We start from the raw sequence: 70,115 nt of genomic DNA, 5'->3' as shown, positions 1-70,115 counted from the left end.
TTGAACGTTCCGCTGCGTGTTTTTCTTTTTTCGCAAATGATTTTGCTGACTGCCCAATGCTCCTCAGTTTTTGAACGTTTTGGAAGTCGAACGGTCTTCAGAAACAGATTAAGTTTGAAAACCGAGGTTCCACTGTAGTAATAATAATAATAATAATAATAATACCCTGCCTATTTGGCTGGGATTCCCCAGCCACTCTGAGTGGCTTACAGCATATCTAAAAACATAATAAAAACATGAAACATTTAAAAAAAACCCAATACAGGGCTGCCTTCAGATGTCTTCTGAAAGTTGTGTAATTCTTTATCTCCTTGACATCTGAAGGGAGGGCGTTCCACAGGGAGGACGCCACTACCGAGAAGGCCCTCTGCCTGGTTCCCTGCAACTTTGCTTCTCACGGTAAGAAACCAGCAGAAGATCCTCAGAGGAGGACCTTGGTGTCCAGGCTGAACGATGGGGGAGGAGACTGGGATTTGTGATGGGGATTTGAACTATGGCTTCCTGAAACACCACACATTTCAAGCCCTGTGGTGCAACATTCAGCCATCACCTAAAGAATCTGGGAACTGTAGTTTGCTAAGGGTGCTGAGAGTTGCCAGGAGACACTTATTTCCCTCACAGAGCTACAATTCCCAGAGTGCTTGAACTTTCAATCCCTCTTCTCAGAAAACTCTCATTTTCTGGCATTTTGAACACAATGCCATGTGGACAGTGCAAAAAACTGCCTTGCACAAACAGCTGTTATATTTTTATGCGATAATGTTGTTGTTTTTATCTTTCACATGCTCACACGCTGAAAGGTGAACTTACCTAATTTATAATGATGATTTATTATCTGTCCTTCATTCTAAGGTCCCAGGGTGGGCTGCACGTTCTAAAACGAGATACTAACTTAAAAGACAGCCAAATAATGCACATAAAAAGCACATATACCAGTGCAAAGCGTGCCTATAACTGAATGCATTAGTGAATATATATTAAAATATTGCATCCAGGGAAATTGCTTAGCAAAAAAATTGAGCATACAAAAATGAGCATATGAAGTGTGGGGAACTGGATTTAAGATGGGGAAAATGAGGAACTGAAATTTGCACACCTGCAGTTGCCAAGCTATACCGTATTTTTCGCTCTATAAGACGCACCAGACCACAAGACGCACCTAGTTTTTGGAGGAGGAAAACAAGGGAAAAAATATTCTGAATCTCAGAAGCCAGAACAGCAAGAGGGATCGCTGCGCAGCGAAAGCAGCGATCCCTCTTGTTGTTCTGGCTTCTGTGATAGCTGCACAGCCTGCATTCGCTCCATAAGACGCACACACATTTCCCCTTACTTTTTAGGAGGGAAAAAGTGAGTCTTATAGAGCAAAAAATATGGTATTTCGGAAACAGGTTGTAAAATCCTGTAGGCAGACTTGTAGGATTATTTTTCTAGCCTATCATTAACCAAATATCCTCCTAGCATTAATATCAGTGGAAGATAGGAAATGACCCTAGCAAGCAGATAGACAGCACAATAGAGCCTTCAGCAAATATGTAATTTTGTGGGGAAGGATGTTTGGACAAAACTTTCCTTGGTATTGGGGTGTCCCCATAGTCATCTGCAAAATGTTGCATATGTATTAATAGCTGTTTCTCTAACATAAACTCTTTTGTATGCCTATAAAAGCGAAACCTGCTGTCATTTCTTTGCCACCCTTTAAACAAGCTACAATTATCAAGGCTTAGGCAGTCCCTATTCTTCTGGTTCCTGGTAAATTACTGTTCCGATCTCTTTTTGTCTTTGACAAATGCTCTGTTAAAACATGGTTGGTGCTAGCAGAGAACGTTTTTAAGGATCCGGTTCACGCTTCTCATGGCCACAGAATCAGATCTGGAGGGGACATCAGAGGACATCTAGTCCAACCCCCTGCCAATGCACTGGCATTTATATGTATGTTCACTGGAAACAAGAGGCAACTATGTTCCTATACAGTGGTACCTTGGGTTACATATGCTTCAGGTTACAGACGCTTCAGGTTACAGACTCCGCTAACCCAGAAATAGTGCTTCAGGTTAAGAACTTTGCTTCAGGATGAGAACAGAAATCGTGCTCCAGTGGCGCAGCGGCAGCAGGAGGCCCCATTAGCTAAAGTGGTGCTTCAGGTTAAGAACAGTTTCGGGTTAAGAACGGACCTCCGGAACGAATTAAGTACTTAACCTGAGGTACCACTGTACTAGAAATATCTCTATGGCCAAGCGACTGTCGCTGCAAGAATTCTAATCCAAACTGGTGGGGCAGAGGTTCAGGGGGGGGTTACCCAATGCTCTGTTAGTGCTCATTGACCCATTTCAGACTTTTGTGGGATTAAGAAATAAGCCACCAACTCCAGCCTCGTAAGTCATCCTTGATATGAGAGTAAAGGGCTGGTTGCAAGAATGTGGAGACTTCCATGCTCTTGCCACCCACAGCTGGTAGCATTAACAACCAACCCAAGGGTTATCAGAAAACACAAACAATTTCGCACCCACACAGAGAGTCAAGTCCCACCCACCTGGCTCAAGGAATTTCCCCAGGGAAAGTTCCCTTCTCCTGTCCATGCTTTCTCCTTACACCCACACAGAGCAAATATTGATTCCCTGAGATGGTGACAGCTATCTAACCTGAACTCCTACGTGTTCAGCCCCTAAGCTTGGCTGCCCACCCCACTTCCATTATTTCCACCACACACGGCCCTTTTATTGTCTGACAGCCCACATACTATTTCCCTTTAGAGCCCACTCAGAGCACATTCTTTCCTTCAAAGAATCCTGGGTGCTGCGGTTTGTTAAGGGTTGCTGGGAACAAGAACTCTGCGAGGGGCAAACTACCATGCCCAGAATTCTTTGTGGTGGGAAACGTGCTTTGAATGTGCTTTAAAGGTATAGTAAGAGATGCGGGTGGCGCTGTGGGTTAAACCACAGAGCCTAGGACTTGCTGATCAGAAGGTCGGCGGTTCGAATCCCCGCAACGGAGTGAGCTCCCATTGTTTGGTCCCAGCTCCTGCCAACCTAGCAGTTTGAAAGCATGTCAAAGTGCAAGTAGATAAATAGGTACCGCTCCGGCGGGAAGGTAAATGGCGTTTCCGTGCACTGCTCTGGTTCGCCAGAAGCAGCTTAGTCATGCTGGCCACATGACCTGGAAGCTGTACACCAGCTCCCTCGGCCAATAAAGTGAGATGAGCGCTGCAACCCCAGAGTCGGTCACGACTGGACCTAATGGTCAGGGGTCCCTTAAGTATGCACCCTTATTTTCCTTACGGGGAGGAGAGAATGTATAGGGGTCAGAAGTCTGTCAGAAGTCAAGTCTCTCCTTGTGACATAACCTCCTGACCCCGAAGTCTTGTCCCTTAATCCCCCGTAAGCCCCCAGTTAGAGGCAGCTGCTTGTGGTTACCGTATTTTTCGCCCTATAAGACGCACCGGCCCATAGGATGCACCTAGTTTTGGAGGGGGGAAATAAAGGGGGGGAAATTATTCCCCCTCAGGCGCGGGGCTGGGGCGGGGGAAGCTGGGGCTTCCCCCAACCCCAGCCCACAGAACAGGCAGCTCTCCGCAAGCCTTGGGAGACCATTGCGACTTCCCGCCGGGCTCCCACTTCTTACGGATATCTGCCTGAAGCCCAAACCAGGTCGGGGAACAGCGGGAAGGCGTGCTGCACCTCCCCTCTGTCTCCCGAGCTTGCGGGGCTGGCGGCAGGGAGAAGCGCGCTTCTCCCTGCCGCCAGCCTCCAAACCAGGTTGGGGATCCGAAGCCCGGGGCGCGCTGTGCAGCACACCCCAGGCTTCAAGATGCAGGCTGCTATCCGCAAGCCTAGGGAGCCCGACGAGAACTCCCGCGGGCTCCCAAGGCTTCCTGAGAGCTTCCAGAAGCCTGGAGAGCTCTCCAGGCTTCAGCGAAAGCCTGCATTCGCCCCATAGGACGCACATACATTTCCCCTTCATTTTTGGAGGGGGAAAAGTGCGTCCTATAGGGTGAAAAATACGGTATATTAAGATGAGCATAGGAGCCAATTCCTAGGGGCCGAGGGGTCTTCACCCCCCTCAATAAAATATTTAAGGGGGCTGCTCCCCCCAGTTGATGGCCATTGCCATTCAAATAGTGTGCATGTGCCACATCATGTGATCGATTATGCAGGGCGGTGCTTACTTGGGTGGCCAATGTGATTTTCCCCAGAATGACGCCCCCTTTTTTTGGCCACACACACAAAACTGAATGCCCACAAGTTAATTTGGCGTAAATTGCGGGCTTACTGTATTTCAGTTTAATTTAGACCATTGGAGCTCTGGTCTGCTATAAGTACAGTGGTACCTCAGGTTAAGTACTTAATTCGTTCCGGAGGTCCGTACTTAACCTGAAACTGTTCTTAACCTGAAGCACCACTTTAGCTAATGGGGCCTCCTGCTGCCACCACGCTGCCGGAGCCCGATTTCTGTTCTCATCCTGAAGCAAAGTTCTTAACCTGAAGCACTATTTCTGGGTTAGCGGAGTCTGTAACCTGAAGCGTATGTAACCTGAGGTACCACTGTAATAGAAAATATGCTATATTATTCAGGAGATTCCAGAATACCTGTCCTGTTGAGCATTTGCCAGAAGGGAAAATAGATGGCAACAGCTATTTCATGAGCATTCATTTGGATTTGTTTGCAGGGAGATTAGATGACGTTGCCTCAAAGCAAGTGCCACATCCCACACCTTTCAGTGCATTTCCCCATCCTTTCCCTTATCACAAAAACTCTGATTTTGGAAAGGGTGGGAGTGCTGTTGTGCAGAACCTCCCCATCAACGATAACTGTGCAACCTGAATTTGCCAGTTTGTGGCTGAATCCCGCCCCAAAGTCTGGGTGAGTCTGGAAACACACCCTGAGTCTATTAAGAAGAGCATCTTTCCCAGAGATCATGAGAATTTGAGAGTTCCACTCTCTTCTGTGCTGGACAGCCCAAAGAACTCTGGCTGGCTTACTTAGTGACTGAGGCGAACAAGAGCAATAGGAACATTTGCAAGATTTCCCCTCTTCAGCCTGCTGCTAAGGCTTGCAAATAAATCCTGCCATATTTGGCTTGTTCCCTTTCCTATTTTTGCACCACAAATTTTAATGCGATTTTGATGCTATGTTTTCAAGAATTTGTGATTGCATTAAAAAAAAACAAAAAACCACGAGCTCTGGATCCGGCAGCGGTCACATTTTGCGAAGGCTGTTGCTGCCCAATGGAAATTAGCAGACGTGTTCAGTCAACAGTTATCTAGGACAGAGCAAGGGAAGATCCGGAAGATCTTTATAGTACATATATCATCCTTTTGAACAGCAACAGCAACAAAGAATAGAGAGGTCTTTCACAAGGTTATTCTTGCAAAACATCACAAGACCTCTGCTTTTTAAATTTTGCATGGAGGTGTAATTGCCCTTGTTGTTGTTGTTCAGTCATTTAGTCGTGTCCGACTCTTCGTGACCCCATGGACCAGAGCACGCCAGGCACTTCTGTCTTCCACTGCCTCCCGCAGTTTAGTCAAACTCATGCTGGTAGCTTCAAGAACACTGTCCAACCATCTCGTCCTCTGTCGTGTCGTGTTGTTTAGTCGTGTCCGACTCTTAGTGACCCCATGGACCAGAGCATGCCAGGCACTCCTGTCGAGCACACTGTCCAACCATCTCGTCCTCTGTCGTCCCCTTCTTGTGCCCTCAATCTTTCCCAACATCAGGGTCTTTTCCAGGAAGTCTTCTCTTCTCATGAGGTGGCCAAAGTATTGGAGCCTCAGCTTCACGATCTGTCCTTCCAGTGAGCACTCAGGGCTGATTTCCTTAAGAATGGAAATGTTTTATCTTCTTGCAGTCCATGGGACTCTCAAGAGTCTCCTCAAGCACGATAATTCAAAAGCAAGGCAGTGATCCATGAAGGGGGTAATTGCCCTAGAAAGGACACCCCCCCCCATTGCCAGCCATTTCCCCATAGAAGGGAAAGTTGGAGTTGGAGACTACCAGGGTCTACGGCTTGGCTGAGTTCCAAGGGCCAGCCGAAAGAACAAACATGACTGTGGCAAGCAGCCTCTGACTTGCACTTGTCCCATGCCTAGATAGCACGGGGCTGAGCAGTTTCCCCGCTTGCCCCATGTTTTTTCTGGCACGGGTATGAGCGGCTATGCCCTTGCCGCGGCCCCCCATCTGATCTTGTCTTGTTTAGATTCAGCTTTTCTGCACCCTCTACACCCTGGGGTCCATCCATGCATGAGGGGGCCAGACCTGTGTTGAACGCTGCACTCTGCCAGCAACACCAGCCCCCTTCCTCCCCCCCTCCTGCTCCCCCTTTGCCACCATCTCTCCCTCCCAACTCCTTGGCCACAACTTTCTCCCAGATTCCTCGACCTCCCAGATGCTTTTCCTAACCCCAGACCCCCACAGGGACCCTGTGGTGAGGCCAGAAAGTGGGAGGGGGGCCCACAGCTTTGCAACATGGCCCACTGTTGACCTTGAGGGGGGGACTGTGTCTTGAGTTTGGTCACTTTCTCTCGCTTCTTAGAAAAGGCTCGGATCCAGACATGGGAAGTACCCAGGGTCAGGGAAGGTCTTGGAGAAGGCGATGGGGAACTGTCCCCAGGCGACCCTTAAGTGGGCTGTGTGTGGTATGCCAGTACGCCACATCTCAAGCCCCTCATGTCAGGACCGGGAATATCTCTTGCCAGGAACCCTGAAGGGCTGCTTCTGCCATGTAAACCAGGTATTTTCAGACCCCTGGGCCCATTTTTAACCCAAAACATGCATTTGGGGGACCCATTTCTTAATTTCCCCCTCCCTCCATATATTTTCATGGCGGCAGTGCTCCTGTTTGGGCCTGCCTTGGGCCAGGCCACAACCCACCGATTCAAGACCAGTGGAAGCTGGATATGCCAACGGTCTCTGACGCAGAGGAAGACGGAGATTCCTGTGTCCCTAAAGGGCTTGTGTGGGGAATCATAGGGCAGGAGGTAGGGGGATTTTAGTGGTTTTGAAGAAGCAATTTAATTAATGGACTCTAGGAAATAGGAAGTGGCAGATCATTGGGTATGGCTAAGAGGGAAGAGCGTGTGTGTGTTTTTGTGACAAAAACAATGGAGTTATAGGACTCCTGAGATTTGCGAGAGCAGAACATTTGGAACCTGTGGGAAGGGGAAATGCCTGAGAGGTGGTGTTGTGTGTTGTCTAGTGTTGTCTAGGTGGTGTCTAGTGTTGTGTGTGTTATGAGTTTGTAGGAAACCCCCTTATTGTGTGTGTTTATGAGTTTTTTGGGAAATTCCCTTATTCCGAATTGGATTCCTCACAAGAAAAGGGAAAAGTCGACAGCTATGTAGATGCCAAATCCTAAATCCCTGGATCCGGCAAGTTTTAAAATATAAGCCAGGTTAGCTTCCTGATGAGGAATTCGCTTGAGTAATGGGCCATTAAGAGAACAAAGGGGACTCTGTGCTAGATAACAAATGGGTCCTCTCTCAACTTGCAGGTAGTGAGAAGAACAAAAGCCAGTTTTCTAGCAGAACTTGGCAGGGATGTGACTTAGAAGCAAAGCTGAAAGCAGAGGGCCAGAGAGCAAGGCTTGCTTTCTATTTGAATCCAAGGGAGAAACAAGACCCATATATATCTTTAGGGTATATGGTATATAATCCATATACCCTAAAGACATCACAGGCTCCTCTGTGCCTCGTTCCCAAAAGGAAACATAAACAATATGTATGCGTGAATAGCTCAGTCGGTAGAGCATAAGATTGTAGATCTCATGGTTGTGGGTTCGAGCCCCGCGCTGGGCAAAAGATTTCTGTATGCTCAGCGCTCGCCCTTTCCGAGATCGCACGAGCCGCTCTCCTTCTGGCCGACTGCTGGGACACGTGGAGAGGCGGAACCGAGCCCCGGAGCGCGGCTTGGGCTCGTGGCTGCGGAGCCCCGGGGGCTGGCGAGTGGGGGCGTCCCGACGTGCGGGGAAATATCTCCCCCCCCCCACCGCGAATATTTGCGGATGGGGGTGCGGGGGAGCGAGGAGGGGCGTCACCCCGGACCAAGCCCTCCCCCTTCGGAAAGACTTTCACTTTCGCCTAAACAAAACCCAGGCAGCCTGGTCCTCAGGCAATTGCTTTCTCGCGCGGTTCGCGAGCATGTGAGAAGCCCGAACGACGCTGGGGAGAACCCCCCCCCCTTCCTCCGTCCTCCCTCTAAACCTCGATCGATCATAGGTAAGTTAGAGCGTTATGGGAAATACAGGAAGCTAGCTCCCCTCTTCGACCGGTTAGGAGAAGGGTCGGCACTGACTGGCAGAGGCTCTCCGGGCGTTTTCCCGATCCCTTGCGCCTTACCTGGGCAAGATGTCAGGATTCGAACCCGGCGCCTCCCGCGTGCGTGGCGCCAGCAGTCAGGGCAAGGGGATCGGCGCAGGGGGGGAATCGAGAGGGGGGGGCCTGCCGCTTCCAACCTTGGCTTCCGCGCTTGCAGATCTATTTGAATCCTTTTGAATCTATTTGAATCCTTGGCGCTAGTAGCGCCAAGATCGCGGAGGCTTCATAGAATCACAGAATTCTACAGCGGGAAGGGACCTCTAGGGTCATCTGGTCCAACCCCCTGCAACGCAGTAATATTTTGCCCAATGGGGGGCTCGAACCCGCGGCCCTGAGGTGAAGAGTATTACGCTCTGCCGACTGAGCTCCTTGTGGTTCTTTCTTCAGCTTCACGATTTTTTGGGGATTTATATCCCGCCCTTCTATCAAGGAGGTGCCTATATAGGTGTTTTTTTGTGGGGGGAGGCAGAGAGAAGGGCCTCCGATGGGGCAGGGCCTGAAGGTAAAGGGGCCAGTGGGGAGAGACCCCTGCCTGAAATCCTGGAGGGCTGCTGCCGGTCAGTGTAGGCACCACTATGGTAGATGGGGATAGTGGACCTGGCAGCATGTTCTGAAAGGGATGGTAAAAAGTGACAGGTGAAATTAAGAAGTTGCCTCTGCTCCCCACTTGAAGAGTCGTGGAGAATCCTGGGAACCACAGTTTGCTCAGAGGGCTGGGAATTGTCCGGCCTGTGAGCTCAGCACCCTTAGCAAACTACAGTTCCCAGAATCTGAGTGTGCTCTAAATGCACAGTGTGGATGGGACCTATCTCTGGAAGTGAACGGCTTCTGCGCCTTGTTCCAGACTGGCGTGGAACTGACTCCCTCAGGAGGTTGTGGAAGTTTCTAACTAGAGGCTGGATGGCCATCTGTCAGGGATGCTGTAGCTGAGATCCCTGCATTGGAGGGGGTTGGACTGGATGACCCCTGGGGTCCCTTCCAACACTACGATTCTATGATAAAGCCTTTCCCAGCCCAGCCTGGAAATGCCAGGGTCTGAACCCGAGACCTCCTGCATGCCAGTCAGGCGCTCTCCCACTGAGCCACAACTCCTCCCCATGTGCTCAAGCCAGGCTACTGTTTTTATTGGCTCTCTCTTGCTTATTCAATAGAGAGGTGCAGAAGCAGCCCAGACAGTTTTGCCCACTGCCACAAAACCATCCTGCCAATTGAAGCAGCGCCTCTGCGCTGTCTCGGGGTCTAGCCTACGGCATCTTTGCCATGCGGTCCTGGTCCAACTTTGTTGCTGCTCAGCAGATATCAGAGGGTTGCCAGTAGCATGCCAGATTCACACAGGCAGCCCTGAAGCTTGGGAACCGGATGCATATCAGAACACGCCCTCTGCCTCCAGCTGACTTATCAAAACGTGCTTTCTCTAAACCAAATGCGTGCAACCAGAGAAAAAGCAAGGAATGATCCATGCCTCTTGAGAAAGTGGATGGCATTTCCCCCCCCCCATAACACTGTAACTTGTGGACATTCAACAGAGATGACGGGGGGGGGGCAGGGGGTTGGACTAGATTACTCTTGGAGTCCCTTCCAACTCTGTGATTCTATGTGGGAAGATCCAGGACAGATAAAAGGAAGTACGTCTTCATGCAGGAGAGAGGAAAATGTGGGTGGAATGGAATGGAGTATCCTGGAAGTGAGCATGGCTGACTAGAATCTAGAAGAAGCCCAGGGCCCCTCCAGATGTGCTGTGGGTTGTGTATTCACGATAGTATCAGCAATTGGTTATACTCAGTCTTGCTTTTCATACAGCTTGTACCTGCAATGGTTTTGGGGTGGACATATACTGCTTTGTGTTTTTTTAAAAAAATGATATTTATTAAGATTTTTCCATTATAATACATCAAAAAATTAAAAAAAACGAAACAAAAAAATTTAAAAACACATAGAATTCAACGTCCTTATTTTCAATGACATATTTCCCTGACTTCCCCATACCTCTCCCTCTTGTATTCCAATTCAGATTGTTGGTTCAACAAGTTCTTGTCCCCAATTTTTAACCTTTTTATATTTAATTCATTTTAGAAAAACCAATTTTAACTTATAAACATCAATATTTAAACAACAGTTCAACAAGTTCTTGTCCCTAATTTTTAACCTTTTTATGTTTTATATTTTATATTTTATATTTAGTTCATTTTGAAAAACCAATTTTGCCTTATAAACATCAATAATTATACATCCGTGCTTATTCTTAAAGCCTTTTCCTAAAGTCGACCTAAATTCCCTTCCACGATTTCCTCAATTCTCATACAAATGACAAAACAAAATAAAAGCAAAACAAATTATAATTATACACCCTTTGGATTCCCAAACTCCACCCCCCCTTTCCCGGTTCCAATCCCCAATAATCATCCATCAATCAATCTACTCTCAGCCTGGAGACCTCACGTCCGAGGCTCTTAATTCTCTCTCAATTCCTCTCTGCCGGCTTTTTTGATAGTCCTTGGTATTAAACACCAAATCTCGGAGAAGCTCTAGTCCAATAAAGTCCATGTTTCTTCCAACCAGACCTCCATACTTAAAAGTGGAGCCTAAATCTTGTTTCTTACTCCTTTCAAATCCAAATGTCTCCAAAGCTCCAACTTCCACCTTAATCAGATTTGTAATCCTTGGGTCTTCAGATCTCCACACAAGAAGATCTCTCCATTCTTCAGTCTCCAATTCAAACCAAGTTTTCACCATCAAGTTCTTATTTTCCTTTGCAGCCATCATGTCAGGCCTCTGGCTCTCCTTTATCATCTGTAAAATTACAGCTCCTCCTTCCTTTTTCTCAGGAACAACATAAATCTCTTTCTTCACACTCTCAAAGCTCTCAAGTTTCTCTTCTTGTTCAACTGCATGGGCTTCCTGAGACAATTCCTTATCAGATTCAATGAGTTTGTTTACTGTTAAGTCCAGAGTTGTAACATTTGTAGCCAAAACATCAATTTGGCCTTGTAACTTTCCCAAGAGAACAAAGACTCTGTCCAATTCAGCTTGAATTTCCCCTCCTTCAGCCATTCTTGTAATGTCCCAAAACCCCCTCTAGAGGGATTTTGGTTACTTAGTATTCTTTCCAGTTCAAATCCAAAAATCAAGTTAGTTTGTATCAGTTCTTCCTTGTTTCCAACAAAATATAGTCAAATTGTAGCAAATATAGCCAGCAGAAGCAACAGAAACAAAGTTCTCTCTTTCCGTCTGACAGCTAATTTGACAGCTGTCAAACTCTTCCAATACCTTCAACAGGCTCTCTCGCGGATCACTCCCGGGTCGGGGGGGTGGCACTTCAGCTCCCAAAATTAGCTCTTATCCTCCAATAAGGTTTCTTCTAGTGCCAAATCGTGAAATTAATATCTTTTGCCCAATAATAAAAGAAAAAATTCTCTCGACCTTAGTTAGCTGATCCTTGCTTTAGATTGTTTATAGGAGGAGGAGGCTGACTTCCTGTTTACACCTCCCCCGATCGTACCTAATTCACCGAAAATTTTTCTTTAAAAATCCAATTTCCGTACTACTCACGGGTTGTTATTTTGAAGTCCAAATCACAAGAAGAAGTCAGCGCTCTCTGGCCATGGCAGCGCGGCTTCACTCCACAGGAGAAGCAGACGACTCACAGCACCGCGCCACTCACCCCGTCCCCCGTTCTGGAGCCTTTAAAAAGGCTCCTTCGCAGGTCGGGGGGGCACAAATGGTGCCCGCCGAGTCACCAGGTTCACAGGCTTCTCCGCCTGTGATTTTTAAGGGTCTCCGCGTCACCGCAGCGGTACGACCCTGATCCTGTGGAGCCGATTCCCTCCGGAGCTTGGAGGGAATCCGCCATTAGCTGTTGGCGCTAACCCGGAAGTCTGCAGAGATGCATTTTAAATAAAAGCACACATTCTACTCATGTAAAAACACCAGGCAGGTCCCACAAATAACCCAGAGGTGCATTTTAAATAAAAGGAGACATTCTACTCATGTAAAAACATGCTGTTTCCCGGACCATCCACGGGCCGGATTTAGAAGGCGATTGGGCCGGCTCCGGCCCGCGGGCCTTAGTTTGCCTACCCATGGTCTAGGACATGCACTAATTCCGGCATAGGCAACCTCGGCCCTCCAGATATTTTGGGACTACAACTCCCATCACCCCTGACCTCTGGTCCTGTTAGCTAGGGATGATGGGAGTTGTAGTTCCAAAACATCTGGAGGGACGAGGTTGCCTATGCCTGCCCTAGAGCTTCCTGCTGAAATCCTGCAACTTTTCTGACTTCTCCTTCATTGGAGGTTTTGAAGCAGAGGCTGAATGGCTCTTTAGCTGTGATTCCTGCATTGCAAGATGACCCTCGTGGTCCCTTCCAGCTCTGTAATTCTGCGGTTCCATGAAACGTTCTGGTTTTGTTTTGGTGGCCCCACTTTTGTTGCATTGTGGTGCAAGAGTGCCTCTGCAGATGGCAGTAACAGGGGGGAAGCAATTGCAGAATGATGCGGAATGCACTGTGATTGCATACCTGGGCAATTTATGTGGCGATTGTTTCAGTTTGTTTGTGTGCTTTTTGGTGCCTTTCATTTATTGCTTATTACTTTTGTTATGCTTGCAATTATGTGAATCTTGTTATGTTATAAGCTGCCTTGCGCATGGTTTTAACTATGAAATAAGATGATGGTGATGATGATGATGATGATGAAACCCACAGGAAATGCACTGGGGAGGGTGAGATAAAGCTTGTTTTGACACATCCTCTAGCCTCTCCACAAACAAATCAGAATGGATGTTCATTAAATAGCCCATGTTGTCTGATCTCCCTGTGAACAAACCCAGATGAATGTTCAACAGACAGGTTGTCTGGAGACGCCCAATGCCATGCTGCAGAATATCCCTCGTTAAGTGGGCCTCACTCATACTGAAAGATTTGGTTGCAGGTGTCATTTGTTGTATGGTCAAGCTATTGGGTTGGGAACCTGTTAAGAATAATGCTGGATCCTGACTAGTCGTATCCTGGGAACTGAACATTCTTGGAATTGTAGCACTGTGAGGGGTAAACTGCAGTTCCCAAGATTCTTGGGTGGGAGCCTTGTGCTTTACATGTGTGCTGTGTTCACAGCAAGGGCGCCAACTTGCCTCACACATTGAGGGGGCGCAGTCATGTGACATGTCATGTGATGCTGCTGGCATGCACCAGGCTGGGACAAGCAAAAGCAGACACGCTTGTCCCAGACACCGCCTGGCTCCTGGGCTGGGGCACACTGAGGGCTCCTGGCAGTGGCAGGGGGTGGTGGCCCCCTCCATATTAGGGGGCACCGCACCCTGCCAAAAAATATTGGGGTGCTGAAGCCCCCTTCACCCCATATACCTGGCGCCGCTGGTTCACAGACTTGCAGAATGGAGGGCAGAACACTTGCATGCCATGTAAACAGCTAGGACCTGCAATAAAATGTTGTGGTTTGGGGCCATCTCCCCCATTTTCCGTTCCCCCTCTGACTCCATTTTCAGTTCATCCTTCCCCCAACAGTCAGTCTGTAGTCACTGAGCATGCTTAATCCTGGGGTGCATTGGGTTTCTCCCCGCTCTTACAGTTTGATTTCCTCAAGTATTTTTTTGTACTATTGCATACCTGGGGATTCCCCTAACACATTCCTCTTGCTTCTTGCGGCTTTGACCACATAAGCAATGGCACTCATGCACGCATGAACATGAGAAATAGAAGAAATTTGATACACCTATACTTTTTTCATTAGAGCAGTCTAGATAGGGGTGGTGGTTGTTATTCCATTTTATCCTCCTAACAACTCTGTGAGGTAGGCTAGCCTGAGCTAATTGTTGTGGGAGCTCCATGGATGTGTGAGGACTTGGAACCCCAGGAAGTTCAGTACCCTGTTTCCTGCTATACTACACAGGTTTTCTAGTCATCTGTCTACTTAAAATATAGCAGAGCTGTGGATTATCCTTCCCCATTCTTTTCAGTGCATGGATATGGGTGAAATATTCACTGTCATCTTAATATTTCTGACTATTCAGCTGGAATAGTAATCCATTCAGATGGACGGTCATTGTACTCTCAATGCGAGCTAATGGGATTCCCCCACTTACCTTCCTCTGCTTTTCTTTATTAAATGTGTTATGAACAATTAATTTAAAAAGAATAAGCTAGTCTCATGCAGAAAGGTAAAACCTAAATCCGCTGCCTCCAGGGCTATCAGTGGGCCTTACGTGGAAGATGGGATCAGTACAGTGGTACCTTGGTTCTCAAATGCCTTGGTACTCAAACAACTTGGAACCCATATACTGTACTGCAAACCCAGAAGTAAGTGTTCCAGTTTGTGAACTTTTTTTGGAAGCCTAACATGCTCCGTTTTGAGTGTTACGCTTCTGATTTGAGTGCCACACTTCTGTTTTGAGTGTTACTCTGAGGTTTGTCTATTTATTTTGTGCTTTTGTTTTTGCAGCTCTCTCCTTATTGTGTGTGTGACTGTGTGGAACCCAGTTCAGCTACTGACTGATTGATTGTGTGACTGCAGTACATTGTTTATTGCTTTCATTTTATGGATCAATGGTCTCGTTAGATAGTAATGTTCATGTTAAATTGCTGTTTTAGGGCTTGTTGTTAAAAGTCTGGAACAGATTAATCCATTTTGCATTACTTTCTATGGGAAAGCGGACCTTGGTTTTAGAACGCTTTGGTTTTGGAATGGACTTCCGGAATGGATTAACTTTGTGAGAACCAAGGTACCATCATATTTCTTTGGATACCAACTGGGGTGAGGGGGGGCAAACAGCATTTGTGCTTCTTCTGCGCTATTGTTTATTTGTTTATTAATACCCTGTCTTTTCCCCTCGGTTGGACTCAAGGTGGCTTACATATAAAAATAAGAACTGCTAAAACCTTTTTTAAAAAATTGAACATTGATAGGCATAAGACTAGGGATGCGGGTGGCGCTGTGGGTTAAACCACAGAGCCTAGGACTTGCTGATCAGAAGGTCGGCGGTTCGAATCCGCGCGATGGAGTGAGCTCCCGTTGCTCGGTCCCTGCTCCTGCTAACCTAGCAGTTCGAAAGCACGTCAAAGTGCAAGTAGATAAATAGGTACCACTCTGGCGGGAAGGTAAACGGCATTTCCGTGAGCTGCTCTGGTTCGCCAGAAGCGGCTTAGTCATGCTGGCCACATGACCCGGAAGCTGTACGCCGGCTCCCTCAGCCAATAAAGCTAGATGAACGCCGCAACCCCAGAGTCGGCCACGACTGGACCTAATGTTCAGGGGTCCCTTTAAATTTTACTAGGCACGAGACTATAAAACTCTTTGGGATTGAAGAAGAATCCCTCTTCTGCTGCTGGCTGTCAGTGTAAATTGGAATGGTGATTCCACACTGTCTCCAGAAATATCCAGCGATGTACATCTGCGGGGTTGGTGAGGGTGGAATGGGGCTTGTTTGTTTGTGTGTGTGTGTGGTTTGACAGGACACCTGAGGAGAAGGCGGTGCAGATAAAGCAAACAGCCCCTCCCACCACTTCCTTGTTGCGTTAAAGCTTTGCAAAACAGCGGAGACATCTCTCTGTTACTGTTTGCACAGCTCTCAGCAGCTCAGCTCAACCAAGAGAGATTCCACACACCCCCTTCCCTTCTTCATAGGAGCTAGGGAGCTGCTGCTTTCGGAGCTGTCCCAAGCTGCACCTGATCTGGAGTTAGGAACGTGGAGAGGGGGGAATTGAAGCACTTTCACATTTAAAGACAAACACACCTCCTTTGTACTTTCCTGCGCACAGCCGCCTTTTGAAATCTGCAGCTCTCCGAAGCTTGCAGTACCGTTATCCAGCTAAGTAACGTGTACAAAAGATGCATGTGCTAAGGTTAGGTGTGCATGAAAATAATGCGCCAACAAAAAAACAAAACCAAAAACCAAAAACCAAGAGAGCGGAAATCACTTTGCACTTTGGGCAACCTTGCACATAAACGTTTGCACATTTGGAGACATTCGCACTAGAATGCTGATGAATTGTCACTGTTTTTAAAAAAGCAAAACTATTGCGGAAACGTGGGGGACTGAACTTAAGACTGGAAAAACAAGAAACTAAAATGGATTCGTTTATTCCTGCCGGGAGACACTTTGTATCCATACTTCATATTAACTCATTTATTTGGTTTTGTGTTCACCACTTAATGGATTTTTTAAAAATACACAGTTTATAAATTCTTCTAAACAAGCAAATAACATAAAGGGAAGGAGTTTAGAAAATGCATATTGCATTAGCTCATGGGGTGGACGACCAGCCTGTTAATGGGGTTGGGGAAGATGTGAGAAGAAGACAGTTGTTTAACCCTCTTGCACTGAGCCTTGGAGAGCTTTGCAAAACACCAAGATCTTTTGCAACTAGATGCAACACATGGACCAAATTCCTCCCCTCTACTTGGCAGCTGAAGAAATGGGTTTTATAAGCATCGATTGCTTACTCTCTGTGCAGCAATGAAGTGAGAGTGGGGAAACTGTTAGAATAATGGAGGAAGGGACTGGAACTTAAAAGCAGAAGAGCCCTGCTGATATTGCTGATCCTGTAAGACCATAGCCCTGTCAGCATAATAAACTCCAAACCCAGCAATAACCACCACCCAAAACCAGCTAGCTATATTAGCATTAGATCAGTGCAAGGCTGTTTGTCAGTGTGAGTTGTAGGAGTTGTGTATGGAGATGTTATGATCCTAAGGATGGAAAATCTCGAGAGGCAGCAATGTCTCTGAAAGAAATTCTCAATCACATTTATGGTTTTGATTGATTGATTGATTGATTGATACTTATTCAATGATATACAAAAAATACATACCCATTAGAAAGTATTTTTTTATGTTATACTGAGATAAAACAGCTACTTAGAGAGCAAAATCAGAAGGAAGAAAAGACAAGGAAAGGAGAAACCTAAAGTATGAGAAAGCAAGAGAAAAGGAAAATAAAGGGGGGAAAACTAAAGAAGGATAAAGAAGAAAACAACAAAAGGATTTCTGGTTCTCTCTCCTTGTAGCTACAGTATTTTTTTCAATCTTCAAATCCAGTTACTACAAGTTCATTTTCTCTTTCAAGCAAAAAGTCCTTAAGAAATTTCCTTTCCTTAACAAATGTCAGTAATGATTTTTCTCTAATTAAACATGTTAACTTTGCCATCTCAGCCAAGTCCAATAGCTTTATCACCATTCTTCTATAGCGGGCAGGGCTGTGTCTTTCCATCTTTGTGCATATAGCAGGCACGTCCAACATCCAACAGGTTGCCATCCACCATCCAATATTTAAAAAACTGGCCAGACAGGATATAGCAAGTAATTGGAAAAATGCAGAAGAGCTAAGGGTGAACCAATGGAGGAAAAAATTGAATAATATTATAATTTTAGAATATTTAACTGAAGATACACAGGAGGAAAGGGTTTAAGGTCAGTGAGAAAGAGGAGCATTGGTTTGAGAAGATATTGAATTATTTGGGTAGATTTGAACAACTTGGGGCAATTAAAATGTTAAAAGTTAAATAAACCTTGTGGAGCGAGGTGTGTTAATGTATATAGAATTGTATATATGGTTGATTTGAATATGTTATTATTGATTATGTATACTCAATCAGCTGCCTGGGGGGTTTCACTGTTGGGTTTTGGTTGTTGGTAAAAGAACTGGGGCAGAATGTATCCTTAAGTGGGACTTAGTTCTGGGTAAGCATGCATAGAATTGCACTGTAAGATTTCTTGTTATACTAAAAATGGTAATGTATTAAGTTTTGTATATATAATTCTCTTAATTTCTGTTTACGTTATGCGGATAAATTACAATCTTTGTGATGGAATTTTGTGCACTTCTAATCAGGTGCCTTATTGATCTAAGTCCTGTACAGTGGTACCTCGGGTTACATATGCTTCAGGTTATATACGCTTCAGGTTACAGACTCTGTTAACCCAGAAATAGTGCTTCAGGTTAAGCACTTTGCTTCAGAATGAGAACAGAAATCGTGCTCCGGTGGCGCGGCAGCAGCAGGAGGCCCCATTAGCTAAAGTGATGCTTCAGGTTAAGAACAGTTTCAGGTTAAGTACGGACCTCTGGAACGAATTAAGTACTTAACCTGAGGTCCCACTGTATTTGCTACGACAGTAAACTGCAACAGATGGACCCCACAACAAAAAAAATACAAAAAAACAAAACAAAACTGGCAGTGATCTACCACACTCTCCCATTGTCATTCTTCAACTTAAACATATTATATGTAGCTGGGGAAACCCAGCCAGATGGGCGGGGTATAAATAATAAATAATAAATTATGATTATGATAAAAATAATAATAAATTATTACCCCCCACACACCAGCCCCCTCCCAGGGCCATTGGTGCACACGGGAAGCCATCACGCCCAGAAATGTCCAATTCCCCCTTTACTGGATGGGAAAGCTCCGAGGGGGGGCAGTGGCTTACTTTTGAATTAATGCAGCTGTTCTGCAGCTGGAAAGGTGGGAGAAGTTCAGCATCCATGCAGAACTAGGAGGGAGAAGGTTTTCTTTCCATGGCAACCAGCGGGAGAGGGAGGAGAAACATCATGGTCTCTCTCTCTCTCTCTCTCTCTCTCTCTCTCTCTCTCTCTCTCTCTCCTCCCTTTCCCAGCTGGCCAGCTGACTGGGTCCATAGCTGTCAACCTTCCCTTTTTTTGCAGGAAATTCCCTTATTCCAGCGCCGTTTCCCGCTGCTTCCCGCTGCTATCCCGGATTGTTAGATATCCCGTAGACTGTCCCTGGGACAGGTGAGGCTGCTGATCCCTTATTTTCGAGGCTGCTGATCCCTTACTTTCAAATCTGAAAGTTGACAGCTATGACTGGGCGTTGGGCAAAGCCTGCGGCTGAGCAGGGTGCTTGATCCTCGAGTCGACCATGGTCGTCGCATTGGACATACATGGCCTATAGCAATCTCACGGCTGTAAGCATATAAAGTGGTACCTCGGGTTAAGTACTTAATTCGTTCTGGAGGTCCATTCTTAACCTGAAACTGTTCTTAACCTGAGGTACCACTTTAGCTAATGGGGCCTACCGCTGCCGCTGCACAATTTCTGTTCTCATCCTGAAGCAAAGTTCTTAACCCGAGGTACTATTTATGGGTTAGCGGAGTCTGTAACCTGAAGCGTCTGTAACCTGAAGCATATTTAACCCAAGGTACCACAGTTCGAAAGCACGTCAAAGTGCAAGTAGATAAATAGGCACCGCTCCAGCGGGAAGGTAAACGGCGTTTCCGTGCGCTGCTCTGGTTCGCCAGAAGCGGCTTAGTCATGCTGGCCACATGACCCAGAAGCTGTACGCTGGCTCCCTCGGCCAATAAAGCGAGATGAGCTCCGCAACCCCAGAGTCAGCCACGACTGGACCTAATGGTCAGGGGTCCCTTTACCTTTACCTTACCACTGTATTGCAGTCCTCTTCCATAACCCCTTTCTAATTGCGTGTCCCCTAGCCCGAAAGCAAGAGTTCTGGCTTCAACTGAACAGTAACCTTTAAAATCTGTTGTATCCACAGAGAGCATGAGATTCTGAATCTCAGAATTGTGGGTTTGAAGCCTATTATTAGCATTGCATTGCATTGCAGGGGGCTGGACTAGATGACCCCCAGGGTCCCTTCCAACTCCACAGTTCTATGATTTTATGATTCTGTGTATTCGTATCCAGTATATTTTAGCTTTTTTTTACATGCCCCCCAGGCATGATAAAATGTCTCTTCATGTTCTTGTCATTTTCCAGCAAACATTTGAAACGTCTTTATACATTCTGAATAGTTTCTCAGGAGTTGAATACCCGTTGAAATCAACAAACCCGAGTTCATCCAGGCCATGGACTTCAGTGGCTCTAATCTCAGTAGGACTAGCATTGACTCCCAACCCCTAGTGCAGAAGCAGCCTTGGAGACACCTGGGTCTTTGCTGTGAGCAACAATAGTCTGGGATGGATGGGCCTTTGGTTCGACCCAGCAGGTCTCTTCAGTCTTACGCCTCTTTCCCGGATAGTAGTAGCTAATATAGACCCTGTCAGAATGCACATGGAATCTCGTCCCATTGTGCCAAGATTTTGCAGCAACTTGCAGGCTAAATTTCATCTGTTATTCTGTTTGGCCGAGTTTGGAGAGAGGTTTACCAGGTGGCCAGATAAGGAAGAGATCAGGCAGTGCTCCTGTATCATTAATAGTTGTGTTAAAGAAGGAATTTCAGTAGCTGTACCTTGTCCCTTTTCTTTTTTGCCTCTGGTGGCCCTGTCAGGTAGACACCCATTCCCCTTGCACAGGCATGACTTAACTGAAAGGCACTCTTCTCCGTTCCAAATCCTTATTTAGCTTTCACCCTCTTTTCCTGCCCTGCACCCCGAATCATTTGTGGCTTTTTGGTATCCTTCTTAATTTGGTTTTGGAGTTGCCACCCTTGGTTCACCCAATTTTTTTAATGGGGAATTCACATGATGTCATTTCCCGCCCATTGTATTCCAGTCATTCCCCCTGCACACGCACACACCTAATTTGTGGCAAGGTAAACAGCTTAAAATCCTGCCATTGTGTACTGTCAAAGTGCTATTACAGCTTTCCAAGAAGGGCCAGAGATCACTGATAAAAGCTTTGTATGCAGAAAGTCTCAAGTTCACTTCTGGCATCTTCTGTTTAAAAAGGAACCGATGGCAGCGTACAGAAAAGCTCTTTCCTAAGGAAGGGGTGAGGAAGCTTCGTTTATTTTTCCATTAAAGGCCATAGGAAAGTCAACCAGGGGCTGTGGAAAATGGTGGGTGGAGTTAGAGCCAGCTGTGGGTGGAGTCAGAGCCCCAAGTGGGTGGGGTCTGAAACAATGCAGGATTGTATAGCATTGTAATGTAATGTATTGTTCTATGTGCCTCCCCATATCTCTCTCTGTGGGCCTAATAATAATAAAAACAACAACAATAACCTTTCAAATCTGCTGATGATTACAGCTGCCTCTGCTATGCTTCCTCAACTGGAATCTAGGTTAGCAAAAGGTTAGCAAAAGCAAATGATTAACATCTGGACTATAATAAATGAATTATTTGTCTGCTCCTCTGTTGGCTGTATGAGTCTTCTCATCCCTTGCTAGTGGGACAATCTAGAAAACCCTGTGCTCTAGTCTTCTAACCGACTAATAAGTCCCTGTTCCAAATTTACAATGCAATCCAGGAGCCCTGTCTCTGTTTTACTTCCAAAGACACCTGTGATTCTGTTTGGGTGTTGATCTTCTTTGTCTCTTTTACTCAGTCTATGATGAGGATAACATGCATGTGCTACACATACAAAAAAAACTCAGAGTGAAAGAAAGTGAAGTCTTATTAAAACAAATGGTGCAAATAAAGTAGGCAGCTTATTTAACAATAACAACAACAACAACCTGCCCTTAATTCAAAAGTCCCAGAGAGGGTTACATTTTTTAAAAAAAAATAGTTAAATAAAGAAAAACAGTTTAAAACGATTTACAATTACAGAAGTAAGGTGGGCCTTAAAAATATTCATCTCAGTTGTCAAAAGCCAGGGTAAAGCAGTGTATCTTTAGGCTGAGGGCCACTTGTACTCACAGACCACAACATCCACATTCTAGCATTATTATTATTATTATTATTATTATTATTATTATTATTATTATCATCATCATCATTATCATTATCATTATCATTATTAAGAACACATTTTACAGCGCATCAGTAATAAAAAAGCATAATAGCAGACAGCATAATAATAAGATAATCATATGGGAGAGGGAGGGGAACATCTCTCTTTCTACTTCCCCCATATTGTGCATTTATGACGGCTTATAGTGGTGAACCACAGAAAAAGAGCCTTTGGGTCTGTGACACACCCTGAGGTTCTTCAGAGACTCTTTACACCATCCTATAACATGGCACGTCAGCTAGTCACCATGGCAGTGTACATACCATACATTTAAAGCATCCCCCCAAAAAATAAGAATCATGGGAACCGTAGTTTTTTACAGGTGCTGGGTATCATAGTTCTGTGAGCAGTAAACCACAATGCCCAGAATTCTTTGACGGAAAGAATGTGATTTGAATGTACCTTAAATGTATGGTGTGTATGCAACCTAAATGGGTTTGGGGTTTGCCCAGCTTTACCTCTGGGACTAAGCTAGGGAATCATGGGATCTTAGAGTTGGAAGGGATTCAAGGGTCATCTCGTCCAACCCGCTGCAATGTAGGAATCTCAGTTACAGCATCCATTGGCAGACACCCATCCAACCTCTGCTTAAACACCTCCAAGGAAGGAGAGTCCACCACCTCTTGCGGGAGCCTGTTCCCAGTGTTAGAAATTGAGATATGAAAGCTAGGAGCTAAATGGCACCTTAAACCTAGGCTATGGAGTGTCTATGTGCTTTTTTATGTATAGCAGGAATGCAAAGGTGAAAATGAATGAACTGCAACTCAAATCTTATGTTCATTTTTCACATGGTCTAGTCCTCATCTGAAGGCTGCAAAAAACAGAGCCATACTTCTCTTGCCTGCCCCACTAATATTCTTATGAGGGCCCCTTCTTCAGTCTTCAGAGAGTGGCTGGAAGTGGGGAGGCAGAAAAAGGTCCTTTTCTTCTAGCAGTGGCAGTTTTAATCTGAAATCTTAGGCTCACTACTGCACCCAGAGCTCAGGAACTGCTCGCTCTAATGGAATTCCCTGTCGCAAAATGTGCCTAGAACAATGGGAGTTTCAAATGCTGCCTCTTCCACTGTCAAACAGCTCTTACTTTCAGAAAGTTTTTTCTGAATGTTTAGTCGGAATCTCCTTTCTTGCGACTTGAAGCCGTTGCTTCGAGTCCAACCTTCCAGAGCAGGAGAAAACAAGCTCCAGTTTGCTTACTCATATATAGAATTTCTTACCTGGCTGGTAAGTCCCTATTTTAGTCCTGGAAGACGCATGTTGGACAGGATGTTACACTGGCAGGGCTTGGACCTAATGTGAGCAATTAACTGTGGTTACGGAAATTAAGGTGTGCACAAGCTGTTAAACCAACCACAATCAAGAAACAAACCGCAGACACCAGGCTTGGGTTCCCAATTGTGGTTTATTTAGGAGAATAAGTAGGAGAATGCTATGATTCAGATTAAATATTAAACCTGCTACTCCTTTGTTCTTTCCATTGGAAGCACGGATGGAAGGCTCTGCCAATTTCAGTCCCCAAGTTCACATTTTTTCCAATCTTAAATTCAGTTTTCCACATTTTGCAGCAATTTTTGCAAGCAATTATTTCCCCTAACATAATAACCTTTTATATGTTATTTTCCACAGACTTCTTCATTGTTATACACACTTAATATACGTGTTTTCGCAAGCATTCTTTGGTTGGACAACTGCATGGCAAAATTCAGGCAGGTGTGACTTTTCCCAGTTTCCCAGTTTGCAAGTTGCTCTGTGCAAATTTGCAAAATTGATTCAGCTTTATAAATGCACCCTGTTCTCACAATGGCCACCCAGATTCCTGTGGGAAACTCTCAGGCAAGACATGACTGTCTTGCGGTTTCCAGCAACTGGCATTCAGAAGCATACTGTCTCCGTCCATGGAGGCAGCACTCTGATAATGGTCTTGCCTGCTTTACATCAACAGGAGCGCCCGCCATGTCAGTCAGAAAATTTCCCAGAGCATTCAGGAATCCAGTGGGTTCCATAAGCCTCTGGGGGCAGGCCAACCTAATGGGCCGGGTCTCATAATTCCCAGGGGCTGCCGACTAACCAAACCTCACCAAGAAATGGTTCATCCACAACAATGGGAGTTAGAAAAACCCGTCAGCGCACCAACCAGCCCTCCTGTTGAAAAGACCGTCTTGGGATTGTGACCTGCCACATCCATCAGACTGGTGCTGTGCTGAGACTGTGGAATTCAACGTCTGGTATGCTTCCACTTCGAATCAGTGTTGTCCCGGCGTTTAGCAGAGATTGTGCACAGTGGTCTGTGTTCTGTGTGGTTACTATTGCATTCTAGTGGAGCTCTATATAAGCAGGCTGGCTGAACCCTTCAGTTCAGTTCTGTCCTGGCCTGTGAATAAACAAGAGCTGTTTGAAGAATCGCTGTGTCGTCTGATATGTTCACCCACAACAACAGAGATTACTCAAGCATGCAGAAAAGTCTCTGTACGCAGCTTATTTCCTAATCTAAGAAGCGTTTATTTTACAACAGCAATTAATCAGCAGCCGATTAATTTGGCTGCTGAATGTAATTGCTGCTGTAAAACAATAAAACTGTGACCAGAGCAACGTGCTTCAGGACCAGTCCTCCCAGTTGTGCCGATTGAGCCTCAAATGGGACGGTGTAGGACTCCTGGACTTTCGCCATCTTCTCCCCCAGGGCTTAGCCTACTCACGCTCAGTAGCTCCTGGCACCTGGTCCTGAAGAGGTGTCCTTCACCAGCGAGTTCTTCCTTCACCAGCAAGTTCCTCCTTCACCAGCGAGTTCCACTGCCCGCAGGCAGGTCCTCCAGCCGGCCTTTCTCCCACACAGATACAGCCACGCAGCTGACTCCGTAACCTGTGGAATTACACACACAGGAACTGCAACAGAAACAGCCCCATGGATGTGATGGAGGCTCTGATGCCCCAGGCTGCTCCAACAAGTTGGCCCCTGCGTGGATGTTGAAATCTCCCACTACAGGTCAAATGGTGGATGACTGAAGAATCACTATGCGTAATGTGGCGTAATGGTTAGAGTGTTGGACTAGGACCCTGGAGGGCAGAGTTTGAATCCCCACTCAGCTGGGTGACCTTGGGCCAGTCACCATCTCATGGCCTGGCCTACCTCACCGGGTTGTTGTGAGGATGAAATGGGGAGGAGGAGACCCATGTTCCCCACCTTGGGATCCTTGGAAGATCCTTGGAAGAATAAATGAATAAACAGTGTTTCATGTGAACCAGTGCTATTTTTCTAGAAAAAGAGGGGCTGAAACTCACCCTGAGTGCCTCCCTTGTTCCCTTATAATGGCGAGTTCCGGAGAGTTCCAGCTCAAAAGAAGCCCTGATGTTAGGTATTTTTTATTATTTTGCATAAGTTGTAGTGCAAAACATCTGGAAGGCCCCACGTTGGTAAATGCTGGTTTTGCTACATCCCAAGTCCGTGTTTCCTTGGCCTCTTAACCCCTAACCATCCTTTCTTTTATCCCCACAGCTCCCCCCCCCTTTCTAGAGGGGTAATCCTCAGCATGTTGGTCATCCACCAGACCATGTGGAGATGATTTGGCGCCATGCAACCCCAGAGTCTTTTGTGGTAAGTTTCCAAAAACAATTGGCAGGATCAAGGAAGAGGCCTCAGCTTCTCCTGATATACTAGTCCAGGAATGGTGGCCGGAGAGGAAGAGGGAGAGGGAGGTTCTTTGGACCTCTCCTTACAGCATCACCATCCCAGAACCAGGCGGCCTTAGTTCAATGCATGCTTTCCAGCACTCAAAATCTGCGTTGCTCAAAAAGGCAGTGAATGACAGAAAGCAAATTACTCAGAAAGCAATTTCCTTTCTATCATTCACTGCCTTTTTGAGCAACGCAAATTTCCCTTTTTAAAAAGTTTTTTTTGTCCTCGTGATTGCAGACGGGGGGAATGTTTCTGCAATCAGCCTCTTCCAGGCTATTCCATTCTCCTTGCCGCCACCTTTTCAGTCTTCGCTTCTCCAACTGTCAGTCCACTGAGATGTAGAGTTTACCTATTAGCAACAAACGACTGGGACCCGCAAGAAATGTTGCAGTATGACATGCTGCAGAGGGAAATGAGGAGCAGATGGGGCTTGTCAACCTGGGAAGGTAGCTCACCTGGGAGAAAGAAAACTCTGATTCTCAACCTCTGCTGCCTTGTGGCTACACTCATTCATGAGAAGGGTTTTGGGAGTAAACCCTCCATACCCCTGGCCTTGCAAGACATCTTCGGGAGAAGAAAAAGCTATGGAGTAAGCCCTACACAAATTCAGAGTGGTTGAATGGTGTCTTGTACACCTTCCAACAACTCCTGTAGCCAAACTGATGCCAAACGTATTGCTCTGTTTTCCTTTGGGCCACATCAGTGAAGCTGAGAGGGGGGTCTTGTCATCTGGGCAGCCCAGGAACTCCATTGCCTAGGTTTGCACCCTGAAATAGTCACTTTGGTGGTCTCTTGCAGCCACAGCAAGTGCTATGATTCTCCGGTAGTTTGACTTCACCCCTGGAGTCACACTCCATTGTCTCTTGGGAAAGTCCAATGTCACATCCCCATTCTACTGTAAAGGAAGGAGGGTAAGATTTGGATGGCTTTAAAAGAGGATCAGGCAAGTAACAGATTTGCTTTGTCATGTATGTGACAGGTCTTCAGATATTTGAAGATGGAAGTTTGGGTCTGCATTGCATGCTAGCTGAGAGATGCTTGAGAGTTCTTTTGAGCTTTCACTTACTATATAAGAATTTTTTCCTGTCCTTCTAGGTCTTTGTTCTGCTGCTGCTGTTTCTCACCCAATGTGAGTCAAGCCAGAATTGCGTCTTTCAACATGTTCCGTTTGAGTCAACGAACAACACTCAGCTTTTTTTATCTAAAATTAAAGAACTGGTGAGTGTGCCCTTGAGCAGACTATATCAGGGCAGTGCTATTTTTCTAGAAAAATAGGTGCCAAAACTCACCATGAACCTCCCTCAAATAGATGTTGAACAGCATTGGGGATGTGATAAAGTGTTGCAGGGACCATAGAGTTTAATTGCCATGGGGCTGAGCCAATCATCCCATGCTACCACCTGAAATTGGCACTGCAGGTAGAAATGCAACATTGCAGCGCTCATGGGAGTTGGGGTCCAAAACATGGAGAATTGTGCCAGGGTGATGAAGGCTCATCTAGATAAACCTAGATCAGGGGTCGGCAACGTTTTTTGAGGCTGGTCCGGTCCACTCCCTGGCAGGCCTCTCGTTGGGCCAGAGCATGCGCGCCTGTGCATGCGCTCAAGCTATTTCCGGTGCTCTTCTGGGTCAGAAGAGCGCCAGAAATAGCGTGTGCACATACACGTGGGCTCTCCTCTGTCCTGGAAGTGCACCAGAAATAGCACGTACGCACACGTACAGGCACTCCTCCGGGTGAGGAGCACCCATGCGCATGCGCACATGACATTTCCGGTGCTTTTCTGGGACGGAAGTGGATCCCTGCATTGAGGGGGGGAAATGGCCGTGAAGAAAGGCATGGAATCCCCACGCCGATCCACAGAACGGCTGTGGGCCGGTTCCAGGAAGCTCAAGGGCCAGAACTGGCCCATGGGCCGTAGGTTGCCAACCTCTAACCTAGAGGTACCTTTAAAGCCTATTTAAAAACATTTCATGGATAGACTTTTCTTGCTCTTTAATCCATCCTCTCCCCGCATTCAACTCAGGCCTATCTCTTTCTCTCTGCAGAAGCAGTACCTGCTCCTCAATTACCCAGTAGATATGCCATCCAACCTGAAACCGGTAAAGTCTTAAAAAAACAACCTGTTAACTAAGGAAACAACTAGACATATGTTACCTACCATGGTGTTGTTATGTTACTTGAAAGGGCTGATCAGTTGCAATTATTTTAATTCAGGAGCGAATTTTTGCGTGGAGACGAAAATGTGCGCTGCCTCTCCTATTACAAAAAGCAGAATTTCCACCAGGAATGGAAGGATTTGAAAGACAATTCCTCTTATGTCAATTGTGCTGCTGCCAGCCTGTGTGGGCAATACTGAGTTAGATAGACAGACCAAAAGTCTGACTCACTATAAAGGCTTATCTACACTCACCTTTTCTCTGCGCTTTCCAGGAAATGATCCATGCTTTAAAACTCCATATCCAGGTGCCCTTTCCCACCCACCCCACTCCGGAGCTTTCCTTGGGGAAAAAACCCCCTGCTCTTTATAGCTGAATTGGAGCAAACAGCAATGGGGGGGCGGAACCTGAACTGCTGTTTGTTGTGCTTCTGCTTCAAAGAGCAGGTTTTCATGGGGAAATATCTGGGTCAAAAAAAAAAAGGAGTGCTTGGACACAAAGCTTTAAAGTGTGGACCTGAGCCTGGAAAACATGGGTCAAAAGGTAAGTTTGGATGAGCCCTATGGCAGCTTTGTATGTTCTTAGTGGTTTCGAAAAAGAATACACCCCTGACTTTTTCCTAATCATGCATTCCTTCCTTATATTCCCACTCCCCCAATAATTTCCCCCAGGATGGATTCTGCCAGGAAATATGGGAAGTTCATCTCATAAACAAAAAGCTGAAGCATCTGGCCAGCGTATCCGGGAGAATCCTGGAGCGAAAGTTCTTCAATATAACATATCACATAGCCTCCTTTATTGAAGGATGTAACATTGAGGTAGGTCATGGGTGCTTTGGAAGGCAGCAAAGGTCATTCCCCCCTCTTATTTATTCATCTAATAGCTGTTTCGAACCTGACCAGTCCTAAACGCTAGCAATTATTTGTATTTGTTAAGGATATTTAAAAATAATTAAGTTAAAATTTGGATCAGAATGAAATACCACAAGGTGCTCCTCCCTCCAGATTAAGCCAGACCCCTACTCATGCCAGGTAGGAATGGAGAAGAATTTCAATTCGGTTCACATTGAAAGGTGAACTTACCTAACTTCCAAAGCAAAATACAAACTGAAACGCAGCCATGGGCCCCTAAGGTTGATGGAGAAATCCAGTCTTGCTTGAATTTTCTTTAAAACCTACCTAATTCAAACTTTTTAAACCTATTTGGCTCCAGAGTTAATGCCTGCAGTCAGCAGCACCAGTGGGAGTAAAGAACAGCTGAGGAAGAGGGTGATTTTCAGCAGGAAACTGCCACAGGGCCCTGATCCAGAGCAGGGGCCTGCAGCTGTTTTGTCTTCAAAACAGAAGTAGCCTCATTTAAGTGCAGCAACTTCACGTGTAATTTGGCCCCAGTTCCTAAGGTGTGGTGGCATGGCTTGTGGGCTCACTATACATCAGGACGAAGCTGCTGGGCTTGACTTTTTTCTCTTGCGCCTTAACAGGATAGTTGTGTCCGTTTTGTGGGGACAAACATCACTCAGTTCTTGGATCCGGTTCCTTACCACATCGGAAACCTGGCGGACAAGATGGAGAAACTCATCGAACTGAAAGAGTCTGCCAATTACAGTAAATGCACCATTATTCAGTGCCAACCAGGTAACATTCCAGGTGGTCAGGGTGTGGGGGAGCAAGGCTGTGGGGATACAGAGGGGAGACATTTCTGCCACGGGGGCCTGACACAGTGGGACAATGCCATGGAGCTGCCCTCATAAAACTGGCGTCGCTGCTGCTTATCAAGGTGGTTCACTGGCATGGCAGGGGGGTGGCAAACTTGGAGTAGAGCCAATCTGTGCCCAAACAGCCCTGAGCTCCCCACCACCTCCCTGCACCCCAACCCGGTCAGTGGCAGTGATGACAGTGTTAGGAAGGTGACTTTGCAACCCTGCCCCACTGCCCCAGCCACTCCTGTTTTCCACTGGGTGAACAACTTGCTATGGTGTGTATGAAACGGTATGTGGTGAGCTGATCAAAGAGGATGGTTTCACCCCAGTGTCGACAATATGGGGAGGCAGAGAAAATGAGCAAAAGTCGCCTCGCTATCTTGGCAGAATACAAATGCTTTGCCTACTGAGTGGTTGCATTTATGCTCTGAAGGTTCGTTTCCGCCAGAAATAATACTTAGCATCCATATAGTGCTTTGGAGATTTCAGAATGCTTCACAAACATTATCACAGTTGCCATGACAACCAGGCCCAACATCAACACTTCTGCCTGTCCCCCAACTTCTAGCCCCACCTGGTCGCAATAGGTCCTTGACATACTGCGCCACTCTGGGTAAATTTAAATAGCTGCCCTTGGTGGCCTCACTGCGGCTGCCATTGTAATTTCCCAGAATTCCCCAGACCAACATGACTTCAGGGGCATTGTGGGAAGTTTAAAAATGGCAACTCGCAGCTGTTGGCAAGCAAGCTCAAGGGCGGAGGCCTAGCAGAGGGCATTTTGCCAGGGAGCCCCTCAGACCTGAAGCTGCCCCTGTTTACAACATTGGTATTGTCATGCCCAGCTTGCAGTAAGGGGGAACTGAGGCAGAGAGAAAAGTCAGTTGCCTAATCCCACTGAGTGAGTATTTGGCTGTGGTCTGATTTGAACTCAGGACTTCCCAACTTACAGCTCACACCCAGCTGTCAGTGTCACCAACTTTTGCAGCCCCAGGACTGCATGAAACCCTGGTTTCTACCACAGGGCCCACTTTATTTATTGAACAAACTTTATATACCTCTGGTTTGTATCAAAACCTCTTAAGTGGTTTACAATTTGATCTCTCTTTCTCCTGTCTCTTCCCCCCACCCTTTCTTTTCTGTCTTTCCCAAGGCATATCTGCACTTGAGGACCCATACTTCTTTATCTCTCCCCCAGGAAATCATGGGAGTTTTAGTTCGGCAGAGGAAGAATTTAGAGGCCCTGAACAGCGTTCTCAGCACCTGCAATAAACTACAATTTCCATGATTGCTTCGGGTGGGGGAGTCCATGACAATTAAACCAGTGGACCATTGTGGTGTAGAGATGCTCTCACTCCTTCTCCTTCTTCTCCCCATTGACTTTCTCCCTGTTTTTCTCCCTCTCCCCTTAAAAAACAAAACAAAATATTATGGTGCCAATCACTTGATATCAGGCCACCATCCACTTCTTGTGAAACCAATGCAATACTCTGCATCTGTTGTCATAAAAAAGCAACACATGGTTCAGCAACACTCTGTGGGTATCCTCTCAATATTATCTGCTCTCTGCCCCTCGCTTGTTACCGGAAGGCATTCAATCTGCCCCTATAGGTCAGTCTCTCTCTGTAATGCAGACTCTTTTACTACTCCAGGCACCGAAAACGTTACACAGAGCCATGGTGGAGTCCAGTCGTCTCAGCAAACCCCACTTCAGAGATCTCACTGGGGACCATTTCTACTTCTGCTTCTCATTCCCATTTCCTGCTTTCTACTCATCATGACACGTCCATTAAGGAACCTATTTCAGGTAAGCAAGAAGCATTTTCAAAAAGCTCTGGGATATTATGTTCTGGGCACTCACTGAGCCATGGCCGACAAGGATCTGGTGGGAATTGCAGTCCCAAGTTTCTAAAGGGCATGGGGTTGAGAAATACTGTCCTAGGTAAGGATTGGGGGGGGGCGTGTTCCGATTCAGTTTGTCTTTAAAGGCAAACCTATTTGATTCGTTGTTTCTGAAGCAATCTGAGAACCCAAACATGGCCTTCCTTTGACATTTGCGCTTCCCCAAATTTTGCAATTCTCCAGCCCAGCAAATGTGTACAAAAATCCATACACTGGGGTAAACCATCCCTAAAAATGCATATATTGGTGAAAATAACATACGAAAATGCAGTGTTTCCCAGACTTAACAATAATCACATGCCCCTTTTGAGAGTTTACCTCTTCTCAGACAAAGATAATTTGGGGGTAGTTTTAATAATGCAATTTTACCTAGGCTAGAGTCGCATGTTTGTGCTTGCAGTATACATGGGGGGACGACCCACACAGCATCCCTGCCTTTGATCAATCATCCCAGGATAGGTAACCACAGAATCCTGTCACTCTCACATGGGCCCAACCCTCACCTTTCAGCACTATGTGTGACATTGGCTCCACCATCACCAGTAGTACTATTATCTCCTCCACCCACACCAATCAATTTGAGATGTAATCATAGCTCCATATTTCATCCCCCAGAGGCTCCCAAGGTTTCAGGAAACGCCCGTTTGAGCCTTCAGAGCACCTTTGGGGAATAAAGGTAAGGGTAAGACTTTCCTGTATTTCTGTGGCAAAAGGCGCATAGAAATAAATCTCTTGGAAAATAATTTCTGTTGGGGGAAATTGCTTTGCAAAAACGTGCATTCGATAAAATCGCGTACAAAGATTAAATTTGCACTAAAATGCCGGTGAGTTTTCACAAGGACTTTTGAATTTGTTTTTTTTTAATGAAACTGTAAACCGATGAGGATATGTGCTGAACGTAAGTTTAGGAAAATGAGAAACTGAGAAAAAGCCCCCAAATGGACAGATTTCATCCATTCCTGCGGAGGAACAACCAATTACATAAGCTCCACGCTTGAACTCTGAAACGTTACTTGCCTGGCACACGTTTACAGCCACCTGAGTGAGAATTAGACTCCGGGCAAGCTTCAGGGTCTTACCTAGTGGGGAATATTGCAAAATGACCAAATGATTTGTGTGTGTTTTTGCAACCTCCTCACTCCTGGCTTCTCTTCTGCCCAGGCCCCAACCAATGTTTTTTTATTGTCATCTTATCTTCCTCCCGCAGCATCTTCAGGCATGAATGGCCCCCTCCACAGTGAATGGGACGGCGTTCTTTTGCTCACACACCATCAACAGCAGCACATGCCACGCTCCCACTGTTTTCTCCCTGGAGGACTGGACTCCCATAGCTATTGGGGGGAGACAGGCAGTGGGGAGAGAGACTCATCTGCAGCATCCCTCTGAGGAGGAGCTGTGTGGGCATCAGTTCCGGATTCTGCCACTGGGTGTTGCTGCACCACCATTTTTATATTGAGAAGCGTGAGAGGAGAAAAACATGGACAGTTGTTGTTTTTTAATATATATATGTACATATATTATTTTGTATAAATAAAAATAAAATACAAATAAACAAAAATGTTTAGTAGCCATGTGAACGTATCATTTAAGTAGCATGAACCAAAAGGAATTCTGGCTTCGGTACCTAGCCTTCTCAGGGAAGGGCAGCTGGACCTGACAGCCACCTGCCTTTTTGAATTCCTCACAAAGTACCACAGAGTTCTTAACGTAGTGTCACTCAGGCTCATGGGGGAAATTTAAAATGGTGGCTAGAGGGTCACTGATATAGGTGGGGCCCCTCAAACCTGGAGCAGGAACCTCTAGGCTTACATGGCCTCACATGAACAATAAAGTCTTCTTGCCCTTCAAAGGTTTATTTTAGCATAAGCTTTTGTGGACCAGCTTCAGGAAATGCATGGAGTATATCATCCCCTGATGAAGTGAGCTCTTGCCCCCATTTAAACCTGGCACCACGATAAATCTTTGAGACTTTGTGGAGGGCCACCAAAGCTATATATTTATATTTTATATCTATATTTATTTTTGCTGTTGGAGATTTGACCTCTGGAATCTGTGTGAGTGAAGGAAGAGTTCTCTCTAAAGAAGAAAAACTGCTTGCTCCCGCTACGAGCAGCAATCACCTCAGCCATGTCGTCTCTGCCAGAGAGCAGTAACTTTTTTCTCTTTTGTTGTGACGTAGATGCCCAAACCGCCCCAAAGGTGAGAGGGTTCCCTAGTTAAAGGCCACTGGCAGCTATTGCGTGTGAGTAGGCCTGAATTGTGCCATACTGGTATTATTTATTTATTCTGAGCTTTTGTACCCAGCTCTTCAGCCAAAAGAAGGCTCCCAGAGTGGAGTCCCTGCCCCATGACGCGCAAGGTAAAAAGGATGGGGAGGGAAGAGGGGAAAACCTGAATTGGGCACTCGGGGAGGGGGCACCAGATGGAGCTGCAGAAAAAAGAGCTCTACATGAGCCTGTGGCCCTCCAGAAGTCGCTTCCATCATCCACGACCTTTTGCCATGTTACCAGGGAGGGACTGATGGGAGCTGGGACAACATCTGGGGCCCACAAATTCCCCGTGCCCAGACTGCAGCTTCCTGTGGGGCAAGCGCCCATACAGTGGTACCTCGGGTTAAGAACTTAATTTGTTCTGGAGGTCCGTTCTTAACCTGAAACTGTTCTTAACCTGAAGCACCACTTTAGCTAATGGGGCCTCCCGCTGCTGCTGCGCCGCTGCCGCAGATTTCCTGTTCTCATCCTGAAGCAAAGTCCTTAACCCGAGGTAATATTTCTGGGTTAGCGGAGTCTGTAACCTGAAGCGTCTATAACCCGAGGTACCACTGTATTGATCAGGCCCAGAGGGTCAGATGTAGGGCTAGGGTTCAAAGCCCACTTGGCCATGAAGCTCACTGAGAGGCCCTGGGCCAGTCACTCTCTCTGTCGCTGTCTCAGTCTAGCCTACCTACTTGCCTAGCTGCCTGCCTGCCTCACAGAGCTGTGGGCTGAGGGTGGCATATCTTTATTTAAATGCAAATGCTGAAAGGGGGAAACGCACACACAAATGAGAAAGAAGGAACAGTGCCTGCACATTTTGCCTTATATCTCAGGTTTTATAAATGCTCTAAACTATCCCCTTTGAAAAGAAGAAAAAGAAAGGAAGCTGGAAATATGGGGTTATGGATGCCCATACTTCTAGAATGGTTTACAACTTTCCTGTATTCCTTTGAGAAAGTCACTTTTCAGAGCCTTCATAAGCATTAAAAATACGTTCTGCGTTTACCAGTGTAGTACTGTTAGTAAAACAGTTCCGCCATATTCTCTCTGAACACCAGTGACTTTTCCATTCTGCCTGGGGTACTGTGTAACTCTAAAGCTCCCCCCCCCCTTTTTTTTTTTTTTTTACTCTGATCATCAGTTTAACTTCTATTAACATGTGGGGCCGGCCCAAGATTCTCTGTCCTATTACAAGCAATGATCTGTCTTCAAGGAGGTAACAATACCTATGTTTTAAAAATGAAATCAAGTTACTGATGCGGCAAGCAGTTCGAGGTGAGTTAAGACAGCAAAACGTCAGTGGTTTGAATGACACTAAATCTCTCTCTGTGGGACAGATGGCATTTGCTAACAGATCCCCCCCCTCAAAAAAAAACCCCCACATTGCCTGAGAAACTGCAGTAGGACCAAGTCTGTATTTCATAAAATAAATTCTTCACTGTGGGTGCCTACCCCAACCTGCCACCTCTGATGACTCTCCCTGCCCCCCCCCTTTTTAAAAAGGCCGCTGATTAAACAGCGCTGTCTGCTCAGCCCCCAGTTAGGGGTATAATCCTCATGTCCATTTTTCCTGTCCTTTACATAGCTCTGCTCCTTTTTCTGTTCGTAATCTTTCTTTACTCCCCCCCTTGCCTGACCACACTTGTTCTTTGACGTCGTCGAGTGACGGGGGCACTAAGCCACCAGAGTCTCCCCCTTTGCCGCCCGCCGTCTTCAGATCCCCCTTCGCCTCCCGCCGAGACGCACCGTCCCCCCCTCCCTACGTGGGGTAAGGAGCAAGGCAGCCAGGGGAAATGGGGGGGCAGGGGACAAGAAGGGGTGCAGGGAGGCAGAGATTAGGGGGCAAATGTTGCCCAGCCTCTTCAAGGGCTCTTTTGGACAAGGGGGGGGGGAGAAGATTGAACAAAAGGTCATGGGGAGATTTCCCCTCTAGAGGGAGCTGCCCTCTCTTCTGTGATAAACTCATCCCAGAAGAGAGTTGGAAAATGGGTAGTCTTGGGGGGGTATAAGCCAGCATCTCTGAGGTGGCAGTGGAGAATTTATGTGTGTTAAATTCTAAATAGCAATGCTTCCAATGTAGATTTGCTGCTTTCCTAAGCAGGTCCTGCTGCTGTGTTGAACACAGGCATAAAGAGAAAGCTTCACTCACTTTCTGGATGTTAAAGGCACAGGAGCAGGGGCAGCTAAAAGAATTTGGCAACCCGTGTACAACTTAGAAATAGAAGGTTCTCTGAGAAATGACGGGGTAGGGGCAAAAAAAAATGTTGGCCTTTTCTTTCTCTCTGGGGAATCCTGAGTCTAATCGAATACTGGCTACTAAAAGATGAGTTGAATATGGGGTCATTTCTGTATGTACTCTGTATGAACATGCGAAGACATAGAGTTGTTTTTTTCCATTTAAGGAATTAATGCTTCTGTAAGTGTCTTTGGTAGTATGGTGATCCCAAAATATAGGAGCTAGAAAGCAGATGAAATTGTATCTTTTTATTGTATAGTGCTGCAGGATGGTGCAAGCTTTTGAGTTCCACGGGACACTTTGTCTTCATCAGGACTGCCTGAAGAAGAATCCTGTGAGACACAAACTTTTGCATACACTTGCATCAATCAAAGATGATGATGGTGATATAATAATAATAATAATAATAATAATAATAATAATAATAATACCAATACCATGCCCATCTGGCTAGGTTTCCCCAGCCACTCTGGGCAGCTTCCAACAAAATATTTCAAAAGCAAAATATTGTTGCATCTGCTTTCTCCTTTCAACGCAAAATTTGCCAAGTTTTGCCAGAAAAGTTGTCTCTGTGTGTGTGTGTGTGTGTGTGTGTGTGTGTGTGTGTGTGTTGGGAAATGGCCGGGGGCGGGGGGGGTGGTTCACCTCTATGAGATTTTGCCTCTGATACTACATTGGCTTGCTCAGTAGAAATGTAGAGTCCTTGTCTTTTCTTGGTTTAATCTAAACCCAATTGCATCCTTAAAAAACCCCAAAAAAACTTTTAAAATGGTTCCACTTCCCCCTCGTTGGAAAGGAATCTGTGACTTAATTAAGAGGAGAAGGATGAATTTTTGCATGTGTCCCTTTTCTATATTTATTCTCATGACTGAAATCATTGAACCACCCAGAGGTTCCAAATCCTGCAAGTTAATATGGATTAGGAGATTCGACGTATGGGAGCCAGCTGCTGGTCAATAGAAGAAGGGGAGAGGAGAATTTCGAACAAAATGCAAAAGGGGGAAATGTATGTGTGGACCAGTGATAGGGGATAAATTTGATTCACTTCACATTTATTTAAGCAAACCTCATTCACACTTTCTGAAACAGTGTGCAAACCTAAACTTAGCCAGCCTTTGAAATTTGCACTTCTCTGAATTTTGCAATGCAGTTCTCCAGCCAAGTATATTGTAGGATGCATATAGATACATATACTTGTGAAATTAACACATAAACATGCATGATGTGAGGCCAACTTGTTTGTATATTAGTCAAATTGCATTAAAAATGCATATATTAGGAGCAATTCGCACTAAAATGCTGGTGGGTGTTCATGAAGAGTTGTTGGGGTTTTTTAAAAAGTCAGACTGAAATGTGGAGAACTGAACTTCAGATTGGAAAACATTAGAAATACAGTCATACCTTGGATTGCGAACGTGATCCGTGCGGGAGGCATGTTCGCAACCTGCAGCGTTTGCAGCCTGAAGCGCCGCATCTGCGCACGCACGTGACGCAATTCAGCGCTTCTGCGCATGTGCGTGATGTCATTTTGTGGTTCTGCGCGAGCGCCAAAACCCGGAAGTAACCCATTATGGTACTTCCGGGTTTGGCGTGGTCCGCAATCCGAAAACGCGCAACCCACAACGTTCGTAACCTGAGGTATGGCTGTAGAGAGAAACCTTAATTGACAGATTCATCCCTAGAGTTTGGACCCATAATTCTCTGTCTGCACCATCTCCTTGCATTGTGTGATATGCCAATCCTTCCTTTAATAATTTGCATCCATGTCCCAGTGCTCATTCTATCTCCACCGAACTGGCCAGATTCATCTTTAACACTGATAGTAAAGGTAAAGGGACCCCTGACCATTAGGTCCAGTCGTGGCTGACTCTGGGGTTGCAGCGCTCATCTCGCTTTATTGGCTGAGGGAGACAGCGTACAGCTTCCAGGTCATGTGGCCAGCATGACTAAGCCACTTCTGGCGAACCAGAGCAGCGCACGGAAACGCCGTTTACCTTCCCGCCAGAGTGGTACCTATTTATCTACTTGAACTTTTGACGTGTTTTTGAACTGCTAGGTTGGCAGGAGCAGGGACCGAGCAACGGCAGCTCACCTCGTCACGGGGATACGAACCGCCGACCTTCTGATCGGCAAGTCCTAGGTTCTGTGGTTTAACCCACAGCACCACCCGCGTCCCTTAACACAGATATACACCCGCAACTTAGAGTAACTCGTGTACAGCTGGCGCTAGATTGGGGCCTATTTCTATATCTTTGCACAGATGGCATTGCTTGTCATGCGGGGCAGGGATCTGTTTTTCCTCTGCAAATGACCTTTACACTACTGGGTTTATTGATCTGCTCACCATTACAAATTCATATCTGGTTTCATGCTATGTGAACGGTCACAGCATCCCCCAAAGAATCCTGGGAGTTGTAGGAGAGACAGAAAACCACAGCTTCCTGGGAAACGCATGAGTCAACGAAAGGAATCTCCCTCTGCATAGTGTCATTTTTATTGAATGAAGGGAAGAGGGAATTGTCTTTAGCAAACAGAGAAAACTCGCAGGAGAAAAGAAAACTAGCGCTTGATTTTGTTCGTTTTGACGCTTCCTGTATGTCCAAAATGTGCTTCGAGACACAGCTCCCTCTCACCTGGTCTGACAAACCTCACTGGAAAGGTGTCCAGGCAACCTCCAGAAGGAAGGAGGCCCCTATTTTTGATACCTGTCCCTGACCGCTGCCCTATTTCCTGTTGTTTTGCCTTTGTAGGATGCCTTGTTAAACTCCTGTTGATGTGAATTGCTAGCACTGTCATTTCCGCCCCGCCTTCCGGGTCTCTAGAAGTTTCCCTTCTTCCCAAAAGCAGAAGTGTTCTGACTTTGCCTAGAGCATGCAACATGGCCAGGGAGGCAGCTGACAGCAGGTGCTTCCGCTTGAGTGTCCTGCCAAGTCCAGGTTAAGAGGACTCCTTGGTGCCATCTCACTGCAGGGAACCAGTCCCCTGGTATAAAGTGCTTTTCATTTGGAGCCACACTCTGACCTTCTGACAGTCCTGTAGGTCCGTTTGCACAGAACTGGCGGCTGTCATGGAAGAAACCTGTATGTTTCTGAACCCCCAAATATGCCTTAATGATTGACATGGGGATTCATTCATGGGACACATAAAATCATAAGCAGTGCTGCATTGGATTGTTGTTGTTTAGTCGCTTAGTCGTGTCCAACTCTTCGTGACCCCATGGACCAGAGCACGCCAGGCACTCCTGTCTTCCACTGCCTCCCGCAGTTTGGTCAGACTCATGCTGGTAGCTTCGAGAACACTATCCAGCCATCTCATCCTCTGTCGTCCCCTTCTCCTTGTGCCCTCCATCTTTCCCAACATAAGGGTCTTTTCCAGGGAGTCTTCTCTTCTCATGAGGTGGCCAGAGTATTGGAGCCCCAGCTTCAGGATCTGTCCTTCCAGTGAGCACTCAGGGCTGATTTCCTTAAGAATGGATACGTTTGATCTTCTTGCAGTCCATGGGACTGCATTGGATTAGACCAACTCTAATTTTCCTGGACCACGGGGACCGTAGCTCAGTTTTACAGCACCAGCTAAAGGTCCCAAGTAGCATCCCTGGCATTTCCAGGTAGGGCTGAGAGAGAACCGTGCCCCGAATCCTGGAGAGCCTCTGCCAGTCAGTGTAGGCCGTACTAAACTTGATGGACCAATGGTCTGACTCAGTATAAGACATCTTATACTCAGAGGCGGAGCAAGTGGGGTGCTAGCTCCGCCCCATCCCTACCCACTATGGGTGTCATGTGGCATGCCCTGTCCCTAGCCCCTATGGGCAGTTCACCCCACCCCTGGGCACATAACCCCAGGTACCCGAGAGACTTCCTCCGCCACTGCTTATACTGTTCCTAACCCTTCTAGGCTTGGATCAGCTGGCATTGCATCTGTGCTTAGTTGCTGACCTGTGCTGTTTCGTGCCCGATTTTCCATGGCCGGCACACCAAACCTGTTCCAACACCTTCACCTTACTTGTTGCGCCTGAGATTGTGTTCCAGAAATTATTGTGACTATAACAGGAAATGTGATGGGGGGGGGGCAGCCGAGAGAACTACTTGAGAAGAAGGAATGGCCTGGTCCTATGGTGCCTGTATCAGTGACTCACACAGGAACCAATAAAACCGTTAAGCCAGTTTAAATCTGCAGAGCGGATCACGCCCACTCGCTTAACGGGGACGGAGTTTCGTGATCTGGTCGGATGCCGTGACCAAAATCCAATACATCCATTTGATTATCCCCTAGCTGATTAACGGCAGGAAGGCTCATCAGTCGGGGCCCAGATTGTCTGTCCCATTCCTGGCTAGTTCTTCGCTTCCCAGCTAGACGGTGCCAAATATTCTTCTTGACCCCTCACTCGAGCAGAAGGATTGTGCCACAATCAAAGCCAGGGCAGTCTCAAGGAAGACCTTTCTAGCCAACCCACCACCACCCAGTAGTATCTCAGCATTTATTCCATTTGGACAGAGAACGAAAAGAGGGTTCCTTTAAGGGAGGGTGTATTGAGGAAGTACTCCTGCCAAGTAGGCTGCCTGCTGAGCTTTCTATTGAGTCAGGCTCCTCAAAGGTGTTGGTTGTGTCGTTCCACACAGCTCACAAGCAGGGTTCTTAACACAGGCCTCCGGCTGGGTTTCCCCTAGTCACCCAGGAAGAGAGAGGGGAATCAGGAGGTCATGTTGCCCTTAAGGGGACAGCCAGTGCTATTTTTCTAGGATAAGAGATACCAGAACTTACCCTGAGCACCTACCTCATTCTCATTCCTTAGAAGTCTATTTCTGACAATGGGCAAAGAAAAGAAGTCAAGTTGGCAACTGATGGAGTAGCTGGCACTCTCAAGAGGCCATATTTGGCTCCAGGGCTGCCAGCAGCAAACCCAATTCATTGCCTGAGCCAATGTTTGTGAAGTGTTTTGAAATCTTGAAATGCACCACATAGGAGAAACTCCATTATTGTTGTTGTTGTTGTCATTTCTCTCTCACCTGATTAAATAAATCTCAGTTAATCTTATATTTAATTAGATTAATCCGTTAGCCAGTCAATTAAATTCACATGCATTTGTATATGGGGGGGGGAATACTTCTGAAGCAAAAAAAATACTTTGTTTTCAGATAATGGGTCAGATCTAGATTCCCAACATACTTAGAGTAGTCCCATTGACTTCAATGGGCCTGCTTTCAGTAGGATGGGAATATGGAACCATCTCTATGTATGCTCTTCTGTTGTAGAGGCTTTCGCTCCTACCTGTGAGAAAAAGGAAGAGGCCTGCTGTTATTGTTAAGTAATCATGTTAAAAAATAATGCATTTTTAAAATAAATAAAAAATGCTGCCTGATTAAACAGGGGCACATATTTAGTAAATTAAAAGTCTTGCTAATTGATTAATCTACCTGGTTCATCTATTAATTTTCGTTGTTATTGTTGTTGTCGTCTGGGTCAAAGGGGGTGCCCTCCAGAGTGGCCTGTGCCCCAGCCCCTCTCTGTTCTGAGGTGGAAAAACAGAGTTTTGTTTCCATCCAAATTAACTTTTTGTTTTCCCCCCTCTCCCCCCTCTCCTCTTGAGACGAAACAAGGGGCTTTGGGAGTTGCCCCGGAAATGACTAACCATGTGGAGGTCCCCATGGCGGATGGGCCCCACATCAGCTTGGAAGAGCTGCCAAAACCTTGCCTGGATAAATACTGTGGGTGGCTGATGCGAAACCTGCTGCTGACCCTCACCATCGTTGGTAAGATCTATCTATCTATCTATCTATCTATCTATCTATCTATCTATCATGACTTATGAACCACTTTAAAAAAAAAAAATCAATCTCTAAGCAGTGCATATAAAAGAGGATAGTTATCCATAAAATACAGATAAAAATCAACAGAATTTGAAAACAACTATAGACAATGGGCTTACGTGTTGGGATGGACTTGCTGGTGCTGAAACTGTAAAACTGCAGTGCTACACACTTAGAGATTGCTTTATCATAGGTATGAAATGCAGATTATCTGGCACTTGTGAAAGTGCAAGCTCGATCCCTCAAGTAAACTAGTCCCAAGCTGTTAATTGGTAAAATGACGCACAGCCTCCGTCTGGGAACAACCTCCTTAGTCTCTGTTTACCCCTTTCTGTCTCTCTGCAGTTCTTCATGCCTGAAGTAACTTCCACCTTCCTTTAAGTCCTTCTAGGCAGGGGTGACATCTGTTCTAGGTTCTGTGCAGCATCTAGCACAGTCTGCAAATGACAAATAGTAGTAGTGCGATAGGCAGATCAGCAAAGCAGTGGTCAGGAACTGACGGGCTGTGAGTGAAATCTGGCCTAGAAATATCTGCCAGTTGGCCCATTAGATTAAAACAACCTTTCTAACTGTAGCCGTTCTCTTCAAAACCAGATGTTCCCATAGGAAGGGGCAGTTTCCAAAACAGACGTGTGTGTGTGTCTCTGTGTGTGCCCCCACATGCTTAAGTTTTGGCACACTGCTTTCTCTCTCCCAGATCTGGAATTCTGCCAATATGGCGTTTACAGTGACATGATGGAGGAGGGGATGGCCTCTTGCTAGCCTCTATCCTTATTTGAACCATCAATTGATCTACTTGCCCCACTGCTCTAGGGTGGATCTACACTGCTCATAGGGTGGATCTACACATGGGTGGGCACTTTAAGTCAAAAATTAAATCGTTATAACAAAAGAAAAAAAACACTATGGAAAGTTGCTTAGAAATTTGTTTTGCTCTCTGGCACCATCTGGTGTCGCATGTTTAGAATGCATTCAAAACGCTGTTTCTTGACTAATGTAGCTGAGTCCATAGATTATTGTAGCTGGAAGGGCCTTTGAAGGTCATTAGCTCAACACCCCTGGCTGTTGCAAGAAGCCCACTACCGCATTTGCTTCAGAACATGTAAAGAAAGAGAACCCACCATCTTCCAAGGCAGCTAGTTCCTCTATGAAACAGCTTGTATCATCTTGAAGTTCTTCTTAAACTTCAGTTAAAATCCTTTCTCTTATAATTAGAAGCTCTTGGTTCAAAGCCTCACCCTGAATAGAGCTACAGAAAACAAATGTGCTGCATCATTGTCCTATGTCATGGATAGGCAAACTAAGGGGGCCGGATTTGGCCCATTGCCTTCTCAATCCAGCCCGCGGATGGTCCGGGAATCAGCGTGTTTTTACATGAGTAGAATGTGTCCTTTTATTTAAAATGCATCTCTAGGTTATTTGTGGGGCATAGGAATTCGTTCTTTCTTTCTTTTGTCAAAATATAGTCTGGCCCCCAACAAGGTTTGAGGGACAGTGGACCGGCCCCCTGCTGAAAAAGTTTGCTGACCCTATCCTTTCAAGTACTGGAAGTACTGGTAGCCTTTCAAGCACTGGAAGATAGCTATCCGATCGCTTCTTAATTGTCTCTTTCTTCTTTGTGAACAGAAACCATCCCACTCAGAGCTGTCTTTCATCCTGTGTTGCAGCTTGTGAGCTGATCCCTTGTCTTGTTACATATGCAGCACACCTGATCTGCAAGGCACTTGAGCCAGTGCAATTAGTTTAGGGTCCCTCCAGAGATGTCCTTTTTATGATTTGTGCTCAGGAGGATGCTATCGCAGCAGTCACTTGCAATTGCGCTTTCAATACCATTCAAAAGGTTTAAAGAGGTCACACCGCTGCATTTCCAGTCCATAACTTCCTGCTGAAATCCTGTAACTTTTTATACCACAAACACCCTGCTTTATTTTTACCCCACTTTGGTTCCGCTACAGCCCCTCCTGATAGCAATAACGAGGTAGCCTTGGAGAAGCATCACGGAATAAATGAAAGCAGAATAAACCCACCGCTGATGCAGTATTCTTGTGTTAAGAACATGTGGCAGGCTATATCCACAATGAAACACTAGTCTGGGTTGAAGCTTAGGTGTGGAGAACAATGTCGTACAACATTCCCAGAAGCAAATCAGAAGGGATACTCAATAAGTAGCTATCATCTGAACTCCCTGAAAACTTTGTGCAAACCAATGGGGATAAACTTTCAGTCAACATTGCATTGAGCAAATGTTACCCACACTCATTATTTTCCTTATTGTAAAAAGTCTGATGGGGAGGGGAGGGCATGAATGGTTCCAGAAAGACATTGTGATTGTTCTAGAATTACCTCTCTGACCCCAAGCCATCCATAAATAAATCAAGCAAGCAAGCAAGCTGTCCATCAATGAGGCTACTTTTTCTTTTTTCTTTTTAAAAAGACCCATCTGGGTAGTAACTTTCCATAGCGCCTCATCTAATCTCCCATCTCTGGGCAACCTGCCATATCTTGCAGCCGTACACACACCCTTTCGTCGCCCTGCAGCATGGCTGGCTTCTTGGCCTTGGATGACCTCTTCAGGGATAGGCAGAGGGCAGAGGAGCTAAAGAAAAAGGACCCGTTTCTTAGACGTGGAGGAGGGAAAGGGTGTGGGATTGACGTATGAACAGGACCCATAAAACAAGGAGGGAAGCTTTCAAAGTGTGCGCTATCTGAGAGACTCTCACTGCGTGTATTGCTATCAAGTTCAAGTTCTGTTGAGCGCAGCAGTACGCAAGCACCCACAGACCTCTTTGTCTGTTCTTCGTTGGCTGCAAACACACAAGCTTGTGTACCTTTGAACAGTAGCTTAATGACTGGTTTATTTCCTCCACTGGATGCATTCCCTGCCCTTCCTCACGAATGAACACAGGACAGCTAACAATATAAAACAGTACAGACAACATCATAGCTCAGCTGGTTAGAGCGTGGTGCTGACGACCCCAAGGTTGCAGGTTCGATCCCTGTATGGGACAGCTGCATATTCCTGCATTGCAGGGGGTTGGACTAGATGATCCTCATTGTCCCCTTCCAACTCTAGGATTCTATGGTTCTATGGAATACAATCAATCAATTCTTTATTGCAGTCCAAATCTATGAAAAACAATGATGGAAAGATGCTTTGAAAAAGGAAGAGAAGATCAACATTATCAGCCGCACAGTTATTCTCTTTCTGGCTCCTTCCTTCCTTCCTTCCTTCCTTCCTTCCTTCCTTGACATCTTCATAATATTTTGGCACTTTCTTGATCTCCTGCCCTCAGGCAGAAGATATAAAAGCATGGTTAGTCGCACCAACAGGGTAAAGAACAGCTTCTATCCTTGGGCTGTTAGGCTGCTGAGTGAAAAGATAACAACAGGGCAACTGGCTTTTGGGTTTGGTGGGTGTGCGTCAGTAAATGAGGGGAATTAAGACTAAGAGAGCTGAGTGGAGGGTGCTCGTGTAATCTCACTGTATACAAGTTGTACAAGTGACAATAAAGTATTTCAAAATTCAAATAAACACATAAGCACATAAGGGGAGCGGTGCTGGATCAGGCTAATGGCCCGTCATGTGTAGCACACTCTTCTCACAGTGGCTAACCAAATGCCCAAGCTGAACATGAGCACAGCAGCACTCTGCTCACCTGTGATCCTCACCAACTGATATTCAGAGGCTTCATTGCTACTGACAGTGGAGGGAGACTATAGCCATAACAGCTAGTAGCCACGGCAAGGTTAAAAAGGTAAAGGGACCCCTGACCACTAGGTCCAGTCGTGACCGACTCTGGGGTTGCGGCGCTCATCTCGCTTTATTGGCCGAGGGAGCCGGCGTACAGCTTCCGGGTCATGTGGCCAGCATGACTAAGCCGCTTCTGGCGAACCAGAGCAGCGCACAGAAACGCCGTTTACCTTCCTGCCAGAGTGGTACCTATTTATCTACTTGCACTTTGACATGCTTTCGAACTGCTAGGTGGGCAGGAGCAGGGACCAAACAACGGGAGCTCACCCCGTCGCGGGGATTCAAACCACCGACCTTCTGATCAGCAAGTCCTAGGCTCTGTGGTTTAACCCACAGCGCCACCCGCGTCCCTTTTACGGCTAGGTTGGTCCTCCACAAATTTGTCTAATCCTCTTTCGAAACCACCCCAAAGTTGGTAGCCATTGCTGGCTCTTGTGGAAAGGGATGATTCCACAGTTCAACTATACATCGCATGTGAGCAATATCTGTATGGTTAACTTGTCTTTTTCTCAAATCGCCGTACAGATTCAAACAGGAAAAAACGCACACGCTCCATCTAGCCATCCAGTCTCGTAGCACAGGGTAAAAGGCCAGGATTTCATTAGTCTCTCATTGTTTCTTTTACGTCATTGCCCTGGAGAAAGAAAATTAAACAGGGTCTAATCCCTGTAGCTTCACCCAAGGCCCCCACCCCACCCTCCCTGCGTCCACTGACAGCTCCTAATCAGCTTGAAGGAGAGGGCGAAAGGGTCCAGAGGACACCAGCATCTCATGCACTGAGAAAAAGGGAGCAGGGAGCTTTGTGCCACAGAGCAAAATGCCAGCAGGGCTGGCCGTGTGCGTGTGTGAAAGAGAGGGAGATCTCGTTTTGAGTTACTGCCGCACTTCTCCAAATATTGCAGTGCAGGTAATGTGTGCAAAAATGGATCATATTAGGGGGAAATTCTTTTTTTTTTTTTTTGCAAAAATGTGTGTATTAGAAGAGAAAAATGCTGATATTGTCATCAGGACTTTTTTGGGGGGGTAGAAATTAAAAAACTGATGTGGAAATCTGGAGAGCCGAATTTAAGATTGGAAACTGGAGAAACCGAAACACGCTGATTAGGTCATCTGACTGAGGTGGTATTCAGAGGAGTCCAAGGAGAGGGGGTTTTTCCCCCATGAAGGGGGCTCAGGCATGAGTCTTGCCCTCTGAAGCTGTTAAGAGCAGTCTGCAATCTCAATAACCAAAGGAAGGTGCTTGACAGCTGTGCTGGGGTTCTTCATTTCCAGCTCTGCTTCTCATGACCAGCCCTGAACTGATAACACAATAAAACATTTGCTGCTCCAAACCTCATAAATGGTTTTACACAGGAGGCTGAAGCCTTATATCACTTGATTCTGGCAATTGTACACACTGGCCTTTATTCATATTTTTTTTCCAGGATACCTGCATGTGCATAATACCACACCATGTGCGATATATGGTTCAAAATGCAGACCCTTGATAATCTCGGCTTCTGTTGCTGTTGCCATTTGAGCAAGTTCCTAGCTCTCAGTGCCGTTGAAAAATGTTTGTGGGAAATGCAAACAATGTCTAGAACAAAATGCTTTTGCATTATGCATTCATAATACCCTTCCCTATTTGGATTTCTCTGTCGCCCCTCACCTCTCCTATCCGTGGCTAAAATAATTTTTCATGCACCCTTGCCAAACCTCTAGACGTAGTTCAAAATAAAACCTACACCTCTGGACCAGTTTCTCTGATTTATACAGTTCGTTTTGAACCTTGTTTCATTGGACAAGAGAACCCATGGGTTTCAATGCAACAACAACAATGAAAAGACCTCCAGTAAGTTTAATAAGGGGGTCTCTGCAGCACTGGATATAATAAGCAGGATCAGGAGAGGGTTGGTTTATTGCCCTTCCTTCCCTCCCAGCTGTCCTGACTTTGCCCTGGCAGTATCCAGCAATTTTTATCCTGGATCTTTTCCCAGCGAGGATTCGGGGGCGTGAACCCCTGTAGCCTGGCTTTACTCCAAGTAGGACACTGACTCTGTGAACAGATCCCATGAAAAGATCCTGTTTTCACCAAATGGTTTAGAAATCGGTATCATCATGATCCTGCCCTGAATGCTTGAATTTAGCACACCCACACAGCATCTAGAGCAGCAGTTCGGCTTTGCGGTGGGGGCGGTATCTGTGCACTACAATCGCGAGCCAGTTTCAGATAGTTTTGCAAACTGAACAGACCGCTTTCTGTCCTGTGCATTTAATGGCAGCTCGATGTGCCAATTTTAGCAGGTGGCAAGTGGCCACTCAGGAATCCAGGCACTCATTTCCATTAACCCCCCCCCCAGTTGTCACCCCACACACCCAACACTCAGTCAGCTTTCCATGACCACTGAGCACGCTCAGCCCTAATTGTTATTATTATTTATTTCATGAAATTCATACACCGCTTGATTGTAAACAACAACAACCTCAAAGTGGTTTACTAAAGATAAAACAGTAAAACCAGGAAACAAATCACAGTTATATTTTTAAACATACGAAAGTTAAAACAGTAAAACAGATGGAAATTACCTCACTGAATTTGGTGGGACTTGGATAGCTCAGTTGGCTAGAGCGTGGTGCTGACAACGCCAAAGTTGCAGATTCGGTCCCCATATTGGACAGCTGCATATTCCTGGGGTTGGACTAGATGATCCTCAGTGTCCCTTCCAACTCCACAATTCTATGATTCCTCCCAGGTAAGTGTTTAATGGGACAGTGGTCTTAGACTCTGACGTAATGGATTTATCAGGGTGTCCATCTTTAGAGATTATTATTATTATTAATGATTAGCTTTCTGAGGAAAAGCCTCCCTGCTCCATTGGCTCCACCCCCTGGCACAGCCCAAGTCCCAGCCTGCATCCCCTCTTGCCAAATCAGGATGCAAGCTAGGATCCAGTTCATGATAGATGGGGGGGACGAGGCTTCTGCCACACACACACACACACACACACACACACACACACACACTACCTATCAGGAAGGGCATGGCAGTTCCAGTTCCCACATCGGGGCCCCAGTGAAGCCTCTGCCATCCCTCAATGCCGCCGCACCAAGAGGGGTGAGCGGACATGTGGTAAATGGGGTCTGTGGTAAATGAAAGACCTACATTGGCTCTCAGTACGTTTCCGAGCACAATTCAAAGTGTTGGTGCTGACCTTTAAAACCCTAAACGGCCTCAGTCCAGTATACCTGAAGGAGCATCTCCACCCCCATCGTTCTGCCCAGACACTGAGGTCCAGCGCTGAGGGCCTTCTGGCGGTTCCCTCACTTCAAGAAGCCAAGTTACAGGGAACCAGCCAGAGGGCCTTCTCGGTAGTGGCACCCGCCCAGTGGAACACCTTCCCACCAGATGTACCAGACTTTTAGAAGACATCTGAAGGCAGCCCTGTTTAGGGAAGCTTTTAATGTTTAATAGGTTATTGTATTTTAATATTCTGTTGGAAGCTGCCCAGAGTGGCTGGGGAAACCCAGCCAGATGGACGGGGTATAAATAAATTATTTTATGGTCACAGGAATTACTTCTCTGTCCTGCTACATTTGGGAGAACCCTCCTTTTCATTAGGTTCCATGGGACCTTGGACATCTGCCCCAAAGCCCAACCCTAGTGCTACCACTGATAAGGGGCACCCTGTCGATAAAGAGCCTAGTCCTCCTTCCAACCTGGTGACAGCTACTTCTGAAGTATCCTGGGACCTTGTCTTTTTTCTCTTCATTTCAGGAGTGATTTTGGGATCTCTGTTTGGAAGTCTCCTGAGGTTGCTCCCACCTCTCGACAGCGACCTGATCATGCTGATTTCTTTTCCCGGGGACATCCTTATGCGCATGTTGAAAATGCTGATCTTGCCTCTTGTGATATCCAGTCTCATTTCAGGTGAGGGGGGGAATGGGGGAGAAATGGCTCCAGATCCCAAACCTCAGGAGTGGGGCGCTAGCCTCTGTATAGCTTGCTTAGCCTTCCAAGAGATTGGGTTTTCGCTGAAAAGGACGAGGAACAAATTGTGAAACTGTGGGGGGAAATGACATCCAAGGTGAGTTCATAAGAGCCCCCCATGCCTTGAAAGAATGTAAGAGAGGGTTGTGGGGAAGGTTGGAAGGATCGGTCAATCTCATTTCTCTCAATTTCTCCTTTTTCCAGTCTTAAATTCAGTTCTCCACACTTCTGCAATAATGAAAAATCATCAGAAATTTAGAGCAAATTTATTCTAATAAGTACATTTTTATAAGCAGTTTTGACTAGCAAACATATTTTTGCAAGCAATTCCCCCTAATTTAATGCATTTTTGTGTGTTATATTTGTGGGAGGAAAATATCAGTCCCTGTGTGACTTAAATAACAAAAGAATCAGCTGGGTGCCCAGATTCAAAACACAGGGAAAAGTCACTCTCCATCAGGCGAGAGTCCCCAGGAGCAGAGTTTAAGCTCACAAAAGTCAAGCAGCAGTATAGCATTAGGAATATAGGTTGTTAGACCCTTTTATCCTGTTTAGTTGCATACAGCACTTCACCCATTTTCTACTCCTCTTGCAATGATCAGAGCACACACTGTTAAGTAAGTTTTAAATGTTTTACTTACAAAATGCTCCAAAGGTCAGATTCATGCATTTATCCAAGTAGCAGCAAGGTGAACACAGGCAGAATACTCTTGGGTAGAAAATACAGAAAGCTTAAAATATGTGTTCTAAGCTTGCAGTTTGCTTAGACACATCATCCTTGGTCAGTTAAATGGCATGGAAAGAGTGAGAGGAAGAGAAGCTGCTTCACTTCCTCATGGAGGTGAGGGGGCATGGCTTAGCTGAGTCTAGGAACAGAACTCTCTAGTCTCAACCCCGTTGTGCACTAAATAGCATTCATGCATAGTTATGCCTGACTGCACCATCATCACTAATACGTTCATTTTTATACACACACTCTGCCCTGTATATGATTTTTTGTAGGTACTGGTTGGAGAACCACATTGCTAAATCTGAACAAGTGTGAATTTTGTAGGACAGCTGTGTTTTGATTCGCATATTATTTCGTAAATATACATCTTTATGTGAACTGAATTAAACTCCTCCCCCATCCCTAGTTGTGGGAGACCAGTCCCCTATCACTATCAATGCATGCAGTGAACATGCCACCTGATCTGTGCATTTGACTGGTGTGTGAAGGGGCTCTACACCTCTAGGTTAAGGTGTCAGGCAGTGACTGGCCCAAGGTTTCTCAGTGAGCTTCATGGCCAAGTGGGGATTCAAACCCTTGTCTCCCAGGTCCTAATCTGACATTGCAACCACCACACTGGCTCTCCCCATGACCAGGTCTTTGTACACCTCTCTTTGCCAATCTTAGCGTTTTGTGTTAGAACCCCCAATTTGTTCTACATCAGATGCAGATCTGTTCTTGTATTGTATGCTCATTGTCTCAGTGCAAACGGCACTTCCATATGCTCTGGCACTCATCACGGTGTTCCATGCACCAGAAGCAGTTTAGTCATGCTGGCCACATGACCTGGAAAGCTGTCTGTGGACAAACACTGGCTCCTTTGGCCTGAAAGCGGAGATGAGCACCATACCCCATAATCGAATTTGACTGGACTTAACCATCAGGGGTCCTTTACCTTTAGCTATCCCAGTGTGTGGTTCATCATGAGTCGCAGGAGGAAGCTGGTCCCACTCCCTGAGACACCATTCTGCAACTGCCTCCTCTCCTTTCAACTATTATTTTCTTTGTGACTTCCTTTTTTTAATAAGATATTTATTAAAGTTTTCAATATTAATACAATAAGAAAAAAAATCAAAGATAAAAAAAGAAAAAATTACAAAAATACAAAAAATAAGAATAATTAAAAACACACAAAATTTCCATTACTTATTTTCCATTAACTTGTTTCCCAGACCTCCTCATACCTCCCTTTTTTGTATTCCAATTCAAATTGTTAATTCAGCAAATCCTTATCGATAAATTTTAACCTGCTTCTAAACCGTTTTTTCCATATTCTCTTAAAACATTACAGCCAGAAACCACTTAATTTCTATCCGACATCATTCTAACATTCATTAATTTTACAGTGTTTCTGTAAATAGTCCTTAAATTTCTTCCAATCTTCTTCCGCTGACTCTTCTCCCTGGTCTCGGATTCTGCCGGTCATTTCTGCCAGTCCCATATAGTCTATCATCTTCATCTGCCATTCTTCCAGAGTGGGTAGATCCTGTGTCTTCCAGTACTTTGCGATGAGTATTCTTGCTGCTGTTGTGGCATACATAAAGAAAGTTCTATCCTTCTTTGACACCAATTGGCCGACCATGCCCAGGAGAAAGGCCTCTGGTTTCTTCAGGAAGGTATATTTAAATACCTTTTTCATTTCATTACCGTATTTTTCGCACCATAGGACGCACTTTTTCCCCTCCAAAAATGAAGGGGAAATGTGTGTGCGTCCTATGGTGCGAATGCAGGCTTTCGCTGAAGCCTGGAGAGTGAGAGGGGTCGGTGCGCACCGACCCCTCACGCTCTCCAGGCTTCGCACACCTCTCCGCAAGCAGCGAGAGCCCAGCGCTGGGCTCCCGCTGCTTGCGGAGAGTTGCCTGCATGCTGAAGCCTGCGCACGCTGAGCTCAGCGCGTCCAGGCTTCGCAGACCTCTCCGCAAGCAGCAGGAGCGCTCCCGCTGCTTGCAGAGACTTGCCTGCATGCTGAAGCCTGCGCGCGCTGAGCTCAGCGCGTCCAGGCTTCGAGGACCTCTCAGCAAGCAGTGGGAGCGCTCCCACGGCTTGCAGAGAGCTGCCTGTTTGGGGGCTGGGGTTGGGGGAAGCTCGAGCTTCCCCCGCCCCAGCCCCGCGCCTGGGGGGGAAATAATTTTTTCCCCTTTATTTCCCCCCCAAAAAACTGGGTGCGCCCTATGGTCCGGTGCGCCCTATGGTGCGAAAAATACGGTATATATTATTTCCCAGAAAGCCTTAATCCTTGGGCACGTCCACCAAAGGTGAAAGAATGTACCTTCATTTTCTTTGCATTTCCAACATTTATTATCGGGCAAATGATAAATTTTTGCAAGCTTGACTGGGGTCATGTACCACCTGTAAATCATTTTCATAATATTCTCTATTAAGGCATTACATGCCGTAAACTTCATACCTGTGGTCCATAACTGTTCCCAGTCAGCAAACATAATGTTATGTCCAACATTTTGTGCCCATTTAATCATAGCAGATTTCACCGTTTCATCTTGAGTGTTCCATTTCAACAGCAAGTAATACATCTTTGACAAAATCTTAGTTTTAGGTTCTAACAGCTCTGTTTCTAATTTTGATTTTTCCACCTGGAAGCCAATTTTCTTGTCCAAATTATATGCCTCCATTATCTGGTAATAATGAAGCCAATCTTGCACTTTGTTTTTTAATTTCTCAAAACTCTGGAGTTTCAGTCTGTCTCCCTCTTGTTCCAAAATTTCCCAATACTTCGGCCACTTGGCCTCCATATTGAGCTTTTGCTTCCATTGGTGACAACCACCTTGGGGTTTTATTTTCCAGTAAATCCTTATATCTTATCCAAACATTAAACAATGCTTTCCTGACAATATGGTTTTTAAATGCTTTATGTGCTTTAACCTTGTCGTACCACAAATATGCATGCCACCCAAAAACATTGTTAAAACCTTCTAAGTCCAAAATGTCTGTGTTCTCGAGAAGTAGCCAGTCTTTCAACCAGCAGAATGCTGCTGATTCATAGTAAAGTTTAAGGTCTGTGTGACTTCCTGTTTGGTCTGTCCACCTCTTACGAACTTCCATGGAGGATAGATTTAGGCAGGGTGGCCTCTCTCCATTCCTTGACCTCGTAACCTCTTGTGATGTGTTTTGTGGGCAGGTCTGGCCGGCCTCGATGCCAAATCCAGTGGGCGCATGGGCACTCGCGCCATGGTTTATTACATGTCCACCACTGTGGTGGCGGCCATATTGGGCGTCATTCTGGTCTTGTCTATCCACCCCGGCAACCCAAAACTCAAGAAATCCCCCATGGTGACGACTAGGAACGAGGAAGTCTCCAGTTTGGACGCTTTTCTGGACTTGATCAGGAACCTGTTCCCCGAAAACCTGGTCCAAGCCTGTTTCCAGCAGGTAACGCACGTAGCAAATCCATGAATGGATCGGGGAGGCAAAGGCCTGCAGGGGATGGGAAAGTGGTTTGGTAGTGTTTGGTTGCTTCCAAACCGCCCCCTCCACCTACCATGCTGCCTCTTTCTCACACAGATCCAAACCGTCTCGACAAAGATCCCTGTTCCCCCGGTTGTGGTTCGTAAGGAAAACGTGAGTCAGATAGTCCATGCCAGTGGGTCAGTGCTCAACACCACCATCACGGAGGTCAACGTGGGTCCCAGCACCGTGACCCAGAAGCAGCTGGAGTTCAAGGCTGGAATGAACGTCTTGGGTGAGTCTTTGGTCAAGAGAAAAACTGGAAGAGCTCGGCAAAGAGGCCGGGAGCAAATATGGAGGGTACTGTGGACAAACAACTCACGCAGTCATAGCCACGCCACGTGGAATCATTTTTAAATTTTAAAACTATATATGCAAGCTTTTAGAATGTACTCTGTCATGAATGCTATTCATGCAGCAGAATGAAGTGGTAGAAGCCTGAGATGGTGGGAATTAAGGACTGTACCACTGCAGGCTGCAGGTAGAGGATGGCATTTTATTCCCCATGGGAAAACTCCCTGCCAAAACCGCACAAACAAGAGGAGAGGGGGTGGACCCAGGACATCAGCAGGAAAGGTTTGGTCTCAACCTTCTCTTTGCTGTGAGTGCTTTCTGCTTTAGGTTGTTTCTTTATAATATGGGAGCATTCGCAACTGTGATCTCCCCTCTGCTGTCTGAAATGGTACCGCCCAGTCTACCACCTGGGAATTCGGACACCTTCCTCTCCACGTGTAGACAAGGCCTTAGCTATTTGTGTTTTGTGTGGTTTTTAAAGCTGTGCCCCCTCCCCCCAAAAAACCCCACTGTTAATTGGGCAGTACATTAATTCAAAAACAAATAAATAAAATAGGGGAGGGGTAGAAAAGCAGAGAAGAAATTGAATTTGGCACATTAATACTTAATCCTTTTTTTGGCCTTCAAAAGGCATTGGCTAAGACTCGTTTTTACATGTTTTACATGTTTTTCAAACTCAATGTTATTTCAAAATTTCAGATTTGAATTTTGAAATTTAGCATTTTTAATAATAAACATAAATTAAGCACACCTCTCCTCCTGCTACCTGCATCTGGTGTGCAGGTAAGAGATGAGAGGTAGGTGGGTTTGTGTTTCTTTAACTGTTCATTCAGCGTCCTGTATTGGGGAGACAGAGCACAGGGTTAGTGAGAGATCCCTCCTTCTCTCTGACTCCCCTTTTCTCTCCTCACCCCCCTCCCTTGCAGGTTTGATTGGCTTCTTCATTGCCTTTGGCATTTGCATGGGGAAGATGGGTGAGCAGGCTAAGCCCATGGCCGACTTCTTCAACATCCTCAACGAGATCATCATGAAGCTGGTCTCTATGATCATGTGGTAAGAGAGACTCACATACAGATATGCAGCCTAGAGATTAATTTCTTTAAAAAAAAACCAGTGCCAGTTTCCTTGTAAGTATGGAAGCAAGAACTACAGTCCTGTGGGTTTATTGCTGTTGTTTTTTGCCATCGGAGATAGCAACAGCAAAATCATTATTTGAATGCTGAACCTTACGTAGCCAAAATGGCATTATTTAAGTGTAAGAGGGAGGTAATGCTGTTGTTGTTTAGTTGTTTAGTCGTGTCTGACTCTTCGTGACCCCATGGACCAGAGCACGCCAGGCACTCCTGTCTTCCACTGCCTCCCGCAGTTTGGTCAAACTCATTCTGGTAGCTTCGAGAACACTATCCAACCATCTCGTCCTCTGTCGTCCCCTTCTCCTTGAGTCCTCCATCTTTCCCAACATCAGGGTCTTTTCCAGGGAGTCTTCTCTTCTCATGAGGTGGTCAAAGTATTGGAGCCTCAGCTTCAGGATCTGTCCTTCCAGTGAGCACTCAGGGCTGATCTCCTTAAGAATGGATAGGTTTGATCTTCTTGCAGTCCATGGGACTCTCAAGAGTCTCCTCCCGCAACATAATTCAAAAGCATCAATTCTTAGACGATCAGCCTTCTTTATGGTCCAGATCTCAGTTCCATACATCACTACTGGGAAAACCATAGCTTTAACTATACGGTCCGTATAGTTAAGAGGGAGCTAATAGCAGATTTTAAAAAGCTTGGGTGGAGACTCCTAAAATAAAAAGTGAGTGTGCCCATTGGCTACAGAACACTGAGCAGCATCTGATTGCCTTGAGGGAAACCAGCCAGGGGGCAGGAGATGGATTAGTCTGGAATGGAGTGCCCTGCAAAGGGCATGGCTGGCTGGAACCCTAAAGGAGGAGACCTCCACAAAGAAGTGTTGAGTTGCAGGTCACACTTGTACCTGCTTATTTCCAAACATAGAAGTCGAGTAGGCTGTGCCAGGCTGTGTCTTTAAAGCAGGTGTTGGACGCTTCTAAAGCAGTGTTTCTCAACCTGTGGGTCCCCAGATGTTGTTGGACTACAACTCCCATCATTCCTAGCCAGCATGACCAGTGGCCAGGGATGATGGAAGTTGTAGTCCAACAACATCTGGGGACCCACAGGTTGAGAAACACTGTAAAGGCAGTGATCAAATAATGGGGGGGGATTAGGGGACCCTTTTCGAAACACACACAAGCTAACCACTGATTCCCTCTCCCCCCCCATGCCCTTCCACTAATGGGGCCATCATGAAAGACAGGGAGGCCTGGATCCCTCTGACTCCTGCCCCCCCCCATTAATTCGAGCACCACCCAGACGTAGAAATTAGCTCCTGTATCTCCATGTACAACTCCCCCATGTGGTGAGAGCTGGGGGGGGTGCAGACTAGAGCAACATGCAAGGCAACAAAGGATTCCCAGGGGTTGAAGTGGCCCCACCTGTCCAGCCTAGCCATCAAGGCTTCCTACTCTGGATGGGATTTTACCTGAGCAATGGTGCTTCTCTCACTGCCTCCTCACCAGCCTGACTCATCTCTGCCTCTTGGCTTCCCTCCTCTCCTGCTTCTGTCCCTGCTCTGATTCTGGACTGCTCTCTGCCACAGACTCTTCCTGCTCACTCAACCCTGTTGCTTCTTCAGCTTCCGACTCAGCCCAGTCTTCTTCCTTTGACCACTCATCATCGTCCCACCACTAATCCCCTGACTCTGAGCCTTTTCCCCTCAGGGGGCTTCCTAGCTGGTGCCTCCCACCATTCCTCTGTGTCTAGCCAGTCCATGACAATGGCCATTCCTGTGGGAGGGAGTTCCGTAGTCTGTCTGTGTGCTGCTCATTCGGCTGCTGCGATAGCATCTGACAGTCTTCTGAATGTCCCCTTCCTCAATGTAGGTACTCTCCATTTGGCATCGCTTCCCTCATCTGCGGCAAGATTGCCGGTATCAAAGACCTGGAGATGGTGGCCCGGCAGCTGGGCATGTACATGGTGACGGTCATTGTGGGGCTGGTCATCCACGGTGCTATGGTGCTGCCCCTCATCTTCTTCGTCATCACGCGCCAGAACCCCTTCCTTTTCTACGCTGGCATCTTCCAGGCCTGGATTACGGCTCTTGGCACAGCCTCCAGGTACAGGCAGCTCTCGCGTGGCTTCCTTTTCAGCTGTTTATGTGCTGATGGACATTTCATTTATCTGCTCACTTGGGAAAAATTATAGACCACATAATTATTATTTTTTAAAAAAACAAAACCTCTATGTGGTTTACACAAAATAGTATTTATTTTTTTATAAAATACTTACCAGTTAAGCATATTGTTAATTTATGAACTTGGGTGTGTGTTGGCAGGTGGTTTATGGAACATGTTCAGGGTTGTGTGTGTATACAGTGGTACCTCTAGATATGAATGGGATCCGTTCCAGAGCCCTGTTCGCATCTAGAAGCAAACGTAACTAGCGACGGCACGTCTGCGCGCGCACGCGTCGCTTTTCACAGCTTCTGCACATGCGCATGTCGTCATTTTGAGCGGCTGCGCATGCACAAGCGGTGAAACCCTGAAGTAACGTGCTCCGTTACTTCCGGGTTGCTGAGGAGCGCAACTCGAATGCGCTCAACTCAAAGCGTATTCAACCCCAGGTATGACTGTAATTGTTTGTTATTTATTTATTTACAGCCTTATAGGGAAGTTTAGGGAAGTTTTTAGTGTTTGATGTTTTGTCGTGTTTTTAATATTCTGTTGGGTGCTGCCCAGAGTGGCTGGGGAAACCCAGCCAGATGGGCAAGGTATACATAATAAAATTATTATTATTATTATTATTATTATTATTATTATTATTATTCCTCATGGAATGTTTTCAGTCCCAGAGCAAGGGAACAAATGCAAATGAACAGAGAAAAATAGTATACAAAGATTTCAGAAAGACATATAAACAGGACCAATAGACAACTAAGAAATTCTGTCATACGCTAAACGAGCAGAATTACAAGAACGTAAGTTAGCATTTCCAATTTAACAAAATACGGGCCTCAAGGTCAGCAGGTAGTGATGGGCGGGTGGGTTTCTGGCCTCCCCCGCTTCTCTTCTCCTTGCCAGGCAGCGTTCAGGGAGGAATTCCTCAGGATCAAATTCCTCTCTTTGGAGAGAGAGGAGCAGCCATGTTACTCAAATTAAGTATGGATTGGGCCTTTAGGATTGTCGGCTACAGGGTGTACAAACAATGCGTCCAGATACGGGTGCATGAGGAAGAAGGGGAGTTTTGGAGAAATTACGTATGGACATGCAGCTTTTTAAATCACTTTTCCCTACGTCCCTGCTACCCCTGCCGCCTCCTTTGCATGCCAGCGCCGGGACACTGCCTGTCACTTTCCGCTGCCTTGAGGAGAACTTGAAAATCGACAAGCGGGTGACCCGCTTTGTGCTGCCCATTGGGGCCACCATAAACATGGACGGCACCGCTCTCTACGAGGCTGTGGCAGCCATCTTCATTGCACAGATGAACAGCATACACTTAGATGGCGGACAGATCGCAACAGTCAGGTGAGGTGACTCGGTAGGCCTGGTTTGTTTTTTCCCCCTCATGAGCTGGCTGGTGCCCAGGTCAGACCCCGAGGGTGGGAGGGCGGGAGAGTTGATCCCATTTCACATACAAAGTTGCCCACTTATTAAGCAGTTCGGCAGAGTCCTTGTTTGCAGCCTTCAGAAAAGTAGTAGTGGCAGAGTTCAGGGCCTTTTTGGTTGTGGCACCGGGGTTGTGGAATTCCCTCCAGCAAAGATTTGTATAGCTTCTTTGCTACGGGGCTTTCGTACTTGAGCTGTTAAAGCTAGCACTGTACCAAAGGATTTGTCCAAGACTTTTTCCACAGTTTCGGTGGGCAAAAACATCGCCAAATGTTCTTACCATGTCAGACCACTGGCCCATTTAGCCCTCTTTCAGACCGGGGTCTCTCCCAGCCCTACCTGTGGATGCAGAGGATCGAACCTGGGACCTTCTGCATGCCAAGCAGGTGCTCTGGCCCTGAGCTACAGCTGCCTTCCGCAATTAGGTTGCTTATTTTAATAATGGCTTTGTTTACTTGTTTTAAATTTTGCAAGCTGCTTTGATGCTCTGCGGCCTATAAATGTGAACGAACATCTCATTTCTCTCCCTTTCTGTTCCCACAGCCTAACAGCCACATTGGCTAGTGTAGGGGCAGCCAGTATACCCAGTGCGGGGCTGGTCACCATGCTTTTAATCCTGACAGCCGTGGGACTCCCGACCCAGGACATCAGCCTCCTCATTGCTGTGGACTGGCTACTGTGAGTGATGTCAAGGGCAGGGGTTTGGTCTGGGAAAGCAGCAGTGGAGTGTGGTCAAACCATGACATCAATGTCCCCCTTCAGGGTCATTCAAAAAACAACAACCCACAATACGTCTGAGAGACTGTGCAGTATAGCGGTTAGTGTGTTGGACTAGGACCCTGGGTGACCAGGGTTCATAATCCCCACTCAGCTGTGAGCTCTCATTTGGCGACCTTGAACCACTCACAGCCTCTTAGCCTAACATACCTTCCAAGGTTGTTGTGCAAATAAAATGGGAAGGGGAAGAACCTCATCCATTGCCTTTTTATCTCCTCAGGCATTAATTTGTTTATTTATTTTTAGAAAAATGTGTGGAATTTGCATATGTTAATTTATACCTATAGAGGCGGTCACACACAATCCCGCTTTCAGTATCGTTCACGCCTGCAAAAGTTGCAGGGTGGTCATACTGCTTCATTTCCAGTCCTTGCCTATTTCTGCCAAAGTCCCATTAACTTGCACAGGCCTGGCCCAAGGAAGTGCGAGGCAATATGATGTGGGCTTTTCTGCGAAGCAGCTCCTTCAAGAGAGGTCTTCTCTTCCTGGAAGGCTGTCCAAAGGACAGAGAGCTCCAGTGATGGCAAAACGTAATGACCACACATGCAAGCAGATAGGTGGGAAGCAAGGACAATGGCAGGATGGGAAGCGAAGGCAATGGTAGGCCTTGATCATGCCACTCTAACCCAGGCTACCTCAACCTCGGCCCTCCAGATGTTTTGAGACTACAATTCCCATCATCCCTGACCAGTGGTCCTGCTAGCTAGGGATCATGGGAGTTGTAGGCCAAAAACATCTGGAGGGCCGAGGTTGAGGAAGCCTGCTCTAACCGCCTCCTCCCTGTTTTCCTCCCTCCTCCTTGCAGGGACCGCATGAGGACCTCCATCAACGTGGTAGGCGACTCCTTTGGTGCCGGCATCGTCCATTTCCTCTCCCAGAAAGAGTTGGCGCTCATTGACGGAAGGGGGGAGGAGCTTGAGATAGACCCCACTACCCTTAAGCTGCAGGCTCTGGCCAATCACCAGGAGGGCTCCATCGGGTCTGGCTACACCGTCTTACCCAGCCAGGACGAGGAAGAGGTGAGGAGAAGAACGTTCCCAGTGAATGTTCAGTGGGCCTGGGAGAAGCCAACAGTCACTGGGGACATAAGAACATCTGGACATGAGAGCTGAGCCCACACAGCTCAGGATAGTCTTCCTTCAGGCACACTGGTAAAGGTAAAGGGTAAAAGGACCCCTGATCATTAGGTCCAGTCGTGACCGACTCTGGGGTTGCGGCGCTCATCTTGCTTTATTGGCCGAGGGAGCCAGCGTACAGCTTCCAGGTCATGTGGCCAGCATGACTAAGCCACTTCTGGCGAACCAGAGGAGCGCACGGACACGCCGTTTACCTTCCCGCTGGAGCAGTACCTATTTATCTACTTGCACTTTGACGTGCTTTCAAACTGCTAGGTTGGCAGGAGCAGGGACTGAGCAACGGGAGCGCACCCTGTCGCGGGGATTCAAACCACCGACCTTCTGATCGGCAAGTCCTAGGCTCTGTGGTTTAACCCACAGCGCCACCCGTGTCCCTTAGGCACAATGGTCATGGGCACAATGGTATGGGGCTTCTATTCTCATGCCTACTGTGTCTGTATGTAACAGGGAACCATTGTGGCGCTGAGGGCCAGATCTAGATTCAGAGCAGGGCCTTTTTAGTGCTGGCCTCTTTGGTTTTGAATCCCGCCTCTGGGTAAATCCACAGTGCAAGGGGCATTGCTGGCCCGGCACTCAGCATTTTGAGAAGCCCCAGCATAGGGGTAGCAATACGATTCTTTCTGCCATTCCCACCAGCTGAGGAGATAAGGAGGAACCTGCACCCACAGGGACCGCTGCATACAAGAGAGGTCCCTCTCACAGCAAATGTCTGCTAAAAGCAGCTTCCTCCCCACTCTCTGCATGCCTGGAAAAATGAAACGGGGCTGTTGGCTTTCACTAAAGTGAGGCAGGAAGGTCTCTCTTTAATGGTGACAGCAGCTCCAATGAAAAGCAGAGCCTTCAAAGAGATATGTTTGTAAAGGGGCACAGAAAGCTCTAAGCTTTAATTTTGTTCGATTTTTTCTTAATACATCTTGTTCACGCATGCTGTGATCCTCAAGGAGTGAGTGCGCCAGAGTGAACAAACTCAGCGAGTCCTATTGGTGCTCAGTTTTGTGTCATGGAATAGGAGGGGGGGAGTCCTTCCTTTTGCTTCAACCTACTGCCTTGATTGGACGCGGGTGGTGCTGTGGGTTAAACCACAGAGCCTAGGACTTGCCGATCAGAAGGTTGGTGGTTCAAATCCCTGCGACAGGGTGAGCTTCCATTGCTCAGTCCCTGCTCCTGCCAACCTAGCAGTTTGAAAGCACGTCAGAGTGCAAGTAGATAAATAGGTACTGCTCTGGCGGGAAGGTAAACAGCGTTTCCGTGCGCTGCTCTGGTTCACCAGAAGTGGCTTAGTCATGCTGGCCACATGACCTGGAAGCTGTACGCCGGCTCCCTCGGCCAATAAAGCGAGATGAGCGCCACAACCCTAGAGTTGGTCATGACTGGACCTAATGGCCAGGGGTCCCTTTACCTTTACCTTCCTGCCTTGATTATAGTGGGTGGCCCCTGAATACCTGCTTTTGAGAAGGGGCAAATCACTTTTTCCTCTTCATTATTTCCATCCCTGTGTATCTCTGTGGCCCTTTCTACGTGGTTGCATTCCAACTCCCATCCTCCCTGATCATGTTGGTTGTTGCTGATGGGAGTCGGCACCCAACAACATTCAGAAGTCCACAGGCTCCCCAATCCTGCTGTACGTGATCTCCCAAACCTCTTAGTGTGCTGCGTTTCCTGCCTTCTCCAACCTCTTTTTCTCTAAACTAAGATGTTTGCTGTAAGTCTTTATTCACAAGGAAGATAATCTTTGAGCCCCGTTGACCTACCTTTCCGTTGTTCCCTGTAACTCTGAGCCAAGACTTGATTTGAGCCAGGGATCAGGAACATTGTCTGGATTTAGCTGCGGGGCGTGTGAAGTAAGGTGAACCCCTGGGCATGTACAAAGTTAATTTCTCTCATCACTGGGTTAAACACAGTCAATTCACTTCTGTGTTGCAAGCTAAAGTCACACAATGGCATAGCTGTCAACTTTTCCCTTTTCTTGTAAGGAATCCTATTCGGAATAAGGGAATTTCCCTTAAAAATGGGGGAAAGTTGACAGCTATGTGCAGTGGAAATCCTTTCCGTTCCAAAATGGGCTTTAGCTCCAGCACCTTTTCAGAAAAAAGTATAAACGTGAAAGTCCTGCTGCATGCAAATCTAGCTAATTAGATAAACTTTCCCTGATTTGCAATATCGAGGGCAGGATCTGAATTTGCTCGCTGCTTGGCAGAGACTCCTGCTTGTTTTAAGAAGTCCAAGCCAGTTCAGGGGAGAGAATTCAACAGGTATTTTGTTCTTCCCCGCATTATTGTGCTTGTATTGCTTTGCTGTGCTCCCTGCCATGCCGATGTTAATAGCACAGGAGCTTCTGCGAAGGAAAAGCCCCCGGAATCCTTGTTTGCTGATCAAAGGGATTTAGAGAGATTTCAGCACAGAAGTCTAGACACCAAACAAACACACTCACACATGCCCAGATAATAAATAATAATCCAACCCCCTCCCCCCGTTTTTTCTGCTTCCAGCTTCCAGAAAAAATGGATGCAGCGTCGCAGTATAGTGAGAAGGAGGAGGAGGAGCCTGATGAAGAGGAGGAAGAGAAGAAAAAGGAAGAAGAATAAGCACCTTTTCCCCACTCACTTAACACACAAACACACACACACACACACTAGTAGATGCTGCCAGCATCAGCAACACAGATGGGGGCGGGAGGAATGGCAGGGGCCCCCAAACTGATTTGATTATTATCTTTATGAATATTGTACCCAATGGAAGGCTGGTCCATTCAGGTGCGTGGGTCAACTGCCCCACCCACCTCATTCTGCCTTCAGCCTGCCCCACCCCAACACCTGTCTTCCTGCTTAACAACCAGTCCAGGAGTAGCCATGGCCTGTCCGTGTCCTCCTCTTTCTTCTCCCTGTTGCCCTTTGTATAACTCAGCAGGAGAAGGACGGGGGACGGGGACAAAACTAGAATTAGTTGGCTCCACCCACCATTGGCTCTATGGCGCCACCTACTGTTGGGCTCCCTGCCTTCCGCCCAACCAGTCCCAAGGAGCACTAGTTCCACAGTTCGTACCTGAGCCCGCTTTCTGCAGCAACCTCAGCTGTGAATGAGAGATACCTGGATAACTTAAACAGCCACACACAGAGAGACACAGCTGCTGTATCTACGCATTGTCTTGTACGTGTGTGTGTACACATATACATAGACTTGTATATTTTTTTGCACATACCTTTTGTAGATTGCTTGGGGGTGGGAAGAGGGGATCTATTTTTCTTACACAGCCACATTCCACCCTTGAGATTCTCGTAGGATATAGAAATCTGCCTTATACCAGGTCAGACTGTTTTGTCCATCTAGCAGCAGCTCTCCAGAGTCTCCAGCAGAGAAAGGTCTTTCCCATCACTTCCTACCTGTTCATGTTAACTAGAGAGGTCAGGGACAGAGCTTTCCACCTTCTACACTCAAAGCATGTGCTCTGCCACTGAGGTTTGCACCCCAATTCCCTTCACATGCATCTATCTATTCATTCACCTTCAGAGACCGAGCGTGTGATTTGGAGCTTCTGGGCTCTGCCATGAACCGAGGCAAGCCTTGTTGTTTCCCCTCTCCCATCTGTAAAATGGAAATAATAATTCTGGGCCAATTTTGCAGGATCGTATTGTGAGCTTTATGCAGAGAACGTAAGTGAAGCGCTTTGAGCACTTTGGGGGGAAATACTATATAAATACTAAGTATTATTACTATTATTATCTTCCTGCATATCCACCCTCCCTCTCACAGAGCGTCATAGAGATTTAGCACCCTAGAGTGGAATAGCCCCATTGGATCAGTTCCACCCTGTCCCACAACAGGGTAAAATTCACATAAATACCAAATGCCTGTGTTTCCTTCTCTGGAAAACTTCCAGCAAATAACACTTCATACATGCTTTGGGCAACTTCTGTCATTGCCAAAACTGCCCTCGTAAATGAGGAAATCTTATCCTCTTCTAGTTTCTTCAGGTATTTTTCAGGCCTCCATTGCCTCACAACCATTACCTCCTTCATTGACCGTGAAAGCTCTATATAACCTTCCTGCCTCTGTTAAAAACAACTCCCAATGCCAAATGATCTAAAGACAATCTGTTGCTTTATTCTCCGCACTGGGTAAATTTTAGTCTAGGAATCTTCTGCTAGTTTGCTGTTTTTTAACTAAAGAGCTTTCCTAATCCTAAACAGCTATGTTTAGCTAAGGTTGGGCAAGCAGCTCTTGCAAGGCCTTGGAGAGATCTGAGCTATTCAGAAGCTCAGATTCGACAAAGTTATCCTAATTAACTTGCAGAAGAGCTGAACTCTGTTTCCATGTTCTCAGCTCAGCTCCCAAGGTGTGTATACACCTTAATGAACCCATTATGAAACTGAACAGAACAGAGGCAAGGTTGGGTCGTATCTGAAAGTAGTAGACAGGTTGGTCAATCTATGGAAAGAGCGGTCATCTCAGTGGGTTTTGGCTAGGATCTGTCCCACTTTGTTCCCACAAGTGCTTTACTGTTTTGCCCACAGTCTGACGTACCAGACCACAAAACGCACGAAGTTTATGGAGGAGGAAAACAAGAAAAAAAATATTCTGAATCTCAGAAGCCAGAACAGCAAGAGGGATTGCTGCGCAGTGAAAGCAGCAATCCCTCTTGCTGTTCTGGCTTCTGGGATAGCTGCGCAGCCTGCATTCGCTTGATAAGACGCACACACATTTCCCCTTACTTTTTAGGAGGGAAAAAGTGAGTCTTATAGAGTAAAAAATATGGTAAGCAATCCCTCCCCCATCTTAACTGCTCTTCAGACAGCACACCGTGAATCGCCCTGCATGTTTCTCTTAAAAAGAGGGTACAGAAATTGGTGCATATGCAACAATACCAACTTGACCAAATGTTTTTGGAGTAATTCTGAATTCTTTTCCTGTCCAATAACTGCGACTTTGCCATTCACTATTTTGCAATGCCTTCTGGCTCTTACAGCATTAACCCCAACCGGGGGTGATGAAATGTAAAAAAAAATATTGTGGGGAATCTTTGACAGGTGTCCCAGTGCTAAAGGAATACATCTGCTCCTTGTTCCCACCTATACCCTACAGCAACTGGAAATGCATTTTGGAGAGAGCCTGGCCTAACCTTTGCACATCTCGCTACTGCAGGGCAGTCGGGGGGAAGCAAGCACAATGGGAATGCTCAGGCCAGGCAGCAGGAGGAACATCAGCTGCACTGGTTCTGAGCTACAGGAAGCAGGGCTGTACCTATCTCAGGGGAGGTGGAAGAGAGAGTTAGAGAGACAGAACAGATTGAAGAGAGATGGGGAGGGAGGGAAAGAAGGAGACGCCGTCTGTCTGTCGGGCTTAAGAAGCCGAAAGCCAGGAATTTAATCAATGTCTGGGGACTGGCAGGAGGTGATGACGCAGAGCGAGGCTTCGTCAGTATGGATTCAGCTAGCTGGCCTAATCCAGCACAATGGCTGAGCCGCTGCTCTCTCCCCCTGCTTAGCAGTCTGGCGAAAAGGGGAGTGAGATTTTGTGTGTACGCACAATGGACTGAGATGTATATTTTGTGCGTGTGCATTTTTGAAATATCAGATTGAGGTTATGCAAGGTCACGCAATACATTTACTTTCAAATTACTTGGTTAGCCCACGGTGAAAGGTTAAGGAACTTTACACATCGGGCTTCTTGCGGTTTAACTCTCCCACCCCTTGTCAGGAGTAGACCTCAGATTTCCCCACCAGGCAAGGATGGGATATTTGACCCCATGTTGCCATCTAGTGTTTAGCTTGAGAGTTACACCTTTTCCCTGGATTTATTTTGGCAAGACTATGGTCACACCCCACAAATGGTTGTTTCAGGGTAAGGTTGCCAACTGACTAGAAAAGCAACAGCAGATCTAGACAGGCCTGCTCACGTGCTTTTACCAGCAGACTGGAGGTGCCGCCATCAGCTGGTGAGGCTTATCACATCATGGATATAAGCCATATCGCCCGATGTCGACAATCAAGCTTATTTCAGAGACTCTGCCATGGCAGCTGATGGCAGCATAAGCAATGAAGTCTTGGGGCACCTTAAAGAATGCATTAGATCAGGCTACTGTGAAAGACACAGCTGCAGCAGCTGGTTAAAAAGTTGGCAGCCCTGTTCCTAAAGACTAGGAAGCTTCCCCCTCAGTGCATGAAGTTCAGGAGGCTAGAGTACCTTTAAGCATGTGCAGAGTGCACTTCCTAAAAGCCAGTCTCTATGCTTTCAAGGTTTGGACAGGGATTTGTTTTTATTTATTTATTTAGAAAGTGAAGCTTCCTGTTTGGGTTTCCATGTCTCTATTTATTTAAAATATTTCCGCCTTTCCATACATATTCTCAAATTGACTTACAACACCTCGCATTAAAAACACGTATCACATAATTTAAAAAAAAATAATGCAATGAAATACAACTGGCAGCATTAAAAACCATCTATGCAGACGAGGATCCACTACTGTGAGAATGCCTACCTCACTTCCAAAAGTGGGGGCACCTGGAGAGAGGCTGTGCTCTATAGCACATGTGGGCAAACTTCAGGACTGCAAGATCTGCTTTGTGTTTGCTTTTGCTAGGAAGCTGAGCTCCACCAATCAGAGCAAGGAACAAAGTGGTGACTTGGGGTGTGGGGTGCAGATGGAGTCAACTACTTCCTGCACCCATAACCCATGCAGGGGAAGAATGTATCAAAAAATTCCAAACAGCATCTGCATTTCTACAGATCAGGACTTCTAAAAAAAAAAAAAAATCTATATTTGGAAAAGGGGTGGATTTTTTCTCATTACTTTTTTGGGGAGCCAATCTACCGCAAATTCTCCAGCAGCAGCCTATCAGTAAATAGGCTGTCCTACCTTCTGCCTAACCCTGGCCTAGAGAATTCAGTCTGCAGGAGTGGGGAGAGGGATTTGCACGTAGCCCATATTTTTTTCTGGAAAGGGTCCAGAGCCTCAGATGAAGTTCCCAGTGCGCAGGTTGGCTGGGGACAGGCACTCCAGCTTCACAGGGCTTGCTTGGGGCTGCTTGGAGTCTTGTCCCACCTCGGAAGACGACAGCTTCCCTGGCGACCCATCAAGAGTGGGGGGCGGTTGCTTGAGAGCTGGGATTGAGAGGGTCTGGATTGGCTGAGTCTGGGCTTGGGAGGCCGTTGGGTAGACGTAACCGTCAGTCTCGTAGAAGAACCAGTCGTAATCCTTTGGGCTGTCCAGGAAGAGGGCTGGGAAGAAATTGGGGGGGGGAGCGGAGTAAGAAATTAACCCATCCATGGACCATTGCATCACATGACCATGTCAGGTGCCACTTGAAGTTGCTTTTCACTGAGTCAATCTGTTTTGCCTGGTATTGGCTGACTGGCAAAATAAAAAATCTTTTTCAACACCTGTTAGCTGCAACTGGGGGGAAATGGTCTTTTCAGTGGTGGCCCCTTATTTAGGCAATTTTCTCCCTAGAGAGGCTCACTTGACACCCACATCAACATGTTTCATTTCTCAAGGCTTTTACTACTCAGGTCATCATCTTATTCAGTTATTGTAACTGGTGGTCTATTTTGTTGTTTCCTTTTACTTATTTACCTTACAATTGTTTGTAGGTTAAACCACCCTGCTCATCTTTGCGTCCCAATTTTGGTCTGCAAGATGTTGGAGGGTATTCAGGGGTAACCAGTGATGATCTTCCCCAGCTGTGAAGAACCTTGAGATGTTCTTGGATTCCAACTCCCATCAGCCCCCACCAGCACAGCCAATAGCCAAGGATGATGGGGACTGCAGTCCAATCACGGGTTCTCCATCCTGCTCTTTCCCTTTCAACAATGCAGACAGGCGGCTGGTATCAAAGCATAGTCCAGCCACCTGCACTGTTCTCCTCAATCCTCGCCCACCGGGTCCCACTCACTCTCCTTCCCAAAGACCACCCATCGCTTACCAGGGTCATCAAATCCGTCCTCATACAAGCGATGGTGGGAAAACGGTTCTTTCTTGGATCCTCGGCTGTAGGCACAATAGACCCCGATGAAGAGGCAGAGCAGCAGGCCGCAGCCAGCGAGAAACAGCCCCATGGCGTGGCTAGCTGCGGTGTGGGCTTCCCCAGAGGATGGTTGCCCTGTGTAAGAAGGAAGAATGATATCACATGGTCCACACTAGGGATGGAGGAGAGGTCCCATCCGCATTCAAAGCCAAACCTATCAAGTTCTCACTTTATGGAACAATACACAAACCAAAATGCAGATCTCCTCAGAAGTTAGCACTTCTCGCAATTTTGCAATGCAGTCCTCAAAGTTTGCAGCAATGTTTGTGTGTGTGTAAAGCATCCATGAAAATGAAAGTGTTAGTGGGGCAGGGAAAATACAAAATGCATTATATCTGGGGGAATTGCTTTGCAAAAATGCGTATGTTAGTCAAAGCTGCATATAAAAATGTGTTTCTCAGAAAGAAAAATTGCACTAAAAAGATGATGAATTTTCGTAAGGATTTTTCATTAAAAACACTCACACATGCACACAAATGCCTGCAAAATGTGGAGAACTGAATTTAAGACTGGGAAAATGAGAAACGGAGAGAAACTGGAATGAAAAGATCTTTCTCATCCCTAGCCCACACAGAGAGCTACGTGGGAAGCATGGACATGTCTCCTACTTTACGAAACGCAGTCCTCCCTTCTAAGGCGTCTTCTATGAAATAGAGGAGCCAGTCCTAGCAAGCCTCCCGTGTCAAGGAACAAGCAGGAGGGTGTGACATGGAAATGGCCCCATGGGCCAAGCTGAGACCCATGCAGAGTCTCACTAGGCCCACAGGCAGGAAGTTCCCCGTTCCTTTCTCTCTTTGAAGGGTTCTCTCATCCAGGTCAAGTTTAAGGCTGCAAGACAATAAGTTGCCTTGAAATTGCCAGTTAACAGTTAGCACCCGGTAAGCAGGCTGAACAGGCAGTCACCCAGGTCACCTTCTCTACTATGGTGAGATTTATAGATCTCTAGAGTTGAAAGGGACACCCCAGGGACATCTAGTCCAACCCCTGCAATGCAGGAACCCCGCCCACAATCATCCCTGGGTGGGCTCAAACTACCAACCTTCTGGTTAACAGCCAGACGCACTGACCCAGATCATAGCTGGCAACTTTCCCCTTTTTTTAAGGGAAATTCCCTTATTCCAAATAGGATTCCTCACAAAAAAAGGGGAAAGTTGACAGCTATGACCCAGATGTATTGCATTTCTATTTAAATAATAGCAATTATTTTTAATACTGCATCTATCCATATAAGTCAGCAGGCGTGTGCAGTTTTTATGCAAACCTGTATCCTCGTTTGTCCACTTTCTTGACAATGCACTTAATTTGGGCTACATGTGAGCAGCCAAGCTAGGCCTCATCTGCATTTAAAGCAGTATCATGCCACCTGAAACAGTCATGGCTTCCCCCAGAGAATCCTGGGAACTGTAGTTTGGTAAGGCTGCTGAGAGTTGTCAGGAGACCCCTATTCCCCTTACAGTGCTGCCCTTCCCAGAGGGTTGAACAGTCAATCCCTCCTCCCAGGGAACTCATACAATTGTAGCTCTCTGAGGGGAAGAGGGGTCTCCTCTCAGGATGCTTAACAAACTGCAGCTCCCAGGATTCACTGG

The 70,115-nt window shown here is 46.4% G+C and overlaps 3 protein-coding genes and 2 long non-coding RNA genes across 9 annotated transcripts in view; 2 read left to right on the top strand and 3 right to left on the bottom strand.

Moving 5' to 3' along the window:
* Positions 1–25,442: 25,442 nt before the first annotated feature.
* On the top strand, positions 25,443–32,894 carry FLT3LG (fms related receptor tyrosine kinase 3 ligand). The gene is made up of 8 exons (XM_053363796.1): positions 25,443–25,554; positions 26,731–26,853; positions 27,682–27,735; positions 28,464–28,610; positions 29,273–29,426; positions 31,123–31,295; positions 32,006–32,066; positions 32,598–32,894. Exons 1-7 carry the CDS (start codon positions 25,519–25,521, stop codon positions 32,036–32,038), a joined length of 720 nt encoding a protein of 239 aa, XP_053219771.1. The 5' UTR covers positions 25,443–25,518; the 3' UTR covers positions 32,039–32,066; positions 32,598–32,894.
* On the bottom strand, positions 27,753–30,402 carry LOC128400999 (uncharacterized). The gene is made up of 3 exons (XR_008327410.1): positions 30,066–30,402; positions 28,875–29,344; positions 27,753–27,892 (listed from the first exon to the last, which is right to left on the bottom strand). It is a non-coding gene; the product is annotated as an uncharacterized LOC128400999 (long non-coding RNA).
* Positions 32,895–33,163: 269 nt separating the features above from the next.
* LOC128400994 (excitatory amino acid transporter 2-like) lies at positions 33,164–64,221 on the top strand. Of its 4 annotated transcripts, none has more exons than XM_053363788.1 (12): positions 33,164–33,632; positions 34,787–34,920; positions 41,469–41,631; positions 49,194–49,346; positions 53,312–53,562; positions 53,695–53,872; positions 54,858–54,984; positions 56,874–57,107; positions 58,320–58,514; positions 59,139–59,273; positions 60,178–60,391; positions 62,998–64,221. In XM_053363788.1, the coding sequence occupies exons 3-12, from the start codon at positions 41,502–41,504 to the stop codon at positions 63,091–63,093; spliced, it is 1,713 nt and encodes a 570-aa protein (XP_053219763.1). In that variant the 5' UTR covers positions 33,164–33,632; positions 34,787–34,920; positions 41,469–41,501; the 3' UTR covers positions 63,094–64,221. The 4 variants fall into 4 exon arrangements, with proteins under 4 accessions (XP_053219763.1, XP_053219761.1, XP_053219765.1 ...); XM_053363786.1 differs by having other exon boundaries at positions 34,787–35,413; XM_053363790.1 differs by lacking the exons at positions 33,164–33,632; positions 34,787–34,920; positions 41,469–41,631 and adding an exon at positions 48,433–48,548.
* Positions 40,648–45,437, bottom strand: LOC128400998 (uncharacterized). Its single transcript, XR_008327409.1, has 3 exons — positions 45,345–45,437; positions 41,808–42,125; positions 40,648–41,149 (listed from the first exon to the last, which is right to left on the bottom strand). It is a non-coding gene; the product is annotated as an uncharacterized LOC128400998 (long non-coding RNA).
* Positions 64,222–66,734: 2,513 nt separating the features above from the next.
* Positions 66,735–70,115, bottom strand: part of GFY (golgi associated olfactory signaling regulator) — an 8,362-nt gene continuing 4,981 nt past the window's right edge. The window contains exons 3-4 of one of the 2 annotated variants that reach the window (XM_053361439.1): positions 68,428–68,604; positions 66,735–67,723 (exon numbers count right to left, since the gene is read on the bottom strand). In XM_053361439.1, the coding sequence (XP_053217414.1) occupies positions 67,458–67,723; positions 68,428–68,604 (443 nt within the window). In that variant the 3' untranslated portion in view covers positions 66,735–67,457. The remainder of the gene's footprint in view (positions 67,724–68,427; positions 68,605–70,115) is intronic. The other variant, XM_053361438.1, reaches the window with a different exon arrangement.

This window comes from Podarcis raffonei, chromosome 13 (genome assembly GCF_027172205.1).
Source record: "Podarcis raffonei isolate rPodRaf1 chromosome 13, rPodRaf1.pri, whole genome shotgun sequence".
NCBI lineage: Eukaryota > Metazoa > Chordata > Lepidosauria > Squamata > Lacertidae > Podarcis > Podarcis raffonei.
This window is presented reverse-complemented; position numbering and strand designations above follow the sequence as displayed.

Coding starts and splice junctions, on each gene's coding strand:
- FLT3LG (XM_053363796.1), top strand. CDS start 25,519: ATGATTTGGCGCCATGCAACCCCAGAGTCTTTTGTG. Junction 25,555..26,730: donor CAACCCCAGAGTCTTTTGTG/GTAAGTTTCCAA, acceptor CTGTCCTTCTAG/GTCTTTGTTCTGCTGCTGCT. Junction 29,427..31,122: donor CATTATTCAGTGCCAACCAG/GTAACATTCCAG, acceptor TCTGTAATGCAG/ACTCTTTTACTACTCCAGGC.
- LOC128400994 (XM_053363788.1), top strand. CDS start 41,502: ATGACTAACCATGTGGAGGTCCCCATGGCGGATGGGCCCCACATCAGC. Junction 58,515..59,138: donor GGACAGATCGCAACAGTCAG/GTGAGGTGACTC, acceptor CTGTTCCCACAG/CCTAACAGCCACATTGGCTA. Junction 59,274..60,177: donor ATTGCTGTGGACTGGCTACT/GTGAGTGATGTC, acceptor TCCTCCTTGCAG/GGACCGCATGAGGACCTCCA.